Source organism: Siphateles boraxobius, unplaced genomic scaffold, assembly GCF_051911475.1.
Source record: "Siphateles boraxobius isolate OS27281-9 unplaced genomic scaffold, OSU_SipBor_1 99, whole genome shotgun sequence".
Taxonomy (NCBI): domain Eukaryota; kingdom Metazoa; phylum Chordata; class Actinopteri; order Cypriniformes; family Leuciscidae; genus Siphateles; species Siphateles boraxobius.
In genome coordinates this window covers 1,119,922-1,192,010 of record NW_027509229.1, presented here as the reverse complement: position 1 = coordinate 1,192,010, position 72,089 = coordinate 1,119,922, and the positions used below count along the sequence as shown (strand labels likewise).

Here is a 72,089-nt window from a genome sequence, read left to right as displayed (position 1 = left end):
CATTGTTAAAAGCGTTATATGACAATAAAGACTTGACAATATATGACTTGATTTGACAATAAAGCACATTTTGAAACAGCCACAGGACTGAGCAAAGTGCTGTACAAGCTCAAATAACTAAAGATAGAAAATTAAACAACTAATGCTGGGGACACACTTAACAACTAGCTGAAACACTGAACTGAACACTGTTTCCAACGACTGGAACAGATTTTAAACACTGACTGTACGCAACTGTCTCTGACTCAGCGTGTTTGGGCATGATCTGGTATAAGTAGCAAATTACATTCATAATTGGCCTTACAGACAAGTGTGTCCCGGGCTTAAGAAGTAACATTAACAAAATTTAAACTAAGAAAACAAAACATGCAAAGGAGGGACATTAACAAGTTTTAAAAGCTAAGGTCTTTTAAAACAAGACATCATAGAAAAGACTCGCGCTCCGCTCTGCTGCTTTTTCATTTAAGAGCTTCAAAACGCCATTAATTGTTTGAATTTCATGATAAAATGTACAGAATTCGAAAGCTGAGACTTTGTTTCCTATCAGAAGTAACAGAGCACAAATATATTTGCGATTATTGGACGGGAGGCGCTACAAATAATGTTTGATGTAGAAAAAAAAACAATCTTCACAGATCTGGCAATTCTGGCATGAACTACGGGGAATTCAGAGGGTCAAGTAGTGCCGGTATTAACATCGCTATTTTTTTACTTGTTAAAGCGTCATAGTCATGTTAACTTGCCCTAAATTCAACACAAGAGACATTTTCTTCACACACACTGTGAGCCTGACACGTTTTTCCACCCCCTTTTGATTGACAGGATATAATTGGCACTGATCATCAGCTGATCAGTGAAACAATCTGCCGATGGCCGAAAACGAAAATAATAGCTTTAATCAGTCGATACCGATTATTGGTCGATAACATCGGTGTATCTCAACATAAAAGCAGACTGAAAAATTTCTAAAATTCGATTCGTATTTAAACATGACTGAAGTTGGCACAGCACAGTCTTTTCCAGTACCTTAGAAATAAAAGGAACCACAGAGATAGGTCGATAATTATTTAAAACAGATATATCTAAGGAAGGTGTATCTCTTTAACCCTGTATACACATAAAACTATCACATTTCTATAATTTAAATCCGTTAAATGATTGTTAGGCTGCATAAATGAAGTCAACCGGAACTGGGAACACTTCCCATAACACCCGATGTACTTGTTACATTGTATGAAGAATGGCATCTATGCTAATATTAGTCTCATTTTATCCCGAGGTTTCCTTTGTCAGCCCGGTCCGTGTCCAGATCAGATAGAGGCTCTGCACAACGCAGCCCAGAATGTCAGCAGAGATCCTGTCAACTAGACTCTCCCCTGTGAAGGCCTCATCGACACGACAGCCATCGGCACTGATCCTCAACAAAGACCAGAAGAACCAGACAAGTCCTCTGCACAGACCCTATGACCAGCTTCTTCTCCATACTGGCGTGATGAATCCTATCTTCAAGCAAATGGTACTCAATTAAATATTTTAATGCTACCTATCCACAATCGGATTTTTGACTTGTGTTGCAGCCTGAATCATATTCACACACTGTTCAGATGAGAACTGTTCCCCCGACTGAGCCTGTGTTCTCCCAAGGTTTTTTTCTCTATTCTGTCTCCTGATGGAGTTTGTGTTCTTGCCACTTTCGCCTCTGGCTTGCTTAGTTGGGGACACATAATATTCAACAATATTATTTATCTGAATGGATTGACACTATTGGATGAGAACTGAGCTGGACAATGTCAAGTCACCTTTATTTATATAGCGCTTTTTACAATACAGATTGTTTCAAAGTAGCTTTACAGAGATAACAAGAAAATAATGCAACAACGGTTGTTTCTAAAAGAAAATAGCGTCACAGTCCAGCTTAAGTAAGTTCAGTGATGGTTCATTTTTGTTGAAAAAAGTTATTAATTTATTTAGTTAATTTATATATATAGCCACTCTGGAGAAAACCGTGATGTCATCGTCCAGTTCAGTTCAGTTTTCATATAATGGTGTCAATGCAGACAGATCAATAATATTGTTGAATATTAAATTAAATGTCCCCAACTAAGCAAGCTAAAAGCCAAAGGCGACAAAGGTGAAAAAGGCGACAGTGGCAAGGAACCAAAACTCCATCAGGTGACAGACTGGAGAAAAAAAACTTTGGGAGAATCCAGGCTCAGTGAAATAAACTGTTTCAATGCAGCTTTACAGTGATAACATGAAAAATGATTCAATGATGAAAACAATCTATATTGTACAGTGTTCCTTACAACTAACCAAAGAACCAGTGATCCATGGACATTGACACCCAGACAGGAATCGGATTTCCAGACAATTATATGAACCTGATTTATAGACGCCGGAGAAAAACAAAGCAAAGACTGTAAAACGCTTTATCTGCTAACACTATAGGCTAACTCTTTCCCTGCTATTGACAGAATTTCCTAATGTTGTTGTTGTGTCACAAAATGTAGTTAAGAGTTTAAGCGAGAATGTAGTTATTTAGCCCTCAAATATGTGACTCATATATAATTATAGTACCTATTTTACAATTTGTTAAGAAGCTTTCGCAGATGCGAGCTCCAGGCCGTCAACAGACGTTCAGTGTTCATGTACAGAGAACAGAGCCATCTCAGCCAGTCCTTCTGGAATTTGCCGCTGGCTCTTATGTAGATAGTGATTACACATAATTTATTTGGGGTACATCAAATGGGCAATCTTTGGTCTTATTAATCTTTTACTTGTTCCAGAACAAATCGATTTCGGTTAAGGGAGAAAAGTTTCATAACTTTATATTTAGGCTATATTTCACTTAAATCCTGTACTGAGTGCTGCTTGTACCTTTGGCTGAATTGTTTGTTTGTGTCTATTTCCTATTGTCTTTTATAATGGCGATTGTTGTTCGTTTAAATATTGTTGTTCAATAAATTTTATATGAATAATATGCCGTATTTGGTATTGAGAAAGGATAGTGATATGGACTTCAGTAAAAGTTACATTAGATAGGAGCAAAGACTGTCTTTATGAGTGAGTCAGAACAAGGAAGTTGTTTTACCGCTGTCATGGGAAGGACAAAAACGAACATATCGCTTTCCTCAGCGGACATTCAAACTGATTTTTTGGATATAATATTGTTGTGGGATGTGTCTCCAATGTGTTTAGTTCAGGACAGCTCAGTGTGTGTGTGAACGAGAGTGAGTGCGCGTGTCCGAGGCGCGCGCGCCGCCCCTGTTGATTCCCCGTGAGGAGCGGATGAGAGTGTTGTGATAGTGATACAGCGACCGGTGCAGGTAGTTAGCGATTACAGTGTATTTTAGTGCAGCCAGCAAAATAAAGCACCTAAACTCTTCGGCAAGACGGCCTCTTTGTCATTTATATGCTACCATCACACTAAACAGCGTGAGGTTTAGGGAGTTAACCCCGGGAGGAAAACTACCGGCCCTGGAGAAGACGAATCTCCCCTGTGTCTCCCAACCACGGTTAGGAGACGGAAGCAGGAAAGGTTAACACTGGCGACCACGAAGGGACGGTCACGTTGTTAAAAGACTGGTGAGCATTGAAAATAGAAGGACAATAAAAAGTAAAGCCGAGTGACTGTAATACAACCTAAATAGCGGCGTGACTAAGCTAATACAAAATGGCGGCCGCTCGCTATCCCTCCGATGTTTACGGACGAGAAACCAACTACTCAAACCCGTTCATGTCGCTAACCAATGTGGAGGACAACAATCAAGTTACTGTGAAAGCTTACGAGCGCAAGGCTGAGAGAAAACGCGAACATTATAACCCATTCCTGTGTGATGAAAGTTGCACTGCCGCACTTTCTAATGGAGAAGATCTGTTCGCGCCGTTCGACAGCCCCGCCCATTTTTCACCCACAAATCCTTTTGGTAGAGGCAACAGTCAAAGCCACGGCTCCGTGAGAAGGCCAGACATGCACCTTTTCACATATCCCACTCCAGACATGCCATTTAAGGGGCACTATGAAGTCACAAATCCCTTTGCCAATGTTCACATGGGAAGTTTTGTACATAGCACACCAGCTATATCCAAACCCGAAGCCAGTACGTTTCCCATGCCATATTCTTCTATTAATCCAGACATGACTGTAAAACATGGACATTTTCCATTGCGCCAGGCCGGTCCCTCATCTCCAACACGTAAGAGCCGCTCTGCGCCCCGTCAGCCTCCTCTGTCGGACAGTGATGAGGACTATAACCCCAAAGAGAGAGTCCCCACTCTACGTCCCGGCCAGTACGACGGCAGCACACCGTGGAGAGAGTTTCTGCACAGGTTTGAGAGTTGCGCGGAGGCAAATCACTGGTCAGTCAAAACAATGGCTATTCAGCTGAAATTCTGCCTCACCGGAGCTGCAGGCGCCATCGTCCACAGAAACCCCCGTTCATCCAAATGGGACTACCGCCGCCTGCTGGAGGAACTCGAAACTGCTTATGGCCCTTCTTCAGATCATGCAGCGGCTGTAGCCATAGAGCTGAGGCAAAGAGTGCGTAAACCAGGTGAGGCGCTTCATGTGTTCAGGGATGACATTTATGGAAAAGTATCTATAGCTTATGGTGACTGGTCAGAGGCTGAGCAAGACGCTATAGCGGTTGAAGTTTTCACAAACGGCCTGGGTGATGCAGAGCTAGTTCAGAGACTGTTAGAAAACCGTCCAGCTACCCTAGCTAAAGCTTATGAGATAGCCCACCGTCATGACACTACCAAGAGAGCTGCTTCCTATGTCACCAACATCATGCAGCCAGGGGCCCGCAGCCTCATTGAACGCAGGCCCCGGGCCGCTGTTGTCAGAGAAAGAGACAAAACTGAGACTGTGACTACCACTACCTCTGCAGTTAGCCCATCACCCACTCACTTTGACGCGCGCACATCTGCAAAAACACCGAAGCCGCACAAGAACTTTAAAAGGGGTGACATTCGCTGCTATAACTGTAATGGTTGGGGTCACAAGCAGAGTCAGTGCTCATCCCCGCTACGGAATACAGAGACTTTCCGTTCAAAGGCCGCCAAAGGAAGCCCGCTGACCACTGTGTTCCACCTTAAAAGCCAGAGTCGTGAAATGAACATTCACATGCGCATATCTGAGCTGGAGGTATGTGCAGTCCTGGACAGTGGAGCGCGGAGGAGCGTGCTGCCCCTTCACCAATACAACGCCATTCACCAAGATGTAAGACCACCGCTTCAGTCATCCATCGTTGAGACTTTGCTCGGGGTGGGACCAGGGGACGTGCCAGTGCTTGGTGAGGCCAAGGTACCGGTCAGTATCAACAACCGTCAAGTTGAGGTGGACTTCCTTGTAGCGGACATAGAGGGCAATGAGGTGCTGCTTGGCCATCCTTTCCTCACCCAAGCTGAGGCCCGCCTTGATTTCGGTAAGCACCGCATAATTCTGTTTGGAGAAGAAGTGCCCTACTTTCACCCAGAGACTGTTCCAAAGTCACACGCTGTAAGAGTTGCCAGAACTGTTGTGGTTGAAGCGGGACAAGAGTATCTAGTCAAGGGCAATGTGCACTTTTGCAGAGAAGCCCAGGGAGACATGATGCTTAGCCCCACAAAAGGCTTTGTTGAAAAGCACAAAGTACTCATTGCCAGAGCCCTAGTCAATGCACAGCCCACCAACATCGTTCCATTACGCCTCTTTAACCCTGGCAACAAGGCTGTGACTATTAAAGAAGGTGCCATTGCAGGTCTCCTCCAGCCAGCTGAAGCTCTGTCCTCGTCCAGTGTTCCCACAGCGGCAGACTTTCCAGCCAGCCTCCCTGCAGTTCCAGAGCACCTCCAGGAGCTCTATGCCCAGAGTTCCACTGACTTTAATGACAATGAAAAACTTGAATTATCTAACCTGTTGTGTGTCTATGAAAGTGTCTTTTCCAGGGGACCTGGTGATCTGGGCCGGACCAGTCTTGTGCAGCATGACATCATAACCCGGCCGGGACCTCCAGTGAAGCAGCCTCCTCGTCGTATGGCTGGGGAAAAGCAGCGAAGCGCAGAACAGCAGATCAGTGAGGGCCTCCAGAGCGGCATCGCCACACGCAGCCACAGCAGTTGGGCCTCGCCGATCGTTATGGTGCGTAAAAAGGATGGGACTTATCGCCTTTGTATAGACTACAGGGCACTCAACAGCCACACCATCACTGACGCGTACCCGCTACCCCGCATCCAAGACACGCTGGACACTCTCGCCACAGCCAAATGGTTCAGCACTTTGGATCTTGCTGCAGGTTACTGGCAAGTTGAGCTAACACCAAGAGCCCGCCGCGCAGCCGCCTTTTGCACCCGTAATGGACTATTTGAATGGAACGTTATGCCATTCGGGTTATGTAACGCGCCGGCGACGTTCCAACGCCTTATGGACCGCGTCCTTGCCGGCATGCAGTGGGAGACCTGTCTCGTCTACCTGGACGACATCATCGTGCTGGCCAAGAATGTGCCCGAGATGCTGCAGCGACTGAGCCAAGTGTTCCAGAGATTTAAACAGGCAAATCTCAAACTGAAACCAGCCAAATGCTGCCTGTTCCGCCGCCAAGTTGCCTATCTAGGTCATATTGTGTCTGAGCACGGTGTGGCCACTGACCCCAATAAAGTCAGCAAAGTCAAAGCCTGGCCCACTCCCACATCAGTTCAAGAGGTCAGACGTTTCATTGGCCTCGCCTCCTACTATCGCAGGTTTGTGAAAGACTTTGCCTCCATTGCCGAACCGTTACATAACCTGACTAAGAAGAATGCACACTTCCAGTGGCACGCTGAACACCAAGCCGCCTTTGACACGCTCAAGCACCGCCTTACCACAGCCCCTGTCTTAGGCTATCCACTGGACCATGGTGAAATGATCCTGGACACCGATGCCAGCGACACCGGTATCGGCGCGGTCCTGTCGCAAATGCAGGGTGGCACAGAACGCGTGTTGGCATACGGCAGCCGCAAACTAGCCAAAGCTGAACAGAACTATTGCACTACGAGACGGGAGTTGCTAGCCATTGTCGATTTCACATCGCATTTTCGGCAGTACCTACTTGGGAGGCCTTTCAAGGTACGAACCGACCACAGCAGCCTGCGCTGGCTCACGCGCATGAAAGAGCCGGAAGGTCAGTTAGCCCGGTGGCTTGAGAAGCTAGCGGAGTATGAGTTCGAAATCATCCATCGCCCAGGTCGCTTACACACAAATGCTGACAGTCTCTCCCGCAGGCCCTGCCGCCAGTCCTGTCCTTGTAATCTGCAGGATCCTTCCTTGCAGCAGAGAACCATGAGTCACCAGGCAATTCAGTGTGATTTGGACTCTGACATCAGCTCCCTGTTGCTGAGTCCGGTGGGGGTAAGCGCTGGTAATGTTACCAACACAGACACTTTAAAACAAACAGAGATTATTTATGTGACAAACACAAACGAGATCAGACTGTTTCCTGGCTGGACTTTGGAGGAGTTGCGCCAGGCTCAAGCTGCTGATACAGACATTGCACCAATCAGAGCTTGGTTAGGGGTCAGCAGTGAGCGGCCCCCGTGGGTCACAGTCTCCCCATGCAGCCCAGCCACCAAAACGTACTGGAGTCAATGGAGAAGACTGTACTTCAGAGATGGAGTACTGGTCCGCCGCTTTTACTGTTTAGACGATACACAGTTCTATCCTCAAATTGTTCTCCCGCGCAAGATGCAACCCGATGTTATGCGCCAAATGCATGAAGGGCCAGTAGGTGGACATTTTGGTATTGAAAGGACGGTGGCCAGACTTCAAACCAGATACTACTGGTACCACATGAGAGAAGATGTGGCCCTCTGGTGCCGGACTTGTACAAATTGCGCATGCAGAGCCAGACCCCACAAGACTCCACAAGCGCCTATGGGAACTGTCAGAGTTGGAGCCCCCATGGAGCGCATTGCACTGGACATTATGGGCCCACTCAATGAGACAGAGCGTAAGAACAGTTATATACTCGTAATACAGGAGTATTTCACAAAATGGACTGAAGCATTCGCAATCCCTGACGAAAAGGCTGTGACAGTGGCAAACGTTGTGGCAACTGAATGGGTGTGTCGCTTTGGAATGCCTCACTCTCTGCACAGCGATCAAGGACGCAATTTTGAATCAGGGGTATTCCAAGAAATGTGCCGTTTGTTTGGCATCGACAAAACCCACACTACACCATTCAGACCGCAGTCCGACGGCCAAGTTGAACGTTTCAACGCCACACTACAAAAGATCCTGGCCTCTACTGCAGAGCACTGTCACTGGGATTGGGACCTGATGATCCCATATGCAGTTATGGCCTACAGAGCGACCAAGCACAGCGCTACTGGTTTCACCCCCAACTTCATGATGTTCGGCCGTGAAATAAGTGAGCCAGTGGACCTTGTGGCTGGTTTGCCCCCTGACTCTGAACATGCAACTTCAGCCTCTGAGTATGTGCAACAAATGCGTGAGCGGTTGGAACTGGCTCATAACATCACCCGAGAAGCCCTCGGTGAGTCAGTCACACGTGCAAAAAGACAATACGACAAAAACGCTTGCCACACACAGTACAAAGTCGGCGATGCGGTGTGGTATCTTATCAAAGGTAAACGTCATGTCCGAAACAAAGTTAAAAACTTCCTCCCCTCCTACGAAGGACCCTACTTTGTTATGGGACATTTAGACGACTTAGTCTACCGGATCCAAAAGGGTCCCAGAGCTAAGGTCAAAGTCGTCCACCATGATCAACTCAAATGCTACCGCAGCCGTGAGCCCCTGGACAACACCTGGGTCCTGGACCAATCCCAGAACTGGACGCCTTCTGAGATCCTGCCACCGGATGTGGACGGGCACCCAGCAGACCGTGAGGATCTCGGCCTGCACAGCCTCTACTCTACTGCCTCGAGTGATGGCCCCAGCGACTCCTGGCCGTCCACTCCACCTGCTACTAATTCTCACATTATCGGGTCTCTTCCATCCACTCCTTCCCATGTGATACTTGGCCATGGTGGGGGTGCGGTGGGAGATCCACACCACCAGTCTCCGCGTGAACCTCGGCCCCAACGTCAGCGCCGAGGACCGCTCCGGTATGGGGACTGGGTCACTGAGTGAGTCACCTATGACAGTTCATATTTACACTAGAGACTTTACAGTTTACGTTTTTGGACTCTAGTCTAGTTTGTTCTATACTTTTTCTACAAAAAGCACTTTTGCACGTTTAAAAAAAAAAGCTGAAGAGCTTTTCAATGCTTTTACATGCTTGCACTTTATTGCATTCAATGTATGATTTGATTATTACCAGATTAGTCCGACAGTATTACCTCTGGTCACCGAAGAATAGGATTTAAAAGGTGATGTACTCTTATGTTTTATTAGAGACTATTGCATTTCTATTATTTTTCTTTTCACTCCTGTGTTCACTGTTGAATGAGCTTTAGAACTTTTAACATTGTTTAGACACTTGTTAAATTGATATATCCTATCTGTTTGGATTTACATACTATTTGGAACACAGCTGTCTCTTCACATTTTAGGCCTACAGATATAGAGAGTGTGTGCTAAGTATGTTTAAATGGAATGGAATTAGTGTTAATTGCCAGTCCATGGTGGGGGTAGTGTTGTGGGATGTGTCCCCAATGTGTTTAGTTCAGGACAGCTCAGTGTGTGTGTGAACGAGAGTGAGTGCGCGTGTCCGAGGCGCGCGCGCCGCCCCTGTTGATTCCCCGTGAGGAGCGGATGAGAGTGTTGTGATAGTGATACAGCGACCGGTGCAGGTAGTTAGCGATTACAGTGTATTTTAGTGCAGCCAGCAAAATAAAGCACCTAAACTCTTCGGCAAGACGGCCTCTTTGTCATTTATATGCTACCATCACACTAAACAGCGTGAGGTTTAGGGAGTTAACCCCGGGAGGAAAACTACCGGCCCTGGAGAAGACGAATCTCCCCTGTGTCTCCCAACCACGGTTAGGAGACGGAAGCAGGAAAGGTTAACAATATTATGGACATTGACCTGAAGAATGAATGCTATATCAGATGAAGTACAGTATACACTCATTTAGTCGTTCCCTCTCTCATAATACCATAACACTCTACATAATACAATAAGCTTCAATGAAGCGACTCAACGTTCCCTCGTTACTAGTTCTAAAGTGACGTTTTATAAATGCAATATCTCACTCGTAGCCATGCAATATGTAAGAGATAATGTACATCCAGCCGGTTTTTATCCAAGAATAAACCCTGACAGGGTGATCAGGATCAGGTCTTGCATCAGCCTGAAGGGGTTAATTCAACTTAAATTCTGGCTTAAACATTTAGGCCTTTCTGTAACTCGAGTGCAATTTTGAAGCCAATTTTTTTTTCAATAATACCCTACAATCATCCAAAACCAGGTCCAACAAGTCCTTCAATATTAGCTCAGTCCATAAAAAATAACCACAGAAACACAATGATATTAAGGGAATATGGATAATGTGTGTGAAATGAATATAAAAGTACTAAAAATAGTAGGCCTCAAAGACAAAGTTGGAAAAGAAAAATATATTATCCACAAAGGTAATCCAAACGAAAAATATTTGATGCTGGTGTAAAGTCCATGGTGAATGCATAGATTCCAAGTAGCACACCAAACAAACACAGTTGATAAAATATATATGGTATCCATTGAGGGTTGTGAACACAATGTTCCTCTATTAGTGACCACAAGAAGGCCTAAAAGTTGAGCCTTAACTCAAAACCCCTCTTTATTTAAGTGTGAGCCACTTCTAAGTTGAGCATGGCTTAAAGGCCAGATCACTTGTTCTCGCTTATGTGGGTATTCTAACCCCCTCACCTGAGGCCATCACCCCTGGTGACCAGGAAGATAATTGAAAGACAGCTATAATCAGCCAGTAACAGTGAAAACACACTGGAACTGTTACAACGTTTAACTTAATTTTCATCAAGCACTAATTTGTAAACTCTCATTAAGATTTTCAGTGCAGTTGTGGGGTCCACTTGTCTAAGCAATAATGTCAAGTTTTGGAGGTCTGCTACAACATGTTTACATGCATCAAAGATAAAAAAACACTTCAATTTCTCACTTTATTTCTCAAAGACTCAAAAACGATTCGCCTGAAGATTCAGTCATTCTAAACCCCTCCTTTCCATGGCCTGCTGATTGGTCATGGCCTACAGCTTGTCGGAAAAGAAATGTCCATCAACCATGTCTCAGTTTCAGCTCCGGAGGCTTCGTAAATCCTCAGCATTTGTACACCAAAGCCACTTGAAGGCAAGCCCGCATAAAAAGCGTAAATGCCTGCTAACAAGAGGCCATTTTTTAATGGGTGTCAATGGTGGAGAGGCTTCTCTACGCAGAAAAAATGTTTGTGATGAAATAGCTTATTTAATGAATCGATAGCCCATCGGCTAACCTTCATCATGTCTGCTCTTTGGATTGTTCTATTTTCAGGGTTTAAAAAAAAATGCTGTTTTATTAGAGAACTCAGAAATTTTTGATCTAGGCAAATTGCACGACAGGTTTGATTCAGTATACAGCACTTCTCATTCATTTCTATGTTATCCGCAAATAGTGATTGACTGTCGCACAACTCAAGGCGACGTCAAGGCTATAATGTGATCTAAGTTAGCCGTTACCCTTTTCCCAATGGTAGAGCCACAGACCCTTGTGTCTCCCTATAAAAAGACCATCTCTGTTCTACACACTGTAAGGACAGTAACGATGGTGTCGATTATCAATTCGAGCACTAGTCCGGTCATTGGATGAACTAGTTATTCAACCTGAACCTCCATCGCAAGTACGACATGAGCAGGACGTTTCTCAGTGATACATTTTTACTCAGTTTGTCATACATTATGAGATGCCTCTATCAGCATTACCAGAGTATGTCCATCAAAAAACCCATGTGTATATCTATAATTTATTGTGGTGCACAATTTATTGTGGTGCTGCTTAGCAGAAGTATTTCAGTAAGACAGTAAAAATGAGTTAGCCGGAGACCTACACAATATTAAACGCAAAACGTCTATGGTTACGTATGTAACCCTCGTTCCCTGAGTAGGGAACGGAGACGTTACGTCGGATGACGACGAATGGGGTTTCGCTTAGAAAGCCTATCAACTTCGAGTATTTACAAAACGAGCCAATGGCAAAGAAATGCCATGGGTCTGCGGAATTTGCATGGTGTAACTCCGCCCCACCTCGTGGGTATAAAAGGAGGAAGCCGGCAACATGCAGATATGTTTCTTCGCTGAGGAGCCAAGACTGAACTCAGGCGATCCCCACGGTACAGCGAAAGTGGCAGGCAGACGTAACGTCTCCGTTGCCTACTCAGCATTCCCTACACATTCTCTTTCGTTGTCACTCTCAGGAACCTGATGACCAGGTCATGCTTCCCCACCGACTTACCTTTGATGAGGTCATGTTGTTCGGCAATGGCGGCAACATAGACCTTCAGGGTGGAGGGAGACAGCCTTCGCTCCAGCCCCTGTTGAAGGAAGGAAAGCACAACGCTGATCGAGCATCTCCGGGGGTCTTCTCGGTTAGAAGAGCACCAGCTGACGAAGAGGTTCCACTTCAGCGCATAGACGTGTCTCGTGGACGACGCCCTAGCGGAAGTGATGGTAGCCACCACCGCTGGTGGTAGGGTACTCAAACCTGCCTCGTGCCATCCAGGAGCCACACTTGGAGGTTCCAGAGATCGGGACGAGGGTGCCATAGGGTGCCCCGTCCCTGAGAAAGAAGGTTCTTCCTCAGAGGGATCGGCCAGGGAGGTGCTGTCGCGAAGAGTACTAGTTTGGGGAACCAGGTCCGGTTGGGCCAGTAAGGGGCAACCAGGATGACCTGCTCCTCTTCCTCCCTGACCTTGCGCAAGGTCTGCGCAAGAAGGCTCACTGGGGGAAACGCATACTTGAGGCCCTGCGGCCAGCTGTGCGCCAGAGGATCCGTGCCGAGCGTGCCCGCGGTCAGGGAATAAAACTGGGCGCAATGGGTCGAGTCGTGGGAGGCAAACAGATCTATCTGTGCGTCCCCGAACTGGTCCCAAATCAGCTGGGGATGGAGTCGCCATTCTCCAGGGAGAGGTTAAAGCCGTGAGAGCTCGTTGGCTGCAAAGTTCAGCGCTCCGGGAATGAAAATGGCTCGAAGTGACCTCAGATGCTTCTGACTCCACAGGAGGAGGTGGCGAGCGAGTTGTGACATACGGCGGGAGCGTAGACCACCTTGACGGTTGATGTACGCTACAGTGGCGGTATTGTCTGAACGGACTAGTACGTGTTGAACCCTGAGCAACGCCCGGAAGCAGTGCAGGGCTAGGCGTACTGCCAACAACTCGAGGCAATTGACATGCCATAGCCGCTGGGGTCCTGTCCAGGAGCCCGCAGCAGCATGTCCATTGCGCATGGCGCCCCAGCCCGTGGTGGAGGCATCTGTTGAAACAACAACATGCCGGGAAGCTCGTTCCAGGGGGACACCCGCCCTGAGAAAACTGAGGTTCGACCACGGGGTGAAGAACTGACGGCAGGTCGGAGTAACTGGTACTCGGAGCGTGCCGTATTGCCATGCCCACCTCGGGACTCGGTCGCGAACCCAAAGCTGAAGCGGTCTCATATGAAGCAATCCGAGCGGCGTGACCGCGGCTGCAGATGCCATATGCCCCAGGAGCCTCTGAAAGAGTTTCAGTGGAACCGCACTCCTGCCCTCGAATTGTGTCAGGCAAGTCAGCAGTGACTGCACGCGCTCGGTCGTAAGCTGCGCGGACATGGCGACCATGTCCATACCGAGAAAAGAGATCCTCTGCACGGGGCAAAGTTTGCTCTTCTCCCAGTTGATCCGAAGGCCCAGACAAGCTAGGTGCCGAAGCACTAGGTCCCTGTGTTGGCAAACCTGATCTCGAGAGTGAGCTTGGATCAGCCAGTCGTCGATATAACTCAGGATGCGAACCCCGTGTTCCCGAAGGGGAACAAGGGCAGCCTTGACGACCTTCGTGAAGATGCAAGGAGACAGGGCTAGCCCGAAAGGGAGAACCGCATACTGGTATGCCTGCCCCTCGAAAGCAAACCGAAGGAACGGTCTGTGTCGAGGAAGAATGGAGACATGAAAGTAGGCGTCCTTCAGGTCGATCGCTGCAAACCAATTCTGGGGCCGTATGCATTCGAAAACGCGTTTGGCGGTGAGCATCTTGAACGGCATCCTGTGAAGGGAGCGGTTCAGCACGCGCAAGTCCAGGATTGGCAGTAACCCACCGGTTTTCTTTGGGACAATGAAGTAGGGGCTGTAGAAGCCGGACCTCATCTCGGCTGGAGGGACAGTCTCGATTACACCCTTCGCCAACAGGGTGGCAATCTCTGCTCTCATAATGGGGGCATTGCCACCGACCAAAGTGGAGCGGACTCCCCTGAAGTGGGGAGGAGACCGTGCAAACTGAATCGCATAGCCAAACCTGGTGGTCCGCGCGATCCAGCGGGACAGACGGGGAAGCTCTAGCCAGGCTCCCAGGAACTGAACCAGCGGGATCATGCGAACCACAGGCGTCCCCCCGGAGGGGCAGCGAAGCGGAGTAACTGGCCCAGACGTGGACGGCATAGCGGCCCGGTGTGGGGCCACAGTTAGCAACCACGCCCTGGCAGAGGGGGCCAGGGGAGGACCAGGCTGGTCGTCCCGCGGGGGCCTGCTCTGCCAGGGGTCTGGCGACAGAGAGGGACAGGAGCGAAGCGGTCCGTAGACGGCACGCCGTGTCAACCGCCTCTGGGACAGAGGGGGGCGAGGAGAGCACGGCTTGTGGGCGGCGCTCTGTGTCGCCCGAGAACTTTGGGAGCTCAGGGAAGAGGGGATTGTTTCTGTTTTTAACCACATAGGGTGCTGCTCACCCGTGGGTGAGCAGCGGGGAGTGGAGAACAAAAGATTCTCCCCCGGCCATCCACCGGGGGAAGGAGTGGTCCTGCTACCATCTCCTATGAAACAATCATCATCCCTGAGCAGCCTGTCTCAGGAGCGCCGCTTGGCCCGGCGTTTAGAGGGGGGCGGGGAAGGAGAGGGCTGTGGCGCCTTCTTGCGGCTTCCTCCGCGACCGGCCCTGGGTGGAGGCTGCTGCGTGGTCCGGGCGGGGCATAATGTGTCTGATGGCCTCGGTCTGTTTCTGGGCAGTTGAAAACTGTTGGGCAAAATCTTCAACTGCACCGCCGAAGAGGCCGGCCTGGGACAATGGGGTGTTAAGCACACGGGTCCGCTCCGCGTCCCGCATGTTGGCCAGGTTCAGCCACAGATGTCTCTCCTGGACCACAGCTGTGGACATCACCAAACCACAGGAGCGCGCGGTAACCTTCATCGCCCAGAGAGCAAGGTCGGTCGCGGCGCGCAGCTCATCAAAGAGCCCTGGGTCTGTCCTACCCTCGTGCATGTCTCTGAGCATCTGGGCCTGGTAGACTTGCAGAGTGGCCATAGCATGCAGTGAAGAAGCCGCCTGTCCCGCCGCTCTGTAAGACTTCGCCACCAGGGTCGATGAAAATCTACAGGCTTTGGATGGGTGCTTAGGCTCGCCCCGAGAAGAAGCACTCTGAGGACATAGTTGCATGGCAACAGAGTGTTCAACCGGGGGAAGCCCAGTGTACCCACGGGCAGCTGCCTCATTGAGGGGAGGAAAAGCGGATGAGACCAGCGAACGTTCCTGAGAAGACAGGGGGGTCTTCCAGGACTTCGAGATCTCATCATGCACATCCGGGAAGAAAGGTATCGGGGTTTGCAGAGGACGAGGGTCGGCGGCCTTACCCAAAAACCAATCGTCCAGCCGCGAGCGCTCGGGACAGGGTGGAGGCCTCCACTCAAGTCCGGTGCTCGCGGCTGCCCGGGAAAGCATGGCAGTCATCTCCGGATCAGACTCAAGCACAGCCGTATACACACTGGAAGGTGGCAGCTGTGACGAGCCCTCACTTCCAGAAGACTCAAACCCACCTAGTGATGCTGCAACAGACATGGCATCTTCCTCTGTAGCTTCGACTGAAACACGCGGGCCACCAGAGGGTAGACCCGCGGGAATCAGCAGTTTGCTAGCGGGCACCGTCATTGAAGAAGAGGGGGGCTGGGGTCGCGGACACATAGTCGGCGCCTTGTTCCAGACCGTAACCCTCTGGTCACCCTGGCCACCAGCCGCAGAGCGGGGGTGGATGAGGGGACTCTCACTCTTGCGAGTTCACGGAGTCTCGACCGTAATGACGCGATGGTCATGTTCCCACAGAGAGAACATGAGTCATCCACGAGCGCTGCTCTAGCATGATCAATGCCCAAACATACTATGCAACGCTCGTGCCCATCAGAGTTCGATAACCAATCTGCCCCAACCAGAAGTACACGGGCGAGACATCTTTAAAAAGACGTGCCACGTGTAAGCTCTTTTAGTGAGAGAAAACTCAAGTGTTGAAGCACCCGGGGAGTAACGCACCGACTGGCAGACCACTGCAACAGATCAGCAGGAAGCATGCTCTCGCCGTAGATCGCCGACACACTCGAGGTACTCGTTTGTGAAGCTGACAATTCAGAGATGGCTTGTGGAGAGAAGATTGTTTTGCGTCAGCATCTGTAAACTCAGACATGTGTAAGTACCGATCTTTTATACCGCAAGAATTAGAACATGATTGGTTAGATGTGAGGGTAATAAGTGACGTAATGATTGAGTCTTGAAGTGGAGAGTGACTGCTTATGTGTGAGACTTGAGGAGGGGATAATTCGTGGCAGGTGTGATGATGGCGGACTGTGTGCAGGTGGGCACCAGAAGGGATGCTGGGAAGTGTAGTTCTGTGGTGACTTAGGATTGTGACAGTTTGGGCAGATCAGAATCAATTCTTTCTTTTAGGAGACAATAACTTTAATTTATTGTGCACTTTGATCTTTATAACTTTGCAGATCTTTTACATTCACAAACAGCTGTATTACACACTGCATGAAAGGGAATATCTGAAAAAGCATAATAAGGGCACTTCAAATAAATGTTCATTTAAAAGCAGCCTACTTAAGTGTATTATGCTGTGATATCAACAGGCTTAACACTGAGAATTAGAATAATTGTTATGTGTCGATCGGATATCTAAGTCAGAGAAACTCATAGGTTCGGGTGTGGCGGGTGGATGATTTCTTTTTTACAGCGGATTCAGGTGACGTTAAAGCCAATCTGCACATCTCTAATCCCAAAATTCAACTTATCTAACTAAACAGCGATCCAATTGCTTCTCTTTTCTGTAGCTTTAGAAGTCAGTAAAAAGATGGCTCTGATTTCTTGTTGAACCTATTTGTACAGCAAATCTCAAAGCTTTTTCTAATTTTAGATGTGTTTTATGTGTTTTTTGCAGTAATCAAGCCGAATACCAATGCTGCCAGTCAGTCCTTTTGCCACTCAGTGTGTGTAACCGCAGTGGCTCCGCCTACTGTAATGTCATGTGCTTACCCTCTATATAAAATGTCAAACGAGCCTGCTGTCTGCTTCTTTATTAACCGGAGCTTCTAGCAGTCGCTGCAGTGATGAGATGACTTTAATAATTCACGGAAAATCTCGTTTTGTGTGTGAAGACAGATTACACTGTATCAAGCCATGTCACAACACACCATTGACTTTGGTTCTCAGCAGTCTTTGTGCAATTTGTACATTGAAAAAATTAAACTAATGAGATTAAAGGGGAAGATTTGTAGTTAATAATGACTGAAGATTATTCTTCTCAGTGCATCCCATTACCCCTATTTACCCCCAGAATGATCATCTCCTTGTCTGCCAAGTGAGAAGTGCAACTAGCTCTCGAAAGTGTTATTTAGTTACACTATATTTTTTTAAACAGCAAGATGAAGCTTGAGCTCTAAAATTAGAGATACCTTCACGGGCTTTTTCAACTGTTGTCTTTTCCTGTCTGAGACGCCAGGGGAGAGAGCGAAGCTCAGCGATGCACCTCCGGCAGCAGCGAGCGCAATGATTAGTGCATTGACTGAAACCACTGATAGACATTTGGCACAAATCCAGCCTTACAATGTAGAAGAATCCCTAATTTAGCATCATGTGATGTTGGAAAGCTCCGCTGGCCTCTCTGTGGGCACAGATTCCACTCATCAGCCTAATTCAGATGCGAGGCACGCTAGTGGCGGTTTTATGAAAAGATCCAGGGTGACAGCAACATGCACAAAGAGGGAAGGATCATTTTCTCTTCAGATTTAGGATGCTTCCCTTGTGTTTTTACTCCACAAATCAGAATGCTGCCATTATGCACGCATGCCATTTTATAACCAATCAGAATGATCTATTAGCAGTCAATTAATTAGTCCTGCTCTTTTTTGTGTTCAGCATTTCTTTGCTTTGATGCATTACACTAAAACCATGAATCAATATCATAAACACAATTGCAGCAATGCTTTTTAAATGCATGCTAAATTTACATGCATGTTAAATCCCTGACAGACGTCTTTTGCACTCAGAGGAAAATGCCTTATTCTTGTAAATGGTTTTTTGGGAGGGGGGAGGTGGTGTGCAGAATTGGAGCTGACATCATCAGCACGTGTAAATTTGCCTTATGTAAAAAGCGGAAAAAAAAGGGAAGCCTGTCCCCTTAATGAGGACTGATTTCAGAAACTTGTCCAAAGGCTTGAGCGCATTCTTTCTGGGGCTGGAGGACTGGACGGCCAGAGCGATGCCTTTGAAGCAGATAAACCCTTTAAAACCATGAAGAGCATTCTCAGACATTTTAGCCAGAGGCAGGTGGTTAGATTAAAAGGGTTTCAATGTGTTAGCTTAAGAACGGCTTTTGTCCAAACCTCTGTATGTTAAAAACAAAGGTCTTGCGGTTTTGTCTGTGGACTACAGTGTCAAATTTGCTGTGTGGATCTATTTCAGAATTTGCACAGTAATTTGAGAGTTGAGACTCATTTCAGCCTTAAAATATGCTACACTACTGAAGTACTGAAGGATTTCTTGTACAATTTCTATTCTTATGCTGTTGTTTGAAGTCCTGCAGTTAGAACTACAGAAGAGACATGCTAATGTTGCTGTTGTCTACAATAAACTCTGATTCAGACCTCCATGTAAGCATGCGTCACTGGACGATTGCTGACAGCATTTGCTGCATGTCTGTTTCAGAAGCGGCTGTGTGGCAAAAGTCAGTTTCCATAGTGATTGCTGTGAATCCAGTAGATTAGTAGCACAGTGTAGTGAGGAGAGGGTGCAGACATTGTGACGTGCTCGCTGTTACACTGTGCCCATAGTGTTCTGTGCATGAGAACCCTTAAAAACAAAAGTCGGCATTTCAATGATTCATTAAAAATGACTGATCACTAATGTTAGCAAACACAACATAGGTGGTTTGTGTGCATAGATATTTATTAAATATGAAGGGGGAAGTATTTTTATTTTTTGAAGAGTAAATGATGAAGCAAATAAATTCTGGCTTAAACATTTAGGCCTTTCTGTAACTCGAGTGCAATTTTGAAGCCAATTTTTTTTTTCAAAAATAAGAAATGAAAGTTTAATATTTGCTGTTGAAAGGACACAAAAACCCTGAAGATATCAATGGGAGCAAACCCCAGCACATACACCAATATAACAAGGAGGCTGAGACCATTTTGCTGTTGCCTAGCAACACTTGAACAAAATTTTAAAATGTTGTCGATGCCCCATACTGCTTTGGGGGATGTATATTTTTATATATACTCTGCAGTGCTCACACAGAACCTGGTTCACTGCACTTATAACCGACAATATATTGGTCAAGATTGGAAAACTCAGGTCAGAGACACTGAACACAAGCATTCTCGAATATTACCGACACTAGAAGGATTGATCACTCTCTTACAGCCAACAGTATTTGCATATTTCATTAGAACAAAATCAAGCCCAAGTCACTTTGGGGTAAACAATCAATTGTCTCGTCTTTTTTGTCTCACAACCTATGAAGAATTCTTCAATTTACAGAATAACTAAATAATCCATTTAAGATGATCTATAGACTAGCCTGATACACACAAAATATATTAAATAGTTATTTTAGATCTTACAGTTTAAATGTATTTTTTGGTTATAATTTACATATTATGAAAGTGTATTTGTTGTTTATGCTTTGTATGGTGACATCCAAATGAACGGGATTTTTTTCTTCTTCATCAAAATGATATGATTTCCTTTGACTGAATACACCTGACTGCATTAGGTTACGTCAAAGAAAGTAAAATCAAGGGTGGACATAATGGTCACATCAGGTAAAACCATTTTTTTCTTTTCAAAAAACAAAAAACAACAGTCTCCAAACTACAGTAAAGTTAATTTTAAATAATTATTTTGAATATCCTTGATGGGCAGCATTAAGTTGATGATCATATATATCTCTCTCTAAATGAGTCCGTCTGGGAATATCATGGGTGTCACCAGCAAGCCAAAAGTACTCAAGCATCCACAGCAGGTGCATAAATATGTCATGTTTTCTCAGCCCATAACCGAAGGGAGATGCAGCCAGATGGAGTGCAAATGCAAAATTTCATGTAGTATCATTAGTAGGTTAGTTCACCCCTCATTGGTTCACCATCTGCTTCCAATTGAGTTCTCCAGTCTGAGCCAAGCTCTGAGGTGAAATCTACACCACTCTGACCCAAATCCCACATCGACTTCATTCACTTTTCATTAACCAATGTTTACTGACATTCACAATTCTGTCCTTTATGGTTTTAGAAGAAATCAAAAAGCCATGACATATAATATTCAGGATGGACTGAAAATGTAGAAAATGCTTACCACATATTTATGGACTTTCGGCAGAAGATCAAGACTGCACTGTGGGCCAGGACATTTATGCGTCCGATTAAAGATAGTGTCCCAGACTTTCTTCCTCTGAAGTGTCCTCAGTTTCAAACGAGGAATGATCAGTGGCTTCACCTGTTCTGCTCCTCATCTGCCATATTTATGATGATATATTTGGGTATGAAGTGGGCTGGGTTTGAGGATTAGAATTCTTCTTCAGAATGAGCAATGAATGCATGAGTTCATTTTTATCTTATGGCAGCCCCAGATGTGTGTGAAATTAATGAAAAATAGTCTCTATTTTGCATTGAATTCCAAAATGTTGGTAATATTCAGAATAATTTTCATTGTGAACGATGTTAAAACATGCACATAAAGGTAAAGACTTGCGTGCCTGACCTGAAAATGAGTGTGTGTATCCGTTGGGGGGTGTTGACTTTCACATGACATTGACGCTCAGTAAATGTTGAGTAGCTGCTGATCTCAGACAGGATTCAGCACCAGTGGCGTGTGGACAGCTCCCGCGGGACCGCTTTACATGGACACAACACTCCTTTCTGGAAGTTTACAACTCAGAGAGCAATCCACGGACACCTCGCTGCGTGGCACACGGACACATTACCTTTGGAAAACTGTCACAATTCACTGTAAGTAGATGGAAATTATTTTCAGTGTTTCACTGATTTGAAAATGTTCAAGTTTGTGTTTATGTGCATGCATTTTAAGGGTATAACAATAGTAAATACATCAAAACATTGACTAAAAAACATAATTGAGAAGCTAGATCGTTCTATCTAAAAATATATATATTTAAATTGACTGTCATTACAGACAGTTTTGTCTCCGAGACGGCATATCTCTTAGTGTGTGTGTGTGTGTGTGTGTGTGTGTCGCCTTCGAATTCAAACCACGGACTGCGTTTGCAGGGGGGAAAAAATGATTTCGTGTCATTCGCTGTCTTCAGGTTAACTGAAACTGTGTCGAGTTTGATCGGGGGTTTGTGTGGATCTCTACTGCGGTCTGAAATCAGAGACATGGCGACAAACAACACCAAAAACACTGATGGACAAGTTGTGACGGAACTCAACGAAATAACAACTAACGACAAACCCAAATCAGAGGATACCAAACCAGAGAAGAAGAAGAAAGACATTCCAGTCAGAGAAACTTGGGGTGGGAAATTTGATTTTCTGCTGTCATGTGTGGGCTACGCCATCGGCCTGGGGAACGTGTGGAGATTTCCTTATCTGTGCGGGAAAAACGGCGGAGGTAAGAGACGCTTCTCCTTATCCAAGAGTCTGAGTCTGAGATGTTGTGCTAGGGTGTGTGTGTGTGTGTGTGTGTGTGTGTGTGCGTGCTTTGTGTTGCTGTGCACAGCCCCACTTGGTGTTTTCATGTATTTCTGCATTGATTCCAGGGGCTTTCTTGATTCCTTATTTTTTGACGCTATTTTTTGCGGGAGTTCCTCTGTTTTTTCTTGAATGCGCTCTTGGACAGTACACATCCATTGGCGGCCTTGGGGTTTGGAAACTAGCTCCAATGTTCAAAGGTATTAAAGCTATTTTCTTTCTCATCTTCCCCATTACTTAATGCTGAAAATACGAGCTGGTTTCTTGAAGTGTGTGAGACCTTCAGTAATGCAACGCGAGCAGATGCGTACATTTAAATGCATGGGTTATGTGTTGTAAGTCTGTTGTTCTAAAGATGCTCACAGATCTTCCAGTTTGAAGACAAATGATCTAATAAGGCATCTATAATGATGCATAAAAGCCGTACTGTATATGCTGGCTTTGACCAGGTGGTTCACATTCTGCTTTGAATGTAAGTTATAACACAATATGTCATAACTACAGGTGTTGGTCTTGCTGCTGCTGTTCTCTCATTCTGGCTGAACATTTACTACATTGTCATCATTGCCTGGGCCATTTACTACTTATACAACTCCTTTACCACTGTAAGCATTCCTCGTCACGTGTACTTCCATGCAAAAAAATTAACATATATATATATATATATATTAGCATGTTTAGGTCACTATTCTGGTATTTATTAAATAAGAAAAATGTAAAGCATTGTTCTATTCTTTATAGGAGCTTCCATGGCAAACGTGTAACAATCCATGGAACACAGACAGATGTTATACAAACTACAGCATAGTAGACACCACCAATCTCACCAGTGCTGTCATGGAGTTTTGGGAGTAAGATTTGATGAAAAAATTGACGTGCATGTCCTTCTTTGAACTTTGTACATTAAATTGTCTTGTTGTCAAGTGTAACTGTGTTGCATGATGTGCTTATACAGACGCAATGTGCATCAAATGACTGATGGCTTAGAAAAACCTGGTGAAATTCGTGCTCCACTTGCAATAACACTGGCCATTGCTTGGGTCCTCGTGTACTTCTGTATCTGGAAAGGTGTTAGCTGGACTGGAAAGGTGAGATGTCTTTGTTGGTCTGTCTTCAGGGCTTCGGTCTGGAATTTCAGTGAGTTTGTAATGATTTCACTACATTAATTGTAAAGCACACATGGTTGCAATAAACTGTGGCTCTATGAGTTTCTTGTCCCGTGAAAGCAATGCTCAATATTTCCTGCAGTTTCTTTTTTACAAGCATTTACATGCTGAACAAATACACGTTGGGAATATTTGATAGAGAAATCAATGTTTTGCAGGTTGTTTACTTCTCTGCCACCTACCCGTACTTCATGTTGTTCATTCTGTTTATCCGTGGAGTGTCCCTGCCTGGCGCTAAAGAGGGAATCTTGTTCTATATCACTCCTGACTTTGAGAAGCTGAAGGAGTCTGAGGTAATTTCACATGTTTAATCATTCAAACGAGATCCAACAAACCCAGGCTAGCTGATTATTAGCTTGATTTTCCATCTCAGGTTTGGCTGGATGCTGCAACACAGATTTTCTTCTCCTATGGTTTGGGTCTAGGCTCCCTTATTGCTCTGGGTAGCTACAACCATTTCAATAACAATGTGTACAGGTATGAATGATGCAGTGACATAATCTTTTAAAATCAGTTAGTATAACTCGACCCTGTTTCAGGCCCCTAAACTTTGATTTTACCTCGAGCATTTCTTTTTTGATGCTGTGAATAATGTTTGCTTGAAAATGTGAACAAGCCAGCATTATAACTGTGACTGACTGTCATGATGTTCCCTGTCTTGAATTTGAGTGAGTTCGTATGAATAGTGAGAATTACTGTCAAATTTGGCTATATGTCGTTTACATAATCCATCTTCTCCTTAAATGCCAAATTGATGTGCAGCTTCCAGGTCAGTTAAGGGAATGTTTTATAGATGCTTTTATAGCACATTTGAAGACAGAATCCTTTCCCCCCTTTTTCTGCAGGGATTCTATCATTGTGTGCTGTATAAATTCCTTCACTAGTATGTTTGCTGGATTTGTGATTTTCTCTATTGTGGGCTTCATGGCACATGTCACAAAGAGACCAATAGCTGATGTAGCTGCATCCGGTAATCAATTAATTTTACATAACATCTTACAATATTTCACTTTGAAGTAGTGCTATTTAAAAAAAAATAGTTATATAAGTTAAAATCTAGACATTTCTTTCAGATAACTGAAATGCTTTATTTTTTCATGGCTTACACAGGTCCTGGTTTGGCATTTTTAGCTTATCCCGAAGCTGTGACGCAGTTGCCCGTCTCACCGTTGTGGGCTATTCTCTTCTTCTCCATGCTGCTGATGCTGGGAATCGACAGTCAGGTGAGAATATCACATATTCAAGCTCTGACCTAGAAACAGAAGTGAACGGGATCTGTTTGGTACTCCAGCATCAATGGCGGTGTCCCTGGTGGCCACACAAGGAAACATAAGGAGCATTAAAAATTTTAATTAGCCCTGTGCCCAATAAAATCTTTTGATGTGGATTTCTGCAGATTTTAAACTGATGTTCTTTTTCCCTTAAGCTGGAGTTTTGGTCTTGTTTAGTGGCAATGTTCAAACAAAACCAAACTGAATCCCAACCCTGTGGCATATTGTTTTTTTTTTGGTTTTTTTTTCAAATTTAGTAAATTAATTTTTTTGTCAATGAGTTGTGTTGGTTTTTATTGTTGCTTTGTTTTTAAGGAAGTCCTAAAAAAAGCTAAAATCTGATTGGATAAGCCATGTTCAAAGTGTAATAGCTAATACACACACACACACACACACACCTGTGATCATAGGTTTATTGGATGCAACAACAAAGAGCCATGAAAAAGTTTACCATTGAAGTGCAATATAAGTAACAACCTCATTGTTGACATTGTCTTGCAGTTCTGCACAGTGGAGGGCTTCATCACTGCTCTGGTGGATGAGTTCCCACGGGTGCTCAGAAAGAGGAGAGAGATTTTCATTGCATGTGTTTGTGTTGTGTCCTACGCCATTGGGCTGTCCAATATCACACAGGTAATCAGTCTTGAATATGATGAGGAGATAATATGATTAATATGATTGCAGGCTACAGGGACTTATATTACACGCTTGTGTTTCTCTTGTGTTAGGGTGGCCTCTATGTGTTTAAACTCTTCGACTATTACTCAGCCAGTGGGATGTGTCTGCTCTTCCTGGTGTTCTTTGAGTGTATCTCAATCTCCTGGTGCTATGGTGAGTCCTTCTCCGTCCTGATACACCGTGTCTGTGTTTTGCATTGTGCTCGTCCTTTGCACTGTACAGCATTATAAAACTGGACAAAAAAAGCTTTGGTCTTCAGTCATAAATAGTCATCAATAATTCTGTCACGACAAAAGTGCATCCAGTGGGACAGGACCACTCTGAACACAAAATTACAGTATATCAATGCCATTACTGTTACAAAAATACTTTTGTATACATTTGTATATTGTATATTTTTGTTAATTGCGTGTATATGTGTGCAAATGTGTGTGTATTTTACACACATGACAATAAATCTTGAATTTTGAATAGACCAGCCAATTAATGTGTATGTAAGGAAATAGAATTGAATTACAAACTGAAAGTTGGTAACCATCATAAATTCAAAGTTGTGACAAGGATGACAAAAATTTTGCTTAAGATTGTCGTTTTTATTGATATTGTTTTCATTGATATTGACATGTCATTCATTGATATTGATATGTCATTCATTAATTTACTCCCTCTTCTTCAGCACTACATTGGCCTTGCTTATAGCTTCTATTTCTCAAGCTCTTTTTTCCTGTTTATGTTATGGGGATTGCTACATCACCACTTCCATTTTTTCTGCCAGTTTCTTGCGATTACTCTTGATGACTTGGTTATGAATTTAGTGTTTGATGCTGCTGCATGCACGTGCATTGCTGCTTTTGCTTTCTCTCTTTCCTCAACTAAGGCCATAGGATCTCTCAGTGTTTGCCACCTTTGCTGTCTGCTTGTTTGACATTTCAGGGAGGGGCCTATTTTCCCAGGGATCTTCCTGTCATTTTTCCCATTAATCCAATCTGTCAATCAGCAGCTGGCTGGGAAATTGTATTAGCTCCTTATCTTTGAGAGTCATGTGTCTGATATACAATGAAGCCTTCACCATTTTGAATCCATTTCAACCCTTTCTGTCCTTATCATGTTTGCCCTCTTCACAACCATCCTATCACACGTTTTTTTCTCTCTATCTTTCTTTGGTTGAATGACATTTCCATGTCTTTGCTCTTGATCAGAGGAACTCAAATTTAAATATTTGTGGTCCACTCAACAATTTTCCTCTGAGCGGAGGGTGTGCAGCTTCCACAGGACTATATTACATCTAGATTCTCAATATGATTGTCTCGGTTCGTTAAGTTGTTTTTTTTTTCACCTCCATGTTTAATGGATAATTTTGCTTAAAATACATCTGCTTTGATGATTTATAGTGGTGCTTATTGTTAGCAGTCTTAACAATCGCCACCATCTCGGTACAAATAAAGCACATGCTGTAGGTTTGGTGCTTCTTTTGGTAAAAATGTCTTCCAGTCTTTTGCGAATGCACAATTTTCCTTGTCAACCTTACTTTTCTTCAGATCTGACAATTTGGTCATTGTCAGCTCTTCCAACATTTACTATTTTGCTAACGGGACTTGACAAAACAAATAATCTACCTGAGATATGCCAGTGTCTCTACATTAGTACCAGAGAGTGTTGTAAGTTTATGACTTTATGCTGCTCTGATTGGCCATTGTGAAAGTTCTTTATGTTTTTTTAATAAACTATCATTTTTTTTTTTTTTTACAAAAGCTGTCACTAGGGTGGGACCCTTTCGGAAGGTACTGACATGTACCATTTATGCACTAATATGTATCTTTAAGGAACAGTATTAATATGCAGCCTCTAGAGGATTATAAGGTACAAAAGTATACCTTTTTGTCATGATTCTGCCATCTAGTTCTTGTCTTTCTTTAAGTCTTGAGGCAGGATCATGACAGACCCATGTTTTATGTGCAAACACATGGCCTTGTTGGGCCATGTGCTTGTGTTGTCTCGTCATCTAGCCCCGCCCTCCTTGTTATCCTTGTTTAGTCATTATTGCTTACCCATTATCACCTGTCTCCCTCATTAGTTTGTCTCTATTTAATCCCCTCGTGTTTGCTGTCCAGTGTCGGTTCATTGTCAATCCGTGTCAAGTTTGTGAGTAACCTGTCAAGAATAATCGTCCTGTTGAGCTATTTTTTGTGTCAGTTGTTTGTCTTCTAGTATTTAGTCAGTATCTTTGTCTAGTTAGTCACCTTAGTCCTGTCTTGTTTTGCGCCCTCGTGGGCTTTGTTTTCCCTTTTTGTTCATAATAAACCGTGTGCTGTGACTACTGTCTGCGATTGGGTTAATTCCCTTCTTTACCCTTCCAACCTCATGACAGAATGAACCGACCAAAGAAGAACCCAGCAGACCATTTGTCCTTCTCTGCCAAGCATCGTCTGGACCCCCTTGAAGAAGTCTGGTTGTCTCCCCCCCTCAACAAGAAGAGTGTCACCCTTCCACACTCACCCGAGGATGAGTGGATCTTGTCAAACTTCTCCCGGTTGTATGACCACTTCTCCCGGGAGGAGTCTGGGGCGGCGTCCTCGAGGTCTTCACCTTCTGCCTGTCTTCCTGTCATCCCGGAGGGTCGTATGATAGGCGTTGCAACGCTTGGGGACCAGGCTGGTTCCCCCACGACTCCAGAGGCGTCTTCCAAACCCACTGACCTCCGTGGTAAACGAGGGAGACGGGTTTCGTGGGATTCCCCTTCGGAATCATCTTCATCTGAGCTTACCCAACCAGAGATGGTCTTCCCAGTTCCTGTTTTGTCTCCCGCTGAGCCCGTCCAGCTGATCATGAGTCCTGCTGTGACCATTGCTTCCCGACCTCGGAGAAAGAGGAGGAAGAGGGGAGCCTCCCAACCTTCGGCAAGCGCCGTTCCAGAGCCCGCTACTGCAAGCGCCGTTCCAGAGCCCGCTACTGCAAGCGCCGTTCCGGAGCCCGCTACTGCAAGCGCCGTTCCGGAGCCCGCTACTGCAAGCGCCGTTCCGGAGCCCGCTACTGCAAGCGCCGTTCCGGAGCCCGCTACTGCAAGCGCCGTTCCGGAGCCCGCTACTGGAAGCGCCGTTCCGGAGCCCGCTACTGGAAGCGCCGTTCCGGAGCCCGCTACTGCAAGCGCCGTTCCGGAGCCCGCTACTGCAAGCGCCGTCCCAGAGCCCGCTACTGCAAGCGCTGTTCCTGAATCTGCCTCTGTGAGAGCTGCGGCTGATCAAGCTGCAGAAGCAGTCCTGCAAGCGGTGTCTGCTCGTAAGCGGATGCCTATCATTGTTGCTGCCGAGACTCTAGCAGACTACCTTGCCAAGCTTGTCAAGCTCCTCGATGTGCCCGTCATGTTTTGTCCCGAGCCCACTGTGACTGTGAGCTCTGTTCCCAAGCCTACCACTGTGAGCGCCGCACCCGATCCTGTCCCTGTGAGCGCCGCACCCGATCCTGTCCCTGTGAGCGCCGCACCCAAGCCTGTCACTGGGAGCGTTGCATCCAAGCCTGCCACGGAGAGCGCTGCACCCAGTCCTGCCCCTTCGCCTGCTATGTTTCCCGTCAGGAGTCCCGTTTCCTCATCCTCTGTGTCCTCCGTGTCTGAATCTGTTGCTGCTACCACTGAAGCAGTATCCCAGCCTGTTTTCCCGGTCGTCCCTGTCTCCACTAATTCCCGGACTGTTTCCCCGCTCGTTCCTGTCTCCACCAGCCCCCGGACAGTTTCCCCGTTTGTCCCTGTTTCCACTAGTCCCTGGACTGTTTCCCCATTTTTCCCTGTCACCACTAGTTCTCGGACTGTTTTCCCTGTCTCCACTAAGCCCCGGACTGTTTCCCCCAAGACCTCTCCTCGTGTGTCTCCGTCTAAGCCTACCCAGTGTCCTCGTCCTCAGCCCTCATCCCATGTACCCAAGAGCCCCAGTCCACCTATCCCCTCTGAACATTTCTCCATGAACTCTGTGTTCCCTCCGCCCCCCCCCCCCTTCCTTGTCTGTTATTTTTGATTTGTCATCCCAACCCTGCTATTGTTTTTTTGTGTATGCCTTTATTAAGATGTGTTTGATGTCCCCTTGAGGAGCTTCTGGAAGCCGCTCCTAAAGGTGGGGGTTCAGTCATGATTCTGCCATCTAGTTCTTGTCTTTAAGTCTTGAGGCAGGATCATGACAGACCCATGTTTTATGTGCAAACACATGGCCTTGTTGGGCCATGTGCTTGTGTTGTCTCGTCATCTAGCCCCGCTCTCCTTGTTATCCTTGTTTAGTCATTATTGCTTCCCCATTATCACCTGTCTCCCTCATTAGTTTGTCTCCATTTAATCCCCTCGTGTTTGCTGTCCAGTGTCGGTTCATTGTCAATCCGTGTCAAGTTTGTGAGTAACCTGTCAAGAATAATCGTCCTGTTGAGCGATTTTTTGTATCAGTGTTTTGTCTTCTAGTATTTTGTCAGTATCTTTGTCTAGTCAGTCACCTTAGTCCTGTCTTGTTTTGCCCCCTCGTGGGCTTTGTTTTCCCTTTTTGTTCATAATAAACTGTGTGCTGTGACTACTGTCTGCGATTGGGTTCATTCCCTTCTTCACCCTTCCAACCTCATGACACTTTTAAAAGGGTTCTATAATGGGGTTACTGTAGCTTAATCCACAAGGAAGATGCGTGATGCTTGATAAACTATTTTTATTAAACACGGAGATAACCCAACAATCCATAAACGTTAAAGTGTTAGTTCACCCAAAAATGAAAATTCTGTCATCAATTACTCAATGTAATGTTATGAAGCGACAAGAATACTTTTTGTGAGCAAAAACCCCCAAAATGAACTCCTACACTATTTGCGTAGTAAACACAGTACAGCGTCTCCGGGTTCTACACCAGAATGTCGGCTAATTATTGGCCGACGCTGTTCACAAAACCACAACGACACGTGTGTGATGCTGATGCAGGAGCCGGCCAATACTGAGCCAGCGTTCTGACGTAGAAACCAGAAGTGCTGCACTGTGTTTACTACGTGAATAGCGTAGGAGATCTGACACAGAAGAGAAAAAATGGTTGAATAAAGTCGTTATTTTGGGGCTTTTTTTTGTGTGTGCATTAAATGTATTCTCGTCACTTCATAACATTAAGGTTGAACCACTGTAGTCACATGGACTATTTTAATGGTATTTTTACTACCTTTCTGGCCCTTGAAAGTTGCAATGACTTTGCTGTCTATGGAGGGATCAGAAAGCTCTTGGATTTCATCAAAAATATTTTACTTTATGTTCCGAAGATGAACAAAGGTTTTACATGACTTCAGGGTGAGTAATTAATGACAGAATTTTAATTTTTTGGGTGAACTAACCCTTTAACACAAGACAAAGAACTGAGGAAGACTGAAGGCTGAAATACACAGAGGAAGGTAATCAACAGAACAGGGAACAGGTGTGGACTAATGGCAACCAATGAATGACTAAACCATAGACTGTAAAAAAAGACGGACCTTCCATTGTAGAAAAGTGAAACCGCCATTGTCCCGATTTGGTGCTGACATCTTGTGCTGATTACGCAGACTTGGAGCCAGAGTCTGTACAATAGTGAGTGTGAAATGGAGCCGCGGTATGAAGGCCCACACTCCCGCTGAATCGGTTTGTACAGTTTACAGAACAACTGTAATTTCATTGTTTAGTTTGTCTCACGTCCCATTAGATTACATCATTTTTCAGGACTTGTGCTGCATACTTTGACTAAACAGTAATAATAAATTACAATAATAAACTCAGACAAGCTCATTACCGACTTGTTTTCTGTCAGCTTATTTTCATGTATTGGAATGTGTGCAAAGGATTGTGGGTGATTTAAGGCCACGAAGGATACATCTGATGCATCCTTTAAAACAGGCCGAAAGAAAGGCGCGAAACAAAGGCTGCCTTCCTAGATCCTTCAAATTGAGATGGCCTTCAGCGACATTTGATGACGTTTTGGTGGCAGCAGAGATATGCAGCCTTCGTAGGATGCAGTTTCGGTTTTAGAAATACCCATATGCTTATACTGCATCTGAAATTGCATACTTTAAAGTAGGTACTACAAACTTACTTCACGACTGTTAAAAAAAGTTTGTTATATTTAGTATGGATGTGTGTAGTATGAATGAAATTTGGACTTACTACATCCGCCATGGTGTCACTGTCATGTGACCTCCGGTGTCAGTTGGCGGTGCATTTACTACTCCTCTCCAAGTGTAGATTGAACACACACTTCTGAATCTCAGCAGAAGTAGTACTTTATCCAGGGACTTTACACCTACGTATTCGTAAATACTACTTTGTTGGCATACTGTTTTTTCGCATAATATATGGTCAGTGTTAAGCTTGTAACTCCAAAAATGTAATTAAATTACTCATTACTCATAATATTATTACTTTCTGGCAACAGTAATTCTTTACACTACCTGTTATATTACTTTTCAGTTACACCCCGCAGAAGTGGTAATTGCTCATTTTCTCCTCAAAATTCTGGCTTCATATGTGTGCCTCTTTGTGAATGTTAGGGTATATTTAAATTATTTACTTTGTATTACTTTAGACAGAATCATCATTTCTATTCATGGGATCTGCTGTTATGACTCAGCTGCTCATATCTCAATCATATTACGTGTTCATCATAACCTGCCCTGTCTCTTCCTATGACGAAGTTCCACTACACTTATGCGTTCTTTTCCGTTCATACTAGCCCAGAGAAACGTTTCTGTACATGAAACATGAAGCAAATAAACACACGATTACGACAGCATATGATTTGTCATATGATTTGGATTCTAAAATGCTACAAACAGCATAATTCACGTGTTACCCAGATACAATTATATTTCATGATGTATGTTGTCAAATTAATTCACGTAAGGTCGTAAGGAAATTTTTTGTTTTCTAGATTTTTGATAACAGGTGGATATATTGTATATCGGGATAAAAGTGATATGAATGGGCAAGCCATGTAATGCCAGAGTAAAGTAATGCCGCAACTTACTTTTGGCGATGGTGTTCTTGTCATCTTTTCTCCTGACAAAATCAAAGTAATGTCAATATTTCCAGACACTGAATTTAAGCTTTTACATATTCCAAGCTAGCTTGCAGCAATGGTGACATCACGTGCACCCGCAAATCGTGAAGATTATGAAATGAATCTAGGAATGATTGGATTGTTGGATTTCAATCCAATAGACAAAATAACAAATTACAAAATAGAACATTGCAACAAGCTATTTTATGGACAATAACTGTAATATTATTTCTGAAATCGTATTAGAAACTAGTTACTACTAGTTGCTGAAAAAAGTAATCTTATTACTTTAACCCATTGATAGTAACACATTACATTACTGTATGTTTCGAGTATTCGATTTCGGACACAACAAATGTCTCGGTTCAGATTGTATTGATTACCCCTGAATCCTCAGCACTGCAACAGATAAAGATGAATGGATTGATAGATGGATGTATTCCAGTCTATCCGTCAATCCAGTTGCCGCAATATAGTTGCAGTGAATTGATCTAATCCCTATTAAATTTTATGTAATTTCAGGTGTGAACAAGTTTTATGATAACATCCAGGAAATGATTGGATACAAGCCTTGTGTATGGTGGAAACTGTGCTGGGTTTTCTTCACCCCTCTAGTTGTTGCTGTAAGTAACCTACTTTATTCTTTTTTATGTGATATAACATTTTCTAAAAGCTCTTGGAATTTTTTTTATCAAACATTAAAATAAATGGATAAAAGTAGAGTATACTTGTTAGTCTTTGAATATTGTCAAATCCAAAAAATGTTTTTAATACGTGGAAAATTACTGTAAGAAAAGGTTAAAGTTAGTCAAGTCACATTTATTTATAGAGCACTTTATAATATACAGATTGTTTCAAAGCATCTTCACATTAATAAGAAAGAAAATAATACTTTTAATGTTGCAAAGTATATCAATTATGTATCAATAATTAGTTCAATTTAGCTATAAGCAGCTCTACTAAATGCAACAGTGACATTATTCAGCTCGAGTCAGTTCAATGTTGATGCAATTCAGTTCAAAAACAGTACAGATGTTGCAAGGCTAGTCATTGTCCAGCTCAATTCAGTTCAAAATTAGTTGTCTTCCAATAGTTTCAGTGCCAGTTAATCAGCTTTTCATTATTAAAGTCTTTATTTGCACATAAAAATGAGACAAAAATTCAAGATGCTTCTTCAAAAGTAAAAAGCCTTTATTGTTGTTTCCAGCAAGCAGCGTTCTAAGATGTTTCCCTCTGATTCATTATATGCACATGTTAATGAGGGACTCACAAGAATGTCCCTTGTCCTTAATCAAAACGACCAAACTTCCAAACTGTCACGTTTAGTGTTTGTTAGTTCATGTTTGCCTGTTAATTTGACCCAGTTTTCCCAGTGTGTCTCTTTGGTTCAGTATCCTGTTCACCTGTGCCTCGTTGGTCATGTCAGCTGTGTCTTGTTTCCTTGATTTAGTCCTGTCTAGTTGTCTGTCGTTGTACGTATTATATGTTGTTTTTTCTGTGCCTGAGCTGTTCTGATTGTTTTGGTTCATTTTGAGTTTGTTCAATAAAAGCCTACTGCATCCTCTCTGCTTCAACCTGCATGTGACAAAACGACAGACCTTTAAAACATCGCAGTTCTCTGCGTTGGCCCGGAAGAGTCTCAACTTTGTGGAAAACTCTGTGGAGTTCTGCCGTCTTGCCATTCTCTCCCCCTATGATGACGAAACCCTCAGAGCAGTATATGGATCGGAGCCAACTACTACCACCACCCAGTTGAACTTCCAGACACCCGAGGACTTCCCTGGAGGGAGGCCAAGTGTCTGGAAGACATGTACTCCTGAAAACAGCCAGCTCCAGAGTCTCGTCCCGTCATAGCCACCTTCACGCATGAGCTCTCGGTCAAGTAGGCCACCCCCAAGATGGCCACTGTTCATGCCTGAGCCCTAGGTCAAGATGGCTGCCACCACGCCAGAGCCGGCCATGTGGACGGAAGTGACTTTTGGACTCCTGACGGGGACTGGAGATTCACGCACCGCGGCGGCCATCTTGGCCCGTCAAGAGTCCAGAGGTGACTCCGTCTCCCGTCCAGAGTCCAGAGAGGACTCCAGTCCCCGAGCTCAGCCCAGAGAGGCCTTCAGTCCCTGGTCTCACCCCATAATCCCTCTTGGCCTACAAACGTCTAGCTCCCCCCAAGAAAATGTGACCGGTCACGGAAACTAGGGACACAAGTCGATTCTGGGGCATTTTGAGTTATTCATAGATTATGAAAGTGTAATCTCCAAGCTTTCCAACGATGTGTAACATGTGGAAATCTGATAATATTTGGAGAAGTTGTGGCCATTTTAAAGTAGGCACTTAAAAAAGCTCAAAGATGAGAAAACGACCTCTAAAGATTGTGCAGTTCTCACCTCTCTCTGCTGCTGGGAGTGACAATAGGGCTCATTTACATCTCATTTAGATAAGCCATACCCCCTGTAAAGCTCCTCCATGTGCTTTACAGCTTTTTTTGCACTTCGAATGTGTGCACTTCTGCCGCACTAGGCGAAAAACAATTGTGCTGCCCCTCTATTTGCAACGTACCAGCAACAACACACAAAGACCAATATGCCATATAGCCTGCATATAACGCAAAACCAGCAACAACACACAAAGACCAATATGCCATATAGCCTGCATATAACGCAAAACCAGCAACAACACACAAAGACCAATATGCCATATACATATAACGCAAAACCAGCAACAACACACAAAGACCAATAAGCCATAGGCCTACATATAAATATATAGTGCGCAAATAGTGCGCAACGCTCGTGTGCCCAAAATGTCAACAATATTAAAGTTTATGCAGGAGGCAAATGCCTGCTGGCATTTTTCTTTAAGCAGTCATTTCTGGAATTTTCCAAATAATCATATTTCACCTCCTCAAATTACTGTTGCAAATCTCTTTACACCACTTTCTTATGTGCGTATACACACACAAATGAAATGCCCGCAAGCACATTATATCATCAGCAGGTTCAGCATCTTAAATAATGACTAAATGAAGCTTAACTTACATTTCAGAAACACGCACGGCAGGCCTTCATCGCAGCAAAGGTCTTAACTGCATCCTCTATTTCGATTCTCTGTGCCAGTTCATGTGCTATGGAGATTGTTGCCAGTCCATTAACTCTGTTCCCTGTTAACAAACGTTCCCCATTCAAAGCAATCGGGCGACAGTGTGAAACAGCCAGCCACCGCTGTCAGCGAGCCGAGCCGCCGTATTCAAGCACTGAGGGCGCGCGCGAACATTTTCGGTGTAACTGCCAGACGGTTCAGCTCGTCTGCGACAATCTTTGCGGCATCCATCTTCATTGAATTTTGATATCAGATAGAGCCGGCCAGAGCACAGCATAATAAGTAGCCATGCAGTTCACTTGGAGGGCGGGGGCAAAAGCGCCGGGTTATTCAGTATGGAAATACACACAGACAATGACACGCCACGCCCCTACTGCATGCTAGAATCTCCGAAAACAAGCCGATTTCAACCTCAAAATGTAAGCTTTTAAGTATACCAATACTGCTATCTCAAACATTGAGAGGATTCTTCGTGATTTCAATTAACAGATTCTCCAAAAAATTGAAAATCACCAATTTTGATAAAAAAGTCTTCTTTCTCATTTTGCTCGAAAGTTGTGCTGCCGACTTGTGTCCCTGGTTTCTGTGACGGGTCACAAATTGGGGTATATGACCACTGCCATAGTTGCCGGGCTTGGGTCTCTGGGCAAGGCCACGAAGGTGGATCATCTCAGGTCTCCCGAGTTGCCGGCTCCGCCCCACAACCTCCCACCCGTTAATGTAATATGCCACAAGGCCTTGTGGGAGAATTTGTGTTCTGTCACGTTTAGTGTTTGTTAGTTCATGTTTGCCTGTAAATTTGTTTTGCCTGTAAATTTGTTTTCCCAGGGTGTCTCTTTGATTCAGTATCCTGTTCACCTGTGCCTCGTTAGTCATGTCAGCTGTGTCTTGTTTCCTTGATTTAGTCCCTGTGTTTAGTCCTGTCTTAGTTGTCTGTCGTTGTCCGTATTATATGTTGGTTGTTCTGTGCCTGAGCTATTCTGAGTGTTTTGGTTCATTTTGAGTTTGTTTAATAAAAGCCTGCTGCATATAGATCCTGCTTCCTCTCTGCTTTAACCTGCATGTGACACAATCATGATCCATGGTGGTTTATGGTAAATAAAAATGTAGTTTACAGCTTGATACCTAACATGAACCTAAATTTGCAATAATATTTATAAAAGAACAAAATCTTAAGGGTTTATTTGCCATAAAACAGTGTTCATTTTACAACACCATTATTTGTCCCATTGACTCAGTTTACTAGGTATCCAGTGTAATTCCAGCTGTAATACATTTCTGTAATGAGAATTATACTGATGACCTTCCCTACACTTTAACCCACCCTTAAATCTACCCATACCAGCAAACCTGCCCCTAACCTTACCCGTATCCCACCTCAATAGCACAGAACGTTGAACTTATTATTTTGATGCAAACATAGTAGTTAAAGACACCTAATATAAAGTGGCACCATGTTTCTAAAGTATTGTAGTCTTCACTATAAAAGTAAGAACCGTTACAGATTATGGTGTACAGTAATTGTGTGAAAACTGCAGTTTTTTTAAACAGAGCTTTCCTGCAGGGTGTGTTCCTTTTCAGCGCGGTGCAAATGGTTCCTCTTAAAATGAACAACTATGTGTTCCCTAAATGGGGGCAAGGAGTGGGCTGGCTCATGGCTTTATCCTCTATGGTTCTCATTCCTGGTTATATGGTCTACATGTTCCTCACCCTGAAGGGGACATATAAGGAGGTAACTGTTTTCATTTATGTATAAAATAATGAACAAGATAACACAGACATTACATAGTATATCTATGCTTACTGGTGCTGGTTCTGGGGCCTTATTTCAGCGGATCAGGATAATGCTGCAGCCTCCAGCAGTGAGGCGTGCTCAGGAGAATGGGCCAGAGCAACAGCAGCTTCAGTCACCGCCACAACAGCTGGCGCAATCACCGCAACATCCGCAGCAACCAGACCAGGCACAGCAGCAACCGCAAATACCGCAACAACCACAATCAACACAGCAACCACAATCACCACAGCAACCACAATCACCGCAGCAACCGCAACAACCACAATCACCACAACAACCGGACCAGGCACAGCAGCAACCACAATCACCGCAGCCAGAGCAGTCTCAGTCTCAGCCTCCATCTCAGCCTCCACCTCAATCTCAGTCACAGCCTCCGTCACAGCCGCAGGTGCAGGCTGATAGTTCATCTCCAATTAACCCTGGTAGCGATGCCAATGTCTAAAAGCAGTAGAGGTGAACCCCAGCAGAGAGCAATCAAAGATTAACAGCACAGAAGACTTCCATGTTTATACAGTAATAGAATCATCTACCTCCAGGGGTCATAAATAATCAAACTAAACATAAAATGTGACAAAAAATAATTAAAAACACAAACAAACAAAAAACATTTGCATTTGAAAAACTTACACACAAACACAAACTCTGTAAGCTTTCCAAATGTGAAGCAACGAGTGTCAGTGTTTAAAAAAATGAATTATACTATGTATTATGTAAATTTGTCTCTACTAAGGTTATACTGTGAGTTAGATTTAAGGACAGTGCATTGTTTTGCAATGCATAAGCTATTTATGTAAGGTATAAACAGTTTCTATGTTGCACTGGGACAAAGCAGGAGTCCATGATTATGATTATGTTGTATTGTGGGTAATTTGGAAAAACCAAGGTGCATCAAGCAAGCCCTGTGTCCGAAGCACAATGAATTTTTATTCGGTAGAGCCCTTGGATGACCCATTATATGTTGTTGAATATCTTTGTTGAGAGAGACTGTTACTATCTTTTTCTTTTCCGACCTAAAAAAAGAGAAAATACTTGTATGTGATTTTTAGAATTATTTTTTAGAATGCTTTGTACTTTAATGTGGAGACCAAGGACCAAAATCATTGACTAAAAGCAAAAACGAATCTATGCCTGGCAGTGTGTAGTTTGTAAAGCACAGGGTACAAAAATACAGAAAATCAGAACAACAAAAAACACAGGGAGATCATTTTTGCAGATTATTCTATAGATTACTGATGAGTGCTGTCAAATCAGTGTCCTGTTTACATGTCCCCTCAGGAAAAAGAAAATCTCAGATATGTCTCTGACCCTGAGTGCATATCAGCTCCTTAAGCCTGTGATTTATGTAGTCGCAATTTGCATGACCATCAGTTACTTCATGTGCCAAAATGTTGAACCGTTAAAACAAAGCAGAAATGCACACACGAACTGGCCACTCGATAACAATGGTTTACACTATACTATATTGTGCCATACCTTTTTGAAAAAGGATACAAAATATTTCTTAATAGTTAATACCATATTTTAAGTAAGTAGCATATACTAAAATATACTTTTCTGCCCCCCCCCCCCCCCTCCCCAGAAAAAAACACCCAAAACAAAACAACAACAACAAAAGCACAAACCTTAGAGTACAGAGACTTCTCTGACGACAGGGCAATGATGTGCTGACAGTTTCTGTCAAAGGCAGCTACACGTGAAAAGCATTCGGTCTTGTTAAACATGTTTACTAAGAGGAGATACGTACCTACATAAAATGTGAAATGGCTATGTCCTGTGAGTTTTGTACAAAGATACTTTACTGCAGTTTTATCTGGAACTTTATTGTAAAATTGTATTGTGTAAAACATGTAACCGTGAATGTTTGTACTCCATTAAGTTTTTTGTCTAAATGTTGAAATATTTGAAAAACAATTGCTGTTTTCTGCAATAATATTTTGAGCTCTGAAGCACATACCTTATGGAAATTATGAGTGATGATTATAAAAAGGATTATAAAACAAATAGGATTTATGTCTCGTAAGAAATAATATTGTTTTGTATATTTTTAACTGTTACACTGCCTAAAATTATAACATAGGACATGTATTTAAATGGTGTCATATGAAAAAGCACGATTGTTATGTAAAATGTATGAATAAAAAGAAAATATTCGTAGTCTATAATCTGTGCATTGATTCTCATTCTTCACTAGAAGCCATTCATTAGGAGACTGTATGACAGCCCAATTGTTTCAAACAGTATCCCTTTAAAAATGCTACGAATTAAGACATCAAAGAATAAACTACAATCAGTAACCAATAAGCAGTAATTAACTGGGCTGAAACAATGAACATGTTAAAAAAAAGAGGCCCTAATGAATGGACATGACATAAACTCCAGCTCTTTCTGTGGTATTATTTCGTTTTGCAGGTACTCATAGTCACATGAGTAATTATCAAAGGAAAGAAACGTACTCGGTTTCTATCATAACCTCGGTTCCCTGAGAGTATTGCGTAGCTATACGCTATGGGAAAACTCCTTTTCTCGATAATATTGAAGCCTTTATTTTAAAACGCTGGCTGATTGGCTGGGCTGCGGGAAAAAGAACCGGTTCAAAAGAACGATACGTTCACGAACCGGACATCACTGATATCTATGGCAACCAAACTTGTTGAGACTTAAGTAAAGTACAGATCGTGAAAAATTTACTTAAGTAAATAAACGAAGTATTTGTACTTCGTTACATTCCACCACTGGGTAAAATTGACTGCAGCGACATCACCCTGAAGTGGCTACGCAATACTCGTTCCCTTACTCTCAGGGAACCGGGGTTACGTTAGTAACCGAGTACGTTCCCTTTCGAGAACGTTCACTCGTATTGCGTACCTATACGCTACGGGAACCCATTTTGAAACGCTGTGCTATATTGTCTGGTCCAACAGGGACAAGACAATGTCGGAGCCCGCAAAGGGATACCTAGAGGTTTAGGCCCTTCGGAGGCCAAGACCTCTCAGATAGAAAGAGCTCGTGCCTGCAGTGCTGGCACTTCCAAGTTATAAAATCTTACAAATGTGAATGGCGAAGAGCAGCTGGCCCCCGCACAAATGTGTAGGTGTAGATGGAGATTGAGGCGGGTTAAGTCTCCTTGAAGCGCACTACCAGGTGGTTCCTTCCCAAGGATTGGCCGGCCACAGGAGCATGGAAGGCTGCTATGGCCGCACGTATACTTGGAGGGGAGGGGGTCCGACCCACGTCCAGCAGAAAGGTACCAGTGGTACATCACATGAGTAGGGGTCTAGGTTCCGAGCAGCACACCAGCCGGTGAACACTGATCGTAAGGGCGTAGAGGCGTCTCATTGACGCTGCTCTAGCCCCAGTGATAGTGCTTAGGACTTTTTCCAGGAGGTTCCCGGATATCCGTTGAGGGGCCATACATGAAGTCCGGACGGGGGTGCCAGACTGACTTTTTCCCCTGTGTGAGGAGATTCTTCCTCACCGGTATCAACAAGGGAGCTGCAACGAGCAGCTGCACGAACTCTGGGAACCATGTCTGGGTCTGCCAGAAAGGGGCTATTAGAAGGACTGCACGCTTGTTCTCCCTGATCCACTCGATGACCCCCGCTAAACGCCGGGTTAAGCGGCACTTTTGAGATGGGCTGCTCAGAGTTGAGACTCAGTTCTTTCCAGGAGTTGGTTGCAGGGCCACTCCTTTCCCAGGTGGAGGGCTGGGGAAGAATCCTTATTCAGAAAGAGCTGACTCTCTCGTCTCTGAGCATACAGAGTTCTCGGACGACACAGAGGGCCGCCCACAAGCCGTGCTCTCCTCGTCCCCCTCTGTCCCAGAGGCGGTTGACACGGTGTGCCGTCCATGGACCGCTTCGCCCCTGTCCCCCTCTGTCGCCAGACCCCTGACAGAGCTGGCCCCCGTGGAACGCTGGTCCTTCCCTGGCCTCCTCTGTCAGGGTGCGGTTATGACCTTGCCCCAACACCGGGGGCACGTCTGGGCCGGTCATTCCGCTTCGCTGCACCACCGGGGGGACGTCTGTGGTTCTTGACGCCGCTGGCACAGTTGGGAGCCTGCCTAGAGCTTCCCTATCTGTTCCGCTGGGTAGCACGAACCATCGGCTCGGCTATGCGATTCAGTTCGCACGGTTTCCTCCCTGCTTCAGGGGAGTTCGCTCCACTTTGGTCGATGGCTATGCCCCTATCATGAGAGCGGAGGTTGCTACCCTACTGGCGAAGGGTGTGATTGAGGCTGTCCCTCCAGCCGAAATGAGGTCCGGGTTTACAGCCCCTACCTCATTGTCCCGGAGAAGTCTGGGCAGTTACGGCCAATCCTGGAGCTACGCATCTGAACCGCTCCCTTCACAGGCTGCCGTTCAAGATGCTCCTGGCCAAACGCATTTCTGGATGTGTGCGGCCACAGGATTGGTTTGCAGTGATCGACCTGAAGGACGCCTACTTTTATGTCTCCGTTCTCCTTCGACTCAGACCGTACCTACGGTTTGCTGTCAGGGCGCGCGCATATCAGTACGCTGTTCTCCCAGTTGTTGAGGCATACCTTGTTCCTCCATGGGAACACAGGGTTCGCATCCTGAACTATCTCGGTGACTGGCTGTCTTAAGCTCACTCCTGAGACCAGGTTTGCGAATACAGGGACACAGTGCTCCGGCACCTAGCTAGTCTGGGCCTTCGGGTCAACTGGGAAAGGAGTAAACTTTGCCGCGTGCAGAGGAGCTCTTTTCTCGGTATGGACTTGGTCGCCTTCTCCACTCAGCCATTGCTGTCTTGCCTGAGACTATCAAGCGCAAGAGTGAGGTTCCACTGAAGTTTTTTCAGAGGCTCCTGGGGCATATGGCATCTGCAGCACGCCGCTCAGATTGCTTCATATGAGACCGCTTCAGCTTTGGCTTTGCGACCGAGTCCCGAGGTGGGCATGGCAACAGGGCACCCTCCGAGTACCAGTTACTCCGACCTGCCGTCAGTACTCACCCCGTGGTCGAACCTCAGTTTTCTACGGGTCCGAGTGCCCCTGGAACCAGCTTCCCGGCATGTTGTTGTCTCAACAGATGCCTCCACGGGCTGGGGCGCCATGCGCAATGGACATGCTGTCACACTCTCATATTGAGCAGAAAAGCTCCTGAAAAATTCAGTGAGATTTATCACACCAGGTGTTGAGAATAAATGCTCCTGAAGTTCAGTGAATTTCTTCACACTTAGGTGTTGAGCAAGGTTGCTCCTGAAGCTCAGTGATTCTCGCATGTAGAGTTGAGTAGTATGGCATGTCTATTGCCTCGAGTTGCTGGCAGTACGCCTTGCCCTGCACAGCTTCCGGGCGTTGCTCAGGGGTCAACACGTACTAGTCCGATCAGACAATACCGCCACAGTAGCGTACATCAACCGTCAAGGTGGTCTACGCTCGCGCCGTATGTCGCAACTCGCCCGCCACCTCCTCTTATGGAGTCAGAAGCATCTGAGGTCGCTTCGAGCCATTTTCATTCCCGGAGTCCTGGAGCTTTCACGGCTTCAGCCCCTCCCTGGAGAATGGCGACTCCATCCCCAGTCGGTTCAGCTGATTTGGGACCAGTTTGGGGACGCACAGATAGATCTGTTTGCCTCTCACGACTCGACCCATTGCGACCTGTATTATTCCCCGACCGAGGGCACGCTCGGCACGGATGCACTGGCGCACAGCTGGCCGCGGGGCCGCAAATATGCGTTCCCCCAGTGAGCCTTCTTGCGCAGGCTTTGCGCGAAGTAAAGGAGGTCGAGGAGCAGGTCCTTCTGGTTGCGCCCTACTGGCCCACCCGGACCTGGTTCTCCGAACTCATAATCCTCGCGACAGCACCTCCTTGGCCCATTCCTCTGAGGAAGGACCTCCTTTCTCAGGGACAGGGCACCCTATGGCACCCTCGTCCCGATCTTTGGAACCTCCACGTGTGGCTCCTGGACGGGACGAGGCAGGTTTGAGTACCCTACCACCAGCGGTGGCGGCTACCATCACTTCCGCTAGAGCGTCGTCCACTAGACACGTCTATGCGTTGAAGTGGAACCTCTTCGTCAACTGGTGCACTTCTCACCAAGAAGACCGATTAGATGTTCGATTAGTGTCGTGCTTTCCTTCCTTCAAGATGGGTTGGAGCGAAGGCTGTCTCCCTCCACCCTGAAAGTCTATGTTGCCGCTATTGCCGCACACCATGACCCGGTCGAAGGTAAGTCTGTTGGGAAGCATGACCTGATCATCAGGTTCCTGAGAGGAGCGAGGAGACTGAATCCTCCTCTCCCTCCTCTCGTTCCCTCTTGGGACCTCTCAGTGGTTCTTTCTGCCCTGCAGAGTGCTCGCTTTGAGCCTTTGCAATCAGTGGAGCTTAAGTTCCTGTCTATGAAGACAGCTCTCCTGGTTGCATTGGCCTCCATCAAGAGGGTAGGGGACCTGCACTCATTCTCCGTTGACTAAGCGTGCCTGGAATTCGGGCCGGCTTACTCTCACGTGATCCTGAGACCCCGGCTCGGATATGTGCCCAAGGTTCCTTCCACTCCCTTCCGGGACCAGGTGGTGAACCTGCAAGGGCTGCCCCTGGAGGAGGCAGACCCAGCCTTGGCACTGCTCTGTCCAGTACGAGCTCTCCGCGCCTATGTAGACAGGATGCAGTGTTTCAGGACCTCAGACCAGCTCTTTGTCTGTTATGGTGGGAAGCTGAAGGGAAAGGCTCTCTCCAAGCAAAGGTTGTCTCACTAGATAGTGGACGTCATTGCTTTGGCATACCAGCAGCAAGGTCGACCGTGCCCCCTTGGTTTGACTGCCCACTCCACCCGGAGTGTGGCGTCCTCTTGGGCTCTAGCGCATGGCGCCTCGCTAACAGACATCTGCAGAGCTGTAGGCTGGGCGACACCTAACACATTCGTCAGATTCTACAATCTCCGAGTGGAGCCAGTGTCCTCTCATGTACTCGCTTCAACCAGCTAGTACTGGACCCGCTCAGGTGTCTTTGCTTGCTCGCCATTCCACTCCACGGACTGGATACGTGCGATTTCTCCTCAGGTGAGCTTCTCCGAAAGCCCTGAGTTCCTCCAGCACCCCTGACGTCGGCGTCAGTGTCTATTGCCTGCGCGTCGGCTAGGTGCCTCCCGTGTGCATGGTCCCTCCTCTGAGCGACCCCCACATGTGTATTTCCTCTGTAAGCCTCTCTGAGCATGTGTCTTTCCCTTGGCAGGCGACCTTGCCACCCCTGGGGTTGAAATATTCCACCTGCGGCTGGACACCCCAGTGTTCTCCATATGCATCCCTCTGGGTCATATGTGTATTTTCTAAGTCCCCCCCTCTGGGTTGGCAATAATTGCATATTTCCTCTAAGCTATGGGATATGCTCCCCAGTGTACCTTGGTATTCCTGTGCTAAATAGGAGTCCTTCGTCCGTGCCAGTCTCACGACAAGGATCTCAGATTTACGCGCGGGACTGGAAAACAGCCGAGAAGGTGGCGTGATTAGACTGGTAACCCCATTCGTCGTCATCCGACGTAATTCGGAGTGACAACGAAAGGGAACGTCTCGGTTACGTATGTAACCCTAGTTCCCTGAGTAGGGAACGGAGACGTTACGTCTGCCTGCCACTTTCCGCTGTACCGCGGGGATCGCCTGAGCTCAGTCTTGGCTCCTCAGCGAAGAAACATATCTGCATGTTGCCGGCGTCCTCCTTTTATACCCACGAGGTGGGGCGGAGATACGCTATGCAAATTCCGTAGACCCATGGCATTTCTTTGCCATTGGCTCGTTTTGTAATACTCGAAGTTGATAGGCTTTCTAAGCGAAACCCCATTCGTCGCCATCCGACGTAACGTCTCCGTTCCCTACTCAGGGAACGACGGTTACATACGTAACCGAGACGTTCATCACGATACAATATTTGCCGATACCTCAAAAAGATTCTGCGATTCGATTTGATTCAGGGCAATATCGATTGATTTATCGATATTTAGATTATGTGCCAAGTTTACACAACCAGTTACATTTTTATCAACTCACAAATGCAACCAAAATATAAAACATTAACTTTTTATTAAATTCTTTGAAAAGTGCACACCCAATTAGGACATTTACAACAGAAGAGTCCATCTGCAAAAGCAGATAACTCTGTTCTTGTTCATTTCATGAATCATGTTTTATTTTTTGTGCATTCCAAGTAATATCAATCAAACAGCAGCTGGGTTATTTTAAATAAGTAATAATAACTTTTAAAAAAAATACAGGTAACTCACAAAATTAAAGTTAATTGAAAGTATGTTTTTTTAATGTATTAAAATTTAGTTTTTTAGCAAAAGCAGATAACTCCACTAGTCATTTTTTGGCAAAAGCAGATAACTCCACATTTTATGTTTCAGAGTTAAACAAAACCAAGTAATTGCTATAATAAATTGCTATAATCTTTTTAACTTTAATCTCCTCAGCTGAAATAGACGCCTGAAAAACGTTGATGTTGTGATTAACGTACAGGGAGCTTTTCCCTCACCACTAACGTGCTGCTTTAGCAAGGTTGCGTGAAAACGTTTCAGCTTTTAGATATCACTGGTTCAAGTTCGTTGAAAAGATCCATCCTCGATCACTTTTAGTCAGCTTTGACAAAACTCCTCTCAGCTAGCATCTCTTTTCGAAGTGACTAGCAGCCTTGTCACCTGACCTGAATATTGCGTGCTGATTCGCTAAAAGGGACTTATCAAGATGTGTTCAGAAATCGGTTTCTGCTGTAAAACATGAACTTGCGATGCCTTGACAGTGAACAATATCGGCTTTTGTCACACAACGTGTTTAGGATTCAGTCAATCTTGTCAGCCGTTTATTTAAGAGGAGGAGATTAACGTTACAAAGACACAACGGCCAACAGTATGGTGAGTAAACAAAAATGCGCGCTTTGGCAGAAATGCGTAAATGGACGTTACATGAGGATGTGGAGAGTGTCAAAATAAAGGTACCTTAAATCGATATTTTACATGTCGCATCGATGCATGAAATCGTTAAACGTTTGATCGATGCATCGATCCATATCGATGTATTGTTACACACCTAGTTGTTAGCATCCTGAATGACTGTTTCATGAGGGCCTTGTTCAGGTTTCTGAGATCTAGAATGGGCCTGAGGCCGCCATCCTTTTTCGGGATGAGGAAGTAATGGCTGTAAAAGCCTGACTCGCCATGGCATGAAAGCACGGAGGTCTGCGAGTGAATTGGAGCGAGTAACCTCGTTTTATTATATTCAGTACCCATTTCTACACATCGGGGATAGTTTCCCAGGCCTTGGTCCGACTGACTAGGGCTTGAATAAAGTCTGGGGGCGGGCCGCCGTGTGTCGGGGACCCGGCCACCCATGGGTTTTGATGCTAGAAAACTCTGCATTGTGCTGGCGGTGCAGCTGCACTGCGTTTTAAAATAAAGGCTTCAATATTCTCGAGAAAAGGCTATTCCCATAGTGTATAGCTACGCAATACGAGTGAGCGCTCTCGAAAGGGATCAATATGCAAAATACAGAGAACTGTTTGCATTTCAACAAACACACTGATCGTGCCAGTTGAACCCCACACCTAACACACTTGTCCCACCCACTTTTTAAAAGAAAATTACGCCACTGGTTGTACACTGTACACTGACTAGGGATGAAATGGCTAGAATTTATTCACACCTCTACTATTGAACCAAATGTATCATCAGCGCTCGGATTCGATTCCATGATCCTGTCAAGTGAGACTTGAAGTCTGTGAGGTAAACTAAATGCTATTGGCTATTTGAAAAGGGGGAGGAGCCATTGAATATGTCCCACCTTAGCTTCCTGTTTCAGTGGAAATGACGTCAACGCATCATACAAAGCTACGCGTTCAAAGGCACTTCAGTGGACCTTTAACACTGTCATGTTAATTTTTTTACCATACATTTTTATTGTTTGTATATACTGTATATATATAATCAATTTACTTGATTATATATGCAATGTAATTTTGTTCATAATACAGTATATCTAAAGAAGGTTCTAAATTGTTGTGGCAGAATGATACATTTTAAATAATTTAAATGCAGTACTTTTGCCATGAAAGCCAATATCATTTATTATAGTTTATGTCTATGCTGACTGCTAAACTAGCTATACTGTGTAATGATGTTGTCATATTTGTGAAAAAGTTATTCTTTTGAAGTATTTCTGTTCAATGAATCTGCTGAAAAAGATTTTGCTAATTTGATTCAAAACCACTGTTCTTAGTCATGTCAGACTCATTTATAATTTGTTTTGCTTAAATGGGTGAAAAGAAGATACTAAAAATTGAGCCACTAAAAAATGAAATAAAAGTTTCAAGAAACTAGTAAGATCATGTATATGCAGGGGAATATCTGCATATGTTTAAAATTGTAAGGTGGATTAAATGTGGACCAATCAAGAGCTTGAAAAAATGTTAGTGGCAAACACTTTCAGAGCGGAGAACTAAAGCAGAACACATCCTATTTACAAGAATTATACTAATATATATTTAAATAACAAAATAGTCATAGAGGGTAACATTTACATCTATTCATCACATGCTTTTATCCAAAGTAACCCACAAATGTGTCATGGTCACCAGACCTGTCACCAGTCACCGTATCTGCACTACATTCCCCATAATCCTTTCTAGCACTCACCTGCACATAATTACTAATCACACACACACACACACCTGCACTGCATCTCCCTCATCTACAGCTCTGCTACACACCTCACACCAGTTAAGGTCCGGTCTCGTTTATAGACATTGTTTGGACTTCCTACCTGACTCCTGCGATTTCTTGCTAACGCTATTCTCCAGTGATTATTCTCCTTCGTCATTCCTCTCCCAGTTTCTCCAGCATCTGATCCCTTCTTGTCTCCTGGTCCTTTGTGTGTGTGTGTGCTCCGTCTGCTTCAGCCATCCACAATATCCTGCACCTGTAAGACAAAGACTTTCCATTACCATCCATCTCAAACCAACTTTAACTCTCATTGTCCTTTTCACGCACCTGTTTCCCACCATTAAGCTCTGTGCTGCTGAATAAAGATCCTGTTATTACATTTCACTTTTTCCGAGTCTGTGTTCCGTAACAGAAGACTGAACATATACCGACTACAGCTATGAGCATTCCACTCCATCCCCTGGACCCTCGGATACACCCTCTCTCAGAATATCCGTCCCCTTGCCGAATTTGCTGATGTGTTCCTGGAGCTATTTTCTGCAGTTTTCCTGGATGATACGGAACTGATGACACTTTTTCATGCAGGTTTGGACGAACCATTGTATTCACAAATACACTGGATAACTAGCAACTGCACATTAAAACAATATGTTCTAAATGCCCTCCTGCTGAGCCGGTCCACTCCCGAAAAACTACTGATCCTTCTTGTTTAGCCAGAGTTCGCTCCTCAGTCCGTTCCTGAGAGTGAAATCCCAGAGTCCGTTCCCGAGTGTGAAATCCCTGAGTCCGTTCCGGAGTGTGAAATCCCCGAGGCCGTTCCGGAGTGTGAAATCCCTGAGTCCGTTCCCAAGTGTGAAATCCCTGAGTCCGTTCCCGAGTGTGCAATCCCAGAGTCTGTTCCTGAGTCCGTTCCCATGTGCTCCTTTCCCGGGTGCGAAATCCCCAAGTCCATTCCCGAGTGTGAAATCCCCGAGTCCGTTCCCGAGTGTGCAATCCCCGAGTCCGTTCCCGAGTCCATTCCTGAGTGTGAAATCCCCTAGTCCGTTCCGGAGTGTGAAATCCCCGAGTCCGTTCCCGAGTGTGAAATCCCAAGTCCGTTCCTGAATGTGAAATCCCCGAGTCGGTTCCCAAATGTGAAATCTCCGAATCCGTTCCCGAGTGCGAAATCCCTGAGTCCGTTTCCGAGTGAGAAATCCCTGAGTCCGTTCCCGAGTGTGAAATCCCTGAGTCCGTTCCCGAGTGTGAGATCCCAGAGTCCGTTCCCGAGTGAGCAATCCCAGAGTCTGTTCCTGAGTCCATTCCCATGTGTGAAATCCCTGACTCCGTTCCCATGTGTGAAATCCCAGAGTCCGTTCCCGAGTGTGAAATCCCTGAGTCCGTTCCCGAATTTGAAATCCACGAGTCCGTTCCTGAGTGCGAAATCCCCAAGTCCATTCCCGAGTGTGAAATCCCCGAGTCAGTTCCCGAGTGTGCAATCCCCGAGTCCGTTCCCGAGTGTGAAATCCCCTAGTCAGTTCCCGAGTGTGAAATCCCTGAGTCCGTTCCCGAGTGTGAAATCCCCGAGTCCGTTCCCGAGTGTGAAATCCCCGAGTCCGTTCCCGAGTGTGAAATCCCAGAGTCCGTTCCCGAGTGTGAAATCCCTGAGTCCGTTCCCGAATTTGAAATCCACGAGTCCGTTCCTGAGTGCGAAATCCCCAAGTCCATTCCCGAGTGTGAAATCCCCGAGTCAGTTCCCGAGTGTGCAATCCCCGAGTCCGTTCCCGAGTGTGAAATCCCCTAGTCAGTTCCCGAGTGTGAAATCCCCGAGTCCGTTCCCGAGTGTGAAATCCCCGAGTCCGTTCCCGAGTGTGAAATCCCCGAGTCCTTTCCCGAGTGTGAAATCCCGAGTCCGTTCCCGAGTGTGAAATCCCCAAGTCCGTTCCTGAGTGTGCAATCCCAGTGTCCGTTCCCGAGTCCATTCCCGTGTGTGAAATTCCTGTGTCCGCACCCGTGTGTGAAATCCTTGAGTCCGTTCCCGAGTGTGAAATCCCCAAGTCCGTTCCCGAGTGCGAAATCCCTGAGTCCGTTCCCAAGTGTGAAATCCCCGAGTCTTACCGAATGTGCAATCCTCGAGTCCGTTCCCATGTGTGAAATCCCTGAGTCCGTTCCCGAGTGAGAAATTCCAGAGTCCGTTCCCGAGTGTGAAATCCCCGAATCCGTTCCAGAAAGTAAAACACCTGAGTCTTCAGCCAAGATGGACGTCATGCCAGTGACGGCTCCAGCCCCTGACCAGAGCCAGAGTTTGCAGATACCCTAGAAATAAATGAGAAGTGCCGTAAACTGAATCTTACCTGATGCAAAATTGTCTCTTATAAAACAGCATTTTTTTCAGTGTAAATTCTAAAAATACATCAATCCAACATGATTGTTTAATGACAAGCATGTGGAAGATTAGCCAATAGGCTGTTGATTCATTAAATGATAAGCTGTTTTCCCACAAAAGCAGTTTATTCAGTGTAGTGAAGCCTCTCCTCTATTGACATTCATTCAAAAAATGGCCTCTGGTCTCCTTTCCTGCGTACTGCAGAAGTGCACTTTTTTGCCAACCATGGAGACTTGCTTTAAAGCAGCTATGGTAGTGTGTTCCAGACTTAAGGCATGCAGGAACTATAAACATGAACACAGAACGTCAAAATAAGACTTTTAGAAAGAAACAGAACTTGACATTTATTTATAAATTATATCCAAGAGGTAATGATTAACTGGCTTGAAATATGTTTGAACTTATCTCAGATGAATAATTGTGAGCAGTGTTGATGAAAGAAAACTAATACATGCTTAAGATTTTTGTCTCATTACATTCAGTTATTAGATTGAGATGATAAAGTATTGCAGGGTGAATTGCTGGTATCTCACTGTAAAGCATCATGGATCAGTAGTTTGCTCTTGCTGTGCCTTCTCCTCTAGTCTCACTGTGGGCACTTCTTCATTTTAAAAATAGGATCCACTACCAAACCAAGAAAATGCTAAATACCAAACCACGTACTCTATTTTCATTTCCAAAAACCTTTGCTCCTGGCAGATTATTTGACATTATGCAATAGATAAAACTAAAGGCATTTATGGCACTTCCTAATGTGGATTTTGTTGTGATTATTTGTTGTCCAAATTACTTGTATCTGTTTTTGAGTAGAAGAAAAAAAGATGGCATGTAGTTAATGGAAGTACAGAAGTACAGTGGCAAGAATAAGTTTGTGAACCTTTTAAAATATCCAATTTAATTCACATTTATTTTGATGCTTTTCACAATACATTTTGTTTCATAGAAGCTTTACAGGAAATGTAGGTTTCTACATTACAATTTAGAGTAATCTGTTATCAGAGGTGATTGTCAAAGAAATGTCCATATGCATCAAAAATGTACAGTTCTAAGAATACAAATCATGAAGTTAGCTAATATCATGTTTTTTTTTATAACAGAAACATTGAGCTCATTAAAGCAATTATTACAAGTTGTGATCGTAATGATCACAAATGATCATGAATAGTATGCATCATGTGGTTATCACACCGATCTGTTGCTGCATGTTCAGCCCTTGCATTTCTACACCCAGGGGTTCCCTTAGAACAATTGTCCAGGCAAAACAGGCTGAGGTGCCGTATGCAACAGGCACGCAGTCTTGGGCTCCTGGACAGGACCTCAACTGCATTGGCATATCAGCTGCTGCGAGTTGTTACTGGTATTGCTGACCCTGCAGAGGTTTCGGCCATTGATCCAGGACTAGTACATGTTGGTCTGGACAGACAACGCAGCGATGGCGGCATATATAAACTAACAAGTTGGTTTACGCTCACGTTGCATGCCATCTCGACGAAGCACAGCCTTGTTCGCTTCCCAGCACAGATGCGCTGGTACATAGCTGACCCCAGGGCCTACGCAAATACTGTATGCACCCGTGTGCAAACCTCTGGCCCCTGGACGGGACAGGGAAGAACCAAGTGGTCTTTCACCAGCAGTCAGGAGGTGACACTATCAAGCCAGAACGCCCTCTACGAGGAGGCTGTATGCTTTGAAGTGGCATCTGTTCAGAAATTGGTGTTCTTCTTGAGGTGCAGACCCACAGAGATGCACCATTGGGTCGGTGCTTTCCTTCCCGCAGAAGAGGTTGGAGATACGGCTGTCCCCCTCCACCTTAAAAGTGTATGCGGCTCCCATAGCGGCACATCATGATGCAGTGGACAGGCATTCCTTAGGAAAATACAACCTGATCATCAGGTTCCTCACAGCTGCCAGGAAGTTAAACCCTCCAAGGCAGTGCCTTTTTCCCTCTTGGGACCTCTCTGTAGTCTTGCTGGGCCTACAGAGAGCTCCTTTTGAGCCCCTGGAGTCAGTTAAGTTGAGTGTCCTCTCTTTGAAGATGTCCCTCTTGCCCATGCTTGAAGATTGCCCTCCTGACCACACTCTGTATTTTGGTACTGATGTGTAAATGTTTTTAATAGGTAAAACGATGGAACACCGTTGCTTGTGAAAACAGCACATTTGTGTATTTACCATAAAAGCCAGTCTGGTAATTTTACAGTAATTTACCAGGATAATGTGTGAAAGGGGCTATAAAAGTAGAAGGGGACCAAAAGGCTTTCAAGTTCTAAGCAAAAGAAAAAAGCTCCATAAAGTTTCATAAAAGTATGAAGCCCAATGATAGCTTTGTGTGAGAAACATGCAAAAACACTTTATCATTATTCACTGAAAATCTTGCTTGACATCTAAGATCACGATTCACTATGTTATGATATGTTCAACAGTAGACAGCAACTTTAGTTTTTCCATGGATGAATATGTAACCGTTTCCCAAAGCCAAGGGTTAATAACCACACTCCGGAGGAGCCGACACCAAAGGCACCAATCAGGCAAGACAGCAAGCAATGTAAAAAAAACTCTTCTTTTTATTTATTAATTAATAACACTTAAAACAGCAACGGAATGACTTTGGGTTCCTTTTCTTCACTCCCGGATGTCCCAGCTCGTAGAATAGCTGCAGATCGAGCGCAACAGTCAGCAGCTTCTCCTTCAGAAGGATGATTCGCAGGATCTCTCCGTTCACAGATCGACAGCAGATTGAACACAGCAGTCAGCAGACTCACTTCGGAAGGATGATTCACAGGGTCTCTCCGTTCACAGAACGACAGCAGATAGAACACAGTAGTCAGCAGATTCACTTCAGAAGGATGTTTCACAGGATCTCTCCGTTCACAGAACGACAGCAGATAGAACACGGCAGTCAGCAGACTCACTTCAGAAGGATGATTCACAGGGTCTCTCCGTTCACAGAACGACAGCAGATAGAACACAGTAGTCAGCAGACTCACTTCAGAATGATGATGTACAGTATCTCTCAGTTCACAGAATGACAGCAGATTGAACACAGCAGATCGAACACAGCAGTCAGCAGAATCACTTAGAAGGATGATTCACGGGATCTCTCAGTTCACAGAACGCCAACAGATGGAACACAGTAGTCAGCAGACTCACTTCAGAAGGATGATTCGCAGGATCTCTCCGTTCACAGAACGACAGCAGGTTGAACACAGCAGTCAGCAGACTCACTTCGGAAGGATGATTCACAGGATCTCTCCGTTCACAGAATGACAGCAGATTTAACACAGTAGTCGGCAGACTCACTCCAGAATGATGATTCACATGATCTCTCCGTTCACAGAACGACAGCAGATCGAACACAGCAGTCAGCAGACTCACTTCGGAAGGATGATACACAGGATCTCTCCGTTCACAGAATGACAGCAGATTGAACACAGTAGTCAGTCGGCTCACTTCGGAAGGATGATTCACGGGATCTCTCAGTTCACAGAACGCCAACAGATGGAACACAGTAGTCAGCAGACTCACTTCAGAAGGATGATTCGCAGGATCTCTCCGTTCACAGAACGACAGCAGGTTGAACACAGCAGTCAGCAGACTCACTTCGGAAGGATGATTCACAGGATCTCTCCGTTCACAGAATGACAGCAGATTGAACACAGTAGCCGGCAGACTCACTTCAGAATGATGATTCCGGAACCTGGACACAACTTCACAATCGACAGATCAGGTTTAACTCTTGATGTCCCACTGGTTAGGCTTCCCCGAACAAAGATGATAGAGTGAGGGTAATGATTTGGTCTCCCACACTCGTGCATGCATCAATACTATAACTCTTTACACGTGCTCACTTCACACTTTCAGACACTGCGATGCCACATCACCTCTCGTGAACAACAGGCCTTCACTCCATCTTTGCAGGGTCAGACACTCCACAGATGGCTTTTCGCATGGGGGTATCAGGTTTCAAGAAAGATCCTATAAAGCCCAGTTCTTCTTTGGATCTCTGAGACTCACAATGAGAGAAACACCACACACTGCCAGCACAAGTCAGTATTCAAAAATGTTCTTGGTAGGTATTCATAACATCACCCTTTCGTACGTTGATGAAAAGAGCACTTAACTTCTCTCCTTGATAACAGCATAGATCCTCAGTGCGGCCCTTAATCACTCTGTCCTCTCAGTCCCATGTGTCAATCACTCACCCGTCTTCAATGCACAAACATCCCCACACTTTATATTCGCTGCGGTTGCTGCTTTCTGTTGTCTGCTGACAAGAACGCCAAGGGGAACCCAACGTGAAAACTAAGCACCAAGAACCACACCCCATGTCTTCAAACTTCTCCTTATATATCCCTCTTCCCGCATGTGCTCACTGATAACGGCCTGATTGGTGTCCGCAGCTGGCGCTCGTCAATGCCGGCGGCCATGACATGTCACCGGAACCGGCCTGGTGTTACACCGGAAGTCGCTCCCCCATGCAACAAATCCCGGTTCTAAAGTTCCTATTTCTCACCCGGTGACAAATAGGTCTCATATTTTGAGCTATTATTTTTATTGTCGATTAATCTATTGATTATTTTCCCAATTAGTTTACTAATCTAATGATTGTTTTTTGGATTAGCTGATTCATCCTTTGGCTATCTTTCCAATAAATAATAAGTACAACTTTTTACCATTCATTTTACCCCCCACACTGCCGCCATTCTTGCACAGTCTAGTCACCTCCAGTTTGGACTATTGCAACTCTCTGCTTTTCGGCCTCTCTCACAAATACCTCCATAAACTTCAACTGGTCAAGAATTCAGCTGCCCGCATCATAACCTGAACACCCTCCATCCACCACATCACTCCTGTTCTCCAACAGCTTCACTGGCTCCTGGTCCTGTCCCGTATCCAATTCAAAATCCTTTTGTTCACATTCAAGGCCATCCACAACCTTTTATTAAACCATTTGGTAACACTTTACTTGAAGGGGTGTACATAAGACTGACATGACACCTTCATAACTATGACATAACATATGTCATGAATATGAAGTAGGGTTTATGCATGTTTATGACAACTGTCATTAAGTGTCTTTCGCTCAATAATGACATTTTGAATGCAAATATGACATTGTTTAAGATGTCTTTGTTATGACACCTTGACATAAACCATAACATTATAACCTGTCAGTGTCTTTGTCATGACAACTTGACATTAAATTAAGTTAAACTGGCATGTGGTTGGTTTTGACATTGGCTGTCATGAGGCCATTATAACTGTGTCATGAATATTTTTCGTGACCTCAACTACAGTGGTACAAATTGAATTTGTCATTGAACAAATATAATTGCCTCATGACAGCCAATGTCAAAACCAACCACCTGACAGTTTAATGTAATGTTAACCAATAAAGCTAAGTGGTTTCTTAAGTTTGATAATTAATCTGCTATGTCATGTTTATGGCAGGTTGTGTTGTCTTAGTAATGTCAAGTTGTCATGACAAAGACACTGACAGGTTATGATGTATTGGTTTATGTCAAGGTGTCATAACAAAGACATCTCAAACAATGTCATATTTGCATTAAAAATGTCATAATTGAGCGAATGACACTTAATGACAGTTGTCATAAACATGCATGAAACCTCCTTCATATTCATAACATGTGTCATGTCATGATTATGAAGGTGTCATGTTAGTCTTATGCACACCCCTTCAAGTAAAGTGTTACCAACCATTTTCTGAAAAATACTTCAACTTCCCAGGATAAAAAAATTAAGTGCCAGAATTAAAACGCAATCAACACTTTAGGGCATCATGTAACATTAATGCCACTTAAATTCTCCCAAACACTGTGCAAAAAAAAAAAAAAAAAACATTATGAAGGCATTATGTAGTTTAAAGGAGCAAATTCCAACATAAATACTGCCTAATACAGTGCAAAGAATACCTGAAAGGCAACCTGTAGTTTAAAGGACCAAAGTTCAACATATACTGCCCAACATAAACAGTGCAAAAAAAGTTGGGGCCTTTGTTACTAATTTCAGTAACTTCATTCAGTTCAAGTATGTGATCAAAAATGAGGCACATAATCTAACAAAAATTCTGCATATCAATGTCAGTATTTTATGTTAGCTAGATCTCAGATAGCATTTTTATGGAGGAATGTAAGCATGTTTACATACTCTGAAGTCAGGCTTGCACTTTTCTTGTCACAATGTTGCCGGCGACTGAGAAAAGGCGTTCAGATGGGGTTGATGTTGCAGGCATAGACAAGTTACACTTTGCCAGCACGGCCAAGGTGGGAAATCTAGCTTCATTTTCTTTCCACCATTTCAGCGGATTTTCATCCTTTGGGATAGCCTGCTCACCAAAGTACATGAGTATCCCATTCCTCACTGCTTCACTGTGGGAATTTTGATCTTGGTTGTGACCAGTGTCTTCTTCACCAGTACTGTGCTCATCTGAATCCGAACCGAGCAAAGTGTCAAGCAGGGACACTGGCCTCCTCTCTGAAACTGTTGTATCTGCACTGGCTGAGTCATCCTGTTCCTCACCTTGATGTTGATGTGTTTGCTCCCTCTCTCTTCTTTTCTCTTCCAGTGCAAGACCTTGAACTTTGTGGTGAACTTTTAAACTGACCTCTGCTGGCAGGAATTTTAGTTTGTGGAATCTGGGGTCAAGGGCTGCCTCAATAATGCATACATTTTGTCCATCATCTCTGAATTTAGTTTCCTGCTCCCATCTTGATGTCATCTCCTGTGCAGCCACATCTTGGAAAGCCTTGACAGCTGCGGTCTCAAGTAATGTGCATCTGTATATGTAATGTGCAATGGACTTCTGTAGGCCCTTCACCAGCGGAGGTAGAGCGGAAACAGTCACACAGGACTCTCCCCTCAGAAAGACAGTTGCACACTCAAAAGGCCTCAGGACTTGTTCTACTTCCTCCACTTCCACTGGCCTTTTTTTTAAATCCAGGATGCGCTTCCCTTGTGGTGTGACATCAGGATCTGAAAGCATTGCTGTCACAGGCCCCCTCGGTTCAAGCAGGCAGCTTTGTGAGTCACACGGGTATGGAGACGGGTTTGATGAGGATCAGTGCAGATGGCTGTCGTGTCGATGAGGCCTTCACAGGGTGGAGAACTAGTTGACACAATCTCTGCTGACACTTCAGAGATGCATTGTGGTCGTGCCCTGGCGCAGGTCCTGATCTGGATAAGGCCCGGATCTGGCTGACTACATCATTCGTTGTGGTCGAGTCTAGGTGCAGGTCCACCATCTGATCTGGATAAGGCCCAGATCCAGCTGATTACAGTAAACCTTGGAATAAGCAGAAAGAGTAACATTAGCGTAAATGCCATTCTTCTTATGATGTAACGGGTACATCGGGTGTGTATGCCAGGTTAAAGAGATGTGTTTTTAGTCTAGATTTGAACTGACAGAGTGTGTCTGCTTTCCGGACAATGTTAGGAAGATTGTTTCAAAGTTTTGGTGCTAAATAGGAAAAGGATCTACCGCCAGCAGTCGATTTTGATACTCTAGGAATTATCAACTGGCCGAAATTTTGAGATTGCAATAGATGATTAGATAGTGAAGGACTATAATACGTTAAGAGCTTGCTCAAGTACAGTGGAGCTAAACCATTTAGTGCTTTGTAAGTAATCAGCTAAATGTATACAATGTTTAATGTTGCTGTTTGATTGATTGCTACTGTCTGCCTGGCTGCTGGTCTGCGTCTGTAAGCTCTGTATAATTTTCTGTTTGAATCTCTATTTATTATCATTCCTTGCTGTTCTTATTTGCTAAATTTAACTTATTCATCAACATATAGATATTGTCTAATATTGCCTATCACATTAATCTGACATCGCTAGCTTTTATCTAAATCATTATCGCTAGCACAACACGCTAGTATCTCGCTAGCCTGTTAACCTGCCATCTGTGCTTGCCGTCTTTTTTTTCGCGCTCGCACCATCTACAAGTCTATCAAGCAACTAAGGTAAGTAGAATCAGTCAACAAACAAAGTGAGCAATGTCTTCTGTTATTGTCACTTGCACTTCGTGTCACATGTATAGTATCCCTTATGAAAAAGTAGTATACTTCAAGTTAATTTTATGAAGTGCACTTAAGTAATGTTCAAGTATATTTTTAAGTATACTTTATGTAATAAGTATACTAATATCAAGGTGTACTTGTAGTAAACTTGTAAGTGTACTATTTCAATACTGCTTGGGACTAAATTGTCCCCCTTTTAGTATATAAAAGTATATGTTTAAGTGTAACAGTAGAAAACGTCTCGGTTACGTATGTAACCCTCGTTCCCTGAGTAGGGAACGGAGACGTTACGTCGGATGACGACGAATGGGGTTTCGCTTAGATCACCTATCGACTTCGAGTATTACAAAACGAGCCAATGGCAAAGAAATGCCATGGGTCTGCGGAATTTGCATGACGTAACTCCGCCCCACCTCGTGGGTATAAAAGGAGGACGCCGGCAACAGGCAGATATGTTTCTTCGCTGAGGAGCCAAGACTGAGCTCAGGCGATCCCCGCGGTACAGCGTAAAGTGGCAGGCAGACGTAACATCTCCGTTCCCTACTCAGGGAACGAGGGTTACATACGTAACCGAGACGTTCCCTTTCGTTGTCACTCCGAGTTACGTCGGATGACGACGAATGGGGTTACCAGTCTAATCACGCCACCTTCTCAGCTGTCTTCCAGTGCCCTGTGTAAATCTGAGATCCCTGTCGTGAGACTGGCACGGACGAAGGACTCCTATTTAGCACAGGAATACCAAGGTACACTGGGGAGCATATCCCAAATTCAGGGGAAATATGCAATTACTGCCAACCCAGAGGGGGGGGACTTAGAGAATACACATGTGACCCGAAGGAGACATGGAGAACACTGGGGTGTCCAGCTGCAGGTGGAATATTTCAACCCCAGGGGTGGCAAGGTGGCTTGCCAAGGGAAAGACACATGCTCAAGAGGCTTACAGTGGAAATACACATGTGGGGGTCGCTCAGGGGAGGGACCATGCACACGGGAGGCACCTAGCCGACGCACAGGCAATAGACACTGGCGCCAACGTAAGGAGTGCTGGAGGAACTCAGGGCTTTTCGGGGAAGCTCACCTGAGGAGAATATCGCACGTATCCAGTCCATGGAGTGGAATGGCGAGCAAGCGAAGACACCTGAGCGGGTCCAGTACTAGCTGGTTGAAGCGAGTACATGAGAGGACACTGGCTCCACTCGGAGATTGTAGAATCTGGCGAATGTGTTAGGTGTCGCCCAGCCTGCAGCTCTGCAGATGTCTGTTAGCGAGGCGCCATGCACTAGAGCCCAAGAGGATGCCACACTCCGGGTGGAGTGGGCAGTCACACCAAGGGGGCACGGTCGACCTTGCTGCTGGTATGCCAAGGCAATGGCGTCCACTATCCAGTGAGACAACCTTTGCTTGGAGAGAGCCTTTCCCTTCAGCTTCCCACCATAACAGACAAAGAGCTGGTCTGAGGTCCTGAAACACTGCGTACTGTCTACATAGGCGCGGAGGGCGCGTACTGGACAGAGCAGTGCCAAGGCTGGGTCTGCCTCCTCCGGGGGCAGCGCTTGCAGGTTCACCACCTGGTCCCGGAAGGGAGTGGTAGGAACCTTGGGCACATATCCAGGCCGGGGTCTCAGGATCACGTGAGAGTAAGCCGGCCCAAATTCCAGGCACGCTCCGTCAACGGAGAATACATGCAAGTCCCCCAACCTCTTGATGGAGGCCAATGCAACCAGGAGCGCTGTCTTCATAGACAGGAACTTAAGCTCCACTGATTGCAAAGGCTCAAAGGGAGCACTCCGCAGGGCAGTTAGAACCACTGAGAGGTCCCAAGAGGGAACGAGAGGAGGGCGATGAGGATTCAGTCTCCTCGCTCCTCTCAGGAACCTGATGATCAGGTCGTGCCTTCCAACAGACTTACCTTCGACCGGGTCATGGTGTGCGGCAATAGCGGCAACATAGACTTTCAGGGTGGAGGGAGACAGCCCTCGCTCCAGCCTATCTTGAAGGAAGGAAAGCACGACACTAATCGAACATCTCCGGGGGTCTTTTCGGTGAGAAGAGCACCAGTTGACGAAGAGGTTCCACTTCAACGCATAGACGTGTCTCGTGGACGACGCTCTAGCGGAAGTGATGGTAGCCGCCACCGCTGGTGGTAGGGTACTCAAACCTGCCTCGTCCCGTCCAGGAGCCTCACGTGGAGGTTCCAGAGATCGGGACGAGGGTGCCATAGGGTGCCCCGTCCCTGAGAAAGGAGGTCCTTCCTCAGGGGAATCGGCCAAGGAGGTGCTGTCGCGAGGAGTACTAGTTCGGAGAACCAGGTCCGGGCGGGCCAGTATGGCGCGACCAGAATGACCTGCTCCTCGTCCTCCCTGACCTTGCGCAGGGTCTGCGCAAGAAGGCTCACTGGGGGAAACGCATATTCGCGGCCCCGCGGCCAGCTGTGCGCCAGTGCATCCGTGCCGAGCGTGCCCTCGGTCAGGGAATAATACAGGTCGCAATGGGTCGAGTCGTGAGAGGCAAACAGATCTAACTGTGCGTCCCCGAACTGGTCCCAAATCAGCTGAACCGACTGGGGATGGAGTCGCCAATCTCCCGGGAGGGGCTGAAGCCGTGAGAGCTCGTCGGCTGCACAGTTCAGGGCTCCGGGGATATAATGGCATGAAGCGACCTCAGATGCTTCTGACTCCATATGAGGAGGTGGCGGGCGAGTTGCGACATACGGCGGGAGCGTAGACCACCTTGATGGTTGATGTACGCTACAGTGGCGGTATAGTCTGAACGGACTAGTACGTGTTGGTTCTTGAGCACGGCCCGGAAGCGGCACAAAGCAAGACGTACGGCCAGCAACTCGAGGCAATTGACGTGCCAGAGGCGTCGGGGTCCTGTCCAGGAGCCCGCGGCAGCACGTCCATTGCACATGGCACCCCAGCCCGTGGAGGAGGCATCTGTCGTTACAACAACATGCCGCGAAGCTCGTTCCAGGGGCACTCCGGCCCGTAGAAAACTGAGGTTCGACCACGGGGTGAAGGTCTGACGGCAGGTCGGAGTAACTGGTACTCGGAGGGTGCCGTGTTGCCATGCCCACCTCGGGACTCGGTCGCGGAGCCAAAGCTGAAGCGGTCTCATATGAAGCAATCTGAGCGGCGAACCGCGGCTGCAGATGCCATATGCCCCAGGAGCCTCTGAAGAAACTTCAGTGGAACCGCACTCTTGCGCTTGATAGTCTCAGGCAAGTCAGCAATGGCTGAGTGGAGAAGGCGACCAAGTCCATACCGAGAAAAGAGCTCCTCTGCACGGGGCAAAGTCTACTCCTTCCCTGGTTGACCCGAAGGCCCAGACGAGCTAGGTGCCGGAGCACTGGGTCCCTGTATTCGCAAACCTGGTCTCAGGAGTGAGCTTAAGACAGCCAGTCACCGAGATAGTTCAGGATGCGAACCCCGTGTCCCCATGGAGGAACAAAGGCAGCCTCAACAACCTTGTGAAGGCGCGAAGAGACAGGGCTAGCCCGAATGGGAAAACAGCGTACTGATATGCGCGCGCCCTGACAGCAAACCGTAGGTATGTTCTGAGTCGAGGGAGAACGGAGACATAAAAGTAGGCGTCCTTCAGGTCGATCGCTGCAAACCAATCCTGTGGCCGCACACATCCAGAAATGCGTTTGGCCAGGAGCATCTTGAACGGCAGCCTGTGAAGGGAGCGGTTCGGACCAGGATTGGCCGTAACCCACCAGACTTCTCCGGGACAATGAGGTAGGGGCAGTAGACCCGGACCTCCTTTCGGCTGGAGGGACAGTCTCAATCGCACCCTTCGCCAGTAGGGTAGCAACCTCCGCTCTCATGATAGGGCATAGCCATCGACCAAAGTGGAGCGGACTCCCCTGAAGTGGGGAGGAGACCGTGCGAACTGAATCGCATAGCCGAGCCGATGGTTCGCGCGACCCAGCGGAACAGATAGGGAAGCTCTAGGCAGGCTCCCAACTGTGCCAGCGGCGTCGAGAACCACAGACGTCCCCCCGGTGGTGCAGCGAAGCGGAATGACCGGCCCAGACGTGGACGGCATAGCGGCCCGGAGTGGGGGCAAGGTCAAAACCGCACCCTGACAGAGGAGGCCAGGGAAGGACCAGCGTTCCACGGGGGCCTGCTCTGTCAAGGGTCTGGCGACAGAGGGGGACAGGGGCGAAGCGGTCGTGGACGGCACGCCGTGTCAACCACCTCCGGGACAGAGGGGGACGAGGAGAGCACGGCATGTGGGCGGCGCTCTGTGACGTCCGAACTCTCTGTGCTCAGAGACGGGAGAGTCAGTTCTTTGGAGAATAAGGATTCTTCCCCGGCCCTCACCCGGGGAAAGGAGTGGTCCTGCTACCAGCTCCTGAAAAGAACTGAGTCCCATCTCTGAGGAGCCCATCCCAAGAGCGCCGCTTAACCCGGCGTCTAGCGGGGCTGGAGAGGACTGTTTTGGCGTCCGACCGCGGCCTCCAGAGCCGGCCCGGCTGAGCGGGCGGGGTGGGAGCCGCGGGGGGCGCCCACGGCGGTGGGCAGACCGAGGGACCTGAGCGGACGGCGGGGCCGTCGGGACAGAGTCAACCTCAGTCTGCTCCATCCCCGAGGAGCCCGTCTCAGGAGCGCCGCTTAACCCGGCGTGTAGCGGGGGGCGGGGCTGGAGAGGACTGTTTTGGCGTCCGCCCGCGGCCCCCAGAGCCGGCCCGGGTGAACGGGCGGGGTGGGAGCCGTGGGAGGGCGCCTTCGGCGGTGGGCAGACCGAGGGACCTGGGCGGACGGCGGGGCCGTCGGGACGGAATCAACGTCAGTCTGCTCATGAGCGGCTGAGAGCTGTTGGTCAAGCCCTCAACCGCACCGCCGGAGAGGCCGACCTGGGATATGGGAATGTCGGACAGACGGGTCCGCGCGACATCCAGCACATCAGACAGGTTCAGCCACAGAATGGTGAGCATCACCTGACCCAGGGAGCGTACGGCCACTTTCGTCGCTCGGAGAGCAAGGTCAGTGACGGCGCGCAGCTCAGTGAAGAGCCCTGGGTCAGTCCCGCCCTCGTGCAGGTCCATGAGCATCTGGGTCAGGTGGACCAGCAGAATGACCATGGCATGCAGAGAGGCGGCTGCCAGTCCCGTGGCACTATAGGATCTCGCCACAAGCGTAGACGAAAAACTACAGGCCACGGGCGGGTGCTTAGGATTGCGCCGAGAAGAAGCACTCTGAGGACACATAGCATCGCAACAGAGCGTTCAGCCGGGGGAACCCCAGTGTACCCAAGGGCAGCGGCCCCATCGAGGGGAGGAAAGGCGGATGAGATCAGCGAGCGGTCCTGAGAAGACAAGGGGGTCTTCTAGGACTTCGAGATCTCATCATGCACGTCCGGGAAGAGAGGTATTGGGGTTTGCCACGGACGAGGGCCGGCGGCCTTACCCAAAACCAATCGTCCCAAGAAAGCATGGCCGTCATCTCCGAATCAGACTCAGGCACAGCCGTATGCACACCGGAAGGTGGCAGCTGTGACGAGCCCTCACTTCCAGAAGACTCAAGCCCACCTAGTGATGCTGCAACAGACATGGCATCTTCCTCTGTAGCTTCAACTGAAACACGCGGGCCACCAGAGGGTAGACTCGCGGGAATCAGCAGTTCACTAGCGGGCACCGTCATTGAAGAGGGGGGCTGGGGTCACGGACACATAGTCGGCGCCTTGTTCCAGACCGTAACCCTCAGGTCACCCTGGCCTATGAAGAACTATGTTCCTTTTTAGAAAAAAAATGGTATCTGCAAGGATTTTCAGTCAGGATTTAGACCGTACCATAGTACTGAGACAGCTCTCATTAGAGTAACATTTGCTCTTATCATCCGATCGTGGTTGTATCTCTCTATCAATGTTACTCGATCTTAATGCTGCATTTGATACTATTGACCACAACATTCTTTTTTAATAGACTTGAAAATTATGTTGGCATTAGTGGAATTGCACTAGCATGGTTTAAATCATACTTAGCTGACCGTTATCCATTTGTTGCAGTAAATGAATAGATGTCTTATCGGTCAAAAGTTCAGGATGGCGTACCACAAGGCTCAGTACTAGGACCATTGCTGTCCACTCTGCACATGCTACCCATAGGAGATATCATTAGGAAGAATGGCATTAGTTTTCACTGTTATGCTGATGATACTCAGCTCTATATTTCTTCACGCCCTGACGAAATTTACCAATCCACAAAATTAACGGAATGCATAGCTGACATAAAAAACTGGATGACTAGTAATTTCCTACTACTTAATTCTGAAAAAACAGACATTCTAATTATTGGACAAAAAACCTCCTCACATAATACCTTAGAATACTGTCTAACACTTGATGACTGATCTGTCAAGTCCACGTCGTCGGTTAGGAACCTGGGTGTGCACGAAGTGGCCTAATTGGTTTGCAGTCCTGAGCCGCCTCGCCATAGGCTCGTGCAGTTGCTGCAGCACAGCCAATGACCACGCTAGACGCTCAGCTATATGTCTGCTGTGCAGCTGCACTGCGTTTTAAAAATTTGGCTTCAATATTCTCGAGAAAAGGAGTTTTCCCATAGCGTAAGCTACTTACGCAATACTCGTTCCCTCTTCTCAGGGAATCGAGGTTACGTTAGTAACCGAGTCGATTTTCTATTCATAATCCTACTAACTGGTCTATAAAAAATAATTCATTCATGTTATTGCTGTCAGGTTGTGTGCAGGTAGCTGAAGACGAGGATGCAGGAACTTCAAAGTAGTTGATTTATTTACAAAATTTAACTTTCTGGAACATACAGGAACAAAAGAACAAAACTCCAGGACTTCAGTGAAAACAACCATACATTGACGACGACCAAAAAACACTGAGGGAAAACACAGGGCTTAAAAGAACTGGGACTAATGGGATAATTAACTGAACACAGGTGAGGAAACTGAACACAAACGAGGAGCGGGAAAAACTAACAGGACTAAACCAAAATCACAAAGACAGGGGGAAACAAGATCACAGAACATAACTAAACACATAGAAAACGTGACAGAACCTCCCCCTCCCCGAAGGCGCGTCCTCGTGCCGTATAACATCCAAAAGGGTGGGAGGGTGGGCGCCCTGGAGGCTGACGAGGGCATGGTGGTGCAGGGACGGGAAGCCTCCAGGGCGGAGCTGGTAGCTTGGGGAACCGGGCTGGAACAGGCTGTGGACGTGGCCATGGCGGAGCAGGCTGTGGGCGTGGCCAGGGCGGAGCAGGCTGTGGGCGTGGCCACGACGGAGCAAGCTGTGGGCGTGACCAGGGCGGAGGGACCCTCGGGCGTCCAGGGCGGAGCTGTGGGACCCTCTGGCGTCCAGGGCGGAGCTGTGGAACCCCTGGGGCGTCCAGGGCGTAGCTGTGGGACCCTCGGGCGTCCAGGGCGGAGCTGTGGGACCCTCGGGCGTCCAGGGCGGAGCTGTGGGACCCTCGGGCGTCCATGGCGGTGAGGACCCTTCGGGCGGCCATGGTGGAGATGTTTTTTCAGGTGGCCATGGTGGTACTGGGAACCTCGTCAGAGAGACCTCCGCAGTCCCCCTAGCAGGTAAACTGCGCCCCCCCAAAATTTGAATGGGGAAATTGACAGGAAAGGAGGGGTCCGGGGGCAAAGAGGGTCTTGAACTAAGCGGGATCAGTGGCGAAGGAAACTCTGGGCTGGACAGGACTGGCGCAGGATCAGTGGGGTCTGGTGCAGGATCAGTGGGCTCTGGTGCATCTGGTGCAGGATCAGTGGGTTCTGGTGCAGGATCAGTGGGCTCTTGCGCAGGATCAATGGTCTCTGGCGCAGGATCAACGGGCTCTGGCGCAGGATCAACGGGCTCTGGCGCAGGATCAACGGGCTGTGGCGCAGGATCAACGGGCTCTGGCGCAGGATCAGCGGCTACTAGAACAGTTCTCAGGAACGGGAACAGACACCGGCTCAGGAACGGGAAAAGACACCGGCTCAGGAACGGGAACAGACACCGGCCCAGAAACGGGAACAGACACCGGCTCAGGCTCAGTAGCCACTAGAACAGTAGCGGCCACAAGGACAGACACAAAAACAGAAACAAACATTGGCTCAGGAACATCAGACACTGGCTCCGGCTCAGGAACAGCAGACATTGGCTCTTGCTCGAAGACTGGCTCTGGCTCTTGCTCGAAGACTGGTTCTGGCTCTTGCTCGAAGACTGGCTCTGGCTCTTGCTCGAAGGCTGGCTCTGGCTCTTGCTCGAAGACTGGCTCTGGCTCTTGCTCGAAGACTGGCTCTGGCTTGCGGGCAGGCGACGGGCTCAGGCGCTGGCGTGCAGGCGATGGGCTCAGGCGGTGGTGGGCAGGCGATGGGCTCAGGCGCTGGTGGGCAGGCTATGGGCTCAGGCGCTGGCGGGCAGGCGATGGGCTCAGGCACTGGTGGGCAGGCGATGGGCTCAGGTGCTGGCGGGCAGGCGATGGGCTCAGGGCATACCGGACTTGGAACTGGCTGGAGTGGGAGATCCTCCACGAGATAGTCAGATCCACACGCCCACAGTGTGTGATCCACAAACTCCAGGAAGGACATATTTAGGTCACTTATAAGTAGTATCTTGGCTAGTGGGTCCTTTAATCCTCCCCAGAAACTTTGTGTTAATATTTCTTCCTCCAACGACATCATACAGCTCCAGGTAAAGCCCTGCATACTCCTCAAGAGAGCGCTCATTTTGAAAGAGGATAGGTGTGTTAATGGGGTTCACCTTTTTCTTCTTTCCTCTTCTTCCCTTGTTCATCTTTGGGTTTTTTTTTTGTTTGTTTTTTGTAATGGTTGGTCGTTCTGTCAGGTTGTGTGCAGGTAGCTGAAGACGAGGATGCAGGAACTTCAAAGTAGTTGATTTATTTACAAAATTTAACTTTCTGGAACATACAGGAACAAAAGAACAAAACTCCAGGACTTCAGTGAAAACAACCATACATTGACGACGACCAACAAACACTAAGGGAAAACACAGGGCTTAGAACTGGGACTAATGGGATAATTAACTGAACACAGGTGAAGAAACTGAACACAAACGAGGAGCGGGAAAAACTAACAGGACTAAACCAAAATCACAAAGACAGGGGGAAACAAGATCACAGAACATAACTAAACACATAGAAAACGTGAAAATTGCATGTGAATAAATATTTGTATAACTATAGGGCTATGTGAAATATATTTAATTTTTTGATATTGACAATTATCGTCTGGAAACAGACTGTTAAAATCGACACCGCGATACTTGCAAGACATCGTCGATATACGTCGATAATATCGTCATATCGCCCAGCCCTAAAGTACAGTACTTTTACTTAAATAATATTTTAAGTAAGTAGTCAGCAAAATGTACTAAACATGAAACTACTCATTATGCAAAATGGCACTATATAAAGTGTTATAATTATTTAAATTATTGAAATATTGGTTGATGTTGTAACGTAGCATTAAAGGCAGAATGAGCTTTAACACTGTGTCTACACCGGACGTGGGCGTTATTGCATGCGCAGACAGCTGGTTACCCTGGACGCGGCACAGTGGCCGTAACAAAGCAGAACGAGGCATCAGTTTACTGTCGGAGATTTGTCGCTCACGTCGCGCCGCCTCCAGTGTGAACATCATCACTGATTATAATGGGTTCAACTGTCTTTTGTCGCATCGCGCTGCTCGGATCCATTGTCTTGTTCAGGCAGCAGCAGTCAAGCGGTTTCTTAAAGGTAAGTTGCTTATTAGTTAGCAGTGCGGTGGTGGCTTGAGTCTGTTGAATGGTGATTTAACGCTACGTTGTCACCAGATGAGACACTATAAAGTAAATAAACAATGTCCCCGTCTTATTTTTACAACGAGCTTATCATACTCGTTTGCTACATTAGCTAGCTAGCCATGTTTCATACCTTTTCAGTTGAGTGGAAGCTAATGTGTGCGCGCATCTTACACCGTGTCTGAAGAGTCCTCATTACTGAAGTGAAAGGGTTGGCTGGTGTCACCACAGTGACCTGGGTCGCTAGTAGCAAATAATGGAGCGCGCTCTGCTGGACAAACTACGTAGTTACACAATTTACAAGCATTTTATCTGCGTTATATGTTCTGTAAAAAAATACTTCATATCGGCGGCATATCTGCGTCATATGTCACGTGTCTAGTATCTGTAAAACCGCATTTTTCCATCTTAAAAATATATCTAAACGACGTCATATGCTCTCAATGTCAAATGCAGAACAATTAGTTCATGTGTTCATGACATCAAGGCTCAATTATTGTAATGCTCTACTGGGTTGTTGCCCTGCACACTACAGTTGGTCCAAAATGCAGCCGCTAGAGTTCTTACCAGAACCAGGAAGTATGACCATATTAGCCCGGTTCTGTCAACACTGCATTGGCTCCCTATTAAACATTGTATACATTTTAAAATATTGCTGATTACTTACAAAACACTAAATTGTTTAGCTCCGCAGAACTTGAGCGAGCTCTTAACGCATTACAGTCCTTCACATCTATTGCATTCTCAAAATTCCAGCCAGTTGATACTACCTAGAATATCTAAATCGACTGCTGGCGGTAGATCCTTTTCCTATTCAGCACCAAAACTTTGGAACAGTCTTCCTAACATTGTCCGGGAAGCAGACACAGTCTGTCAATTCAAATCTAGACTAAAAACACATCTCTTTGCCATAGCATACACACAACACTCTATAGACTTCTGTAATTCAATGTTAGGCTGCATAGATTAGGTCAGCCAGAACCGATAACACTTCCCATAAATCCTAATGTACTTGTTACATCATAAGAAGGATGGCGTCTGCGCTAATATTAGTCTCTCTGTTTATCCCGAGGTTTACCGCAGTCCGCCGGATCCAGGCCGTATCCAGATCTGATGAAGGACCAGCGCCTGGACATGACAACAACGCATCCCTGAATTGCCCACTACTCTCTCCCCTGTGAAGGCCTCCTTCCCTTTACCTCTGTGTAGATAAAACGTTGGCTGGATAATTCTGGTTCATGTGGCTACGCGGAAGCGATAAACAATTCTGTATTATACATTTTTCAAGGCTTGTACATTGGAACCTATTTCATAGTTTGCGTTCTCGAGCCACCAGGCACTGTTTTGTGCAAATGAGCGGCCGGAGCGCGTTAAGGGTTTTCTGTTAGAACGGTGTCGTGTTAGCGGTCCCTAAGTTAATAACTAATGATCGTTGCGACGGAAGTGAATCAATCAAAACTAACTTTAGCTGGACAATAACTTTATTCTAGAGCTGCTGTAAAGCCAAAACAATCTCTGTTACTTGAACTTCCTATTATGACTGTAAAGCTGCTTTGAAACAATCTAAAGTTAGATTCTTAGAATCTGGTTAGAACTCTATCTGCTGCGTTTTGGACCAGCTGTAGTTTGTTTATTATGCATGCGAATAGATTTCTTGAATAAATGTCTCAATTTCAGTAGGCCTATAGATAACATTTATGATATGGCTTTAAAGCAATATTTTATAAAGTTGTAGGCTATAAATAAACGTTGCATGACTTGACTTGATGCTGACAAATTACAGAGCTGATGCAAACATATCCACATCACTATGATCAGATGCTTTTCTAACTGCTGTTTTCTCACTGCTGTTATTTTTGTTGTGTTTATTTTGTTATTGAGAGGAAAGCATGCAGCACATGTTTACATATTCATCTAAACGGCGCTCTTATCTGTGTGGACTCGAGATGTTCACTAACAGTATAGTGCTGCAAAGGTATTTTAAACTTCTTTTTTATCAATAAACAAAACACAAAAAAGAACTTCGCTGTTAGTATATCACAAAATCAATATTTGCAAAGTGACACAGTTTCTCCACACTCCCTTTCATTTTCTTCTTATTCGTAATTAACTTTGAGGTTTACTGTGGATTTAGGTTATGTAGGCTATAAGGTTTGCATTTCATTAAAACAATATTTGAACTCCATAACCTTAGACCTATTGCTTATTTTACATATTTACCAGCATTTCACTAAGAGCATTCTGGGCTGCCCTGAGCGGACTGAGTGAAATATTACCGCTCACATGCTCTCATGTGATTACTTTAAGTATCTATTTATCTATTACTTTAAGTAATAGGTAGTTCCATGATCTCACTCACAAATCATTAGGAAGATAAGTTTTGTCAACCTAGTCACTGGATTGTGTAAGATGTCAAGTACATACATGCATACAGTTGCACATACATCAGCACATGTGAATCTACAAAAAAAACACAATATTCATAGACTTTGAAAGATACATGCATCCTCACGCACCGAACACACTCACACACCCACATATGATAAGGACGTTTAGGACAGGTCATCACTGGAGGCACAGTGAATCAGAGCTGTGATGTAGTAAGATGCGTTCTCTTCTTGTCTGTCAGTGTGTTTTACATCTTCACTCACTGATGGGGGGATGACAGTGCTCGGACCACCCATCCTCCATCCCGCTGACGTCAGCCTGAGTCAGGGAACAAACCAACAGTCTCTCCTCATGGATGAAAGCTACACACATATGGAAATAAAATATTCTAGAACTATTTGTATTGGTTTTGCTCTTATTGTTAATTATGATTTGAAATTAATTATGTTTCTGCCCTTCATGAATACATTGTTTAAATGAATACATTGTTAGCTAACTGTGTGATTTGTATATGTACATTTCTGAAATACATAACTTAGACAGCCATCTCTGATAACAGATCATTCTAAACTGTAATGTAGACATGCATTTTCTGTAAAGCTGCTTTGAAACAATATGTATTGTGAAAAGCGCTATACAAATAAATGTGAATTGAATTGAATTGAAACCTATTTTGTGTCTATTATGTACAAATAGATATGAGCTCTTGAAAGTTTAGTTTAAGTATATGAGGTGAAATTAGAAATCTTACCTCTCTCCTTCTTCCAGCAATTCTTTCGGTATCCCTCCTCTACCTCAACTCCACCTTCACATCTAATTATTATTACATTTTTTCAAGTCCAGGTCTTTATTTTGAACTTGGGTCAACTCAAATCTCAAGCTTGAGTCCTCCATGATGGAGCAAAATATGGACAGTGAGCAAAATATGTGTACAGTATTTTATTTTTTACATTTGATTATTCAATTTCTAAAGTATTTCTTAAGAGATGTTAAATGAACCTAGGCAGTAGTCAAGTCACCTTTATTTATATAGCGCTTTTTACAATACAGATTGTTTCAAAGCAACTTTTACAGAGATAACAGGAAAATAATGTTGTAATAATATTGTTATATATAAAATTAAATTTCCCCAACTGAGCAAGCGAAAAGGCGACAGTGGCAAGGAACCAAAACTCCATCAAACAGATGCAAAACTGATTTAAAAAACTGATTTAGCAAAAACTCTGATTTAGCAAAATCTCTGAACAAAATCTCTGATTTTCAAACCGATGCTGTTCATCTGTTTGAAGACCGGAGTCATCACGTGCATATGGAGACGAGTTTGTTGAGGATCAGTGCCGATGACTGTCATGTCGATGAGGGAGAGTCTAGATGACACAATCTCTGCTGACACTTCAGGAATGCGTTGTGGTCGTGTCCAGACGCAGGTCCACCATCTGATCTGGATACGGCCCGGGTCCGGCTGATAACAGTAAACCTCAGAATAAACAAAAAGACTAAAATTAGCATAGATGCCATTCTTCTTATGATGTAGTGAGTACATCAGGTGTTATAGGATGTGTTCCCGGTTCCGGCTGATCTAATTTATGCAGCCAAATACTCATTTAACTGATTTGAATAATAGAAATGTTTAGTATTCTATGTGTATGCAGGTTAAAGAGATGTGTTTTTAATCTAGATTTGAACTGAAAGACTTTGTCTGCTTTCCGGACAATGTTAGGACGACTCTTCCAGAG

At 45.7% G+C, this 72,089-nt stretch overlaps 1 protein-coding gene across 1 annotated transcript; it reads left to right on the top strand.

The window, feature by feature from the left end:
- Positions 1–21,233: 21,233 nt before the first annotated feature.
- Positions 21,234–39,302, top strand: LOC143733418 (sodium- and chloride-dependent GABA transporter 1-like). The gene is made up of 15 exons (XM_077225130.1): positions 21,234–21,398; positions 21,716–22,020; positions 22,169–22,300; positions 22,605–22,705; positions 22,842–22,951; positions 23,056–23,188; positions 23,425–23,559; positions 23,640–23,743; positions 24,112–24,236; positions 24,377–24,489; positions 25,039–25,170; positions 25,266–25,368; positions 32,769–32,869; positions 36,910–37,077; positions 37,178–39,302. The coding sequence occupies exons 2-15, from the start codon at positions 21,786–21,788 to the stop codon at positions 37,580–37,582; spliced, it is 2,097 nt and encodes a 698-aa protein (XP_077081245.1). The 5' UTR covers positions 21,234–21,398; positions 21,716–21,785; the 3' UTR covers positions 37,583–39,302.
- Positions 39,303–72,089: the final 32,787 nt, after the last annotated feature.

Bases quoted from the DNA above. Each gene is read 5' to 3' on its own strand.
- LOC143733418 (XM_077225130.1), top strand. From the start codon at position 21,786: ATGGCGACAAACAACACCAAAAACACTGATGGACAAGTTGTGACGGAA. The intron at 22,021-22,168 runs GTAAGAGACGCT...CATTGATTCCAG, and splicing joins GTGCGGGAAAAACGGCGGAG to GGGCTTTCTTGATTCCTTAT. The intron at 23,189-23,424 runs GTGAGATGTCTT...AATGTTTTGCAG, and splicing joins GTGTTAGCTGGACTGGAAAG to GTTGTTTACTTCTCTGCCAC.